This window comes from Bombina bombina, chromosome 4 (genome assembly GCF_027579735.1).
Source record: "Bombina bombina isolate aBomBom1 chromosome 4, aBomBom1.pri, whole genome shotgun sequence".
NCBI lineage: Eukaryota > Metazoa > Chordata > Amphibia > Anura > Bombinatoridae > Bombina > Bombina bombina.
In genome coordinates, this window is record NC_069502.1 from 179839502 (window position 1) to 179911590 (window position 72089).

Genomic DNA, 72089 nt, shown 5'->3' on the forward strand with positions numbered 1-72089 from the left:
TCGGGAAATTACCAGGGAGTGGATTAGCTATTTAGTATCTTCAGCACCTAGAAATGGACGGATTTTGGAGATATTGCGTAGGTGGTTGCGGCAAGATGAAGAGAGCAATTGGATGTGGGGAATGAAGGACAGATTTGAGTCAATCGTGACTCAGAGGCAGCGGACTTGGGGTGATGGGGAGATAGTGGTGCCGCCAACAGTGATAGAAAAATTAAAAACTGGAGTAGAGTTAGAGGGGGGAATTAGAAGTAGTTCGGTCTTGGACATGTTTATTCTTCGCTGATGTGACTGCTTATCTGGCATTTTTGCTTCAAAAAGTATTTGAAGCAAAAAATCTGAGATTTTGCATATCTAATTTGCATATCTTACCCAGAATCCTCTTGTGAATTGGTAACAATGTACATGGAGTTTTACTGGGTAAAAGCAAGCAGGGAACTTGCCTGGATGTGCCAATTTCCTATGCAAAAATGTTGTATTGATTTTTTTTTAGAAATTAGTAGAATCTTTGTGTATGTGGGGGGAGAGACACAGTGCAGAAGGGGCATTGTACTCTAGATTTTCTTTGCATACATGCTTTGTAGATGATTCATTTCTATATACCATCTAGGAGTATTTTTGTAACCATTTATAGTTGTGCTTATTTTTAATAACATTGTGATGATTTTCAGACTCCATGTCAAGCCCCACAATGTCAGATGTATACTTGTGTTTACAGACTACTGCTGTCTCCTGTTTATATTATCTGTCTTTTCATATGCAGGGAATTGGGAGAGGGGGGAGTGTCTACTCCTTTTGTTTTTCCAGCACCTTTCACTAAGTGTCCCAGTCAACCTCATCAACAGTGCTAAACTGGGAGCTTCTAAGTAAGTTTTTAAAAGGTTTTATACTAGATTGTTAGATCAGTATCTGTGCATATATTTCTTTATAGTAGTGACTATTACATGCAGTTATATAAAAAATGGTGTATACTGTCCCTTTAAGCTTAGACTATCAATGAAGCTATTGCTGAAACAAGGAATTTTCATTTTGGTTGATTTTTGCTTTTTAGTAACAAAATTGATCTTTGATATTAACCATAACTGTTTTGCCATTTATATAGGTTAAAATGTCAATGTTCTTCTAATACATTAGACATAATGTTGGTTCTAACTAGCTAATAAAATAATGCATAATCTAGCAGCTTAAATTAAAACCAAAACATTTATTTCATGATTAAGATAGAGCATAATTTTGTAAACACTTTTTCATAAACTTATTTCTGTTATATTTTTTTCTTTATTCTCTTGTATCCTTTGTTGTAAGAGCAGCAATGCACTTATGGGAGCAAGCTAAACACATTTTTAAGCCAATCACAACAGGCATTTATGTGATGCCACCAATCAGCAGCCAACTCTCAGCTCCTGAGTCTACCTAGATATGTTTTTAATAAAGGATGCCAATAGAACAAAGCAAATTAGATCAACTATATCATCTGGAAAGCTGTTTAAAATTGTATGCTCTATTTGAATCATGAAAGAAACATTTTGGGTTTCATGTCCTTTTAAGTCCCCAGAAACCAAAAAATACTTGGTTGAAAGAGAAATAATAGCAAAGCAGTATACAGCATCCCATTTTAAGAAGAAAGAGTTGATAATTATTTATATACCAGTTGACTGCAGTTTTACTCCATATCATACCTTCCAGCGTACAGGATTGATTTGCATTATCTCCTTGTTCATGTCCTCATCAACATTATAAGTGTTGATAACAGAATTTATTTTAAAAGCCACATTATAATCACAACACCACTTTCTAATCTTTATAAGGTTTTCCACATGATTTTTCTTTCCTTGACCACGACCAATTAACTTGTTGACATCTTCATTAAAGCTGTCACAAGACACTGCAAGAATGTCCAAATGTTCACCTGAAAAAGATGCCTTTAATTTAGTATCCATATTGTGCTCCTATTGTCTTATCATAAATTTATATTTAAAAAAAAAATTATAGACATGTTAAAGACCAATTGAACTTATGCACAGGAAAATTACAGCAAATTTAAGGTACAGTGCACACAAAACAGCGTAATTTGATTTGTATTAAGTGTAATATTCAAGTGTTAAAACACGCCGGTTTCCACCTCTGTACTTCACCCTCCATTGCAAACTTCTAGCTAGCAGAGAGCTCATTAGTTGTATGAGAAATCTTCAAAATTTGTATCCGTACTTTTTCTGTAAATATATGTCTTAAGGGCTCCAAGTGACTTTTTGGATAAAGTTAGGAATCTAGAGATATCAGAAAGGTGTATCTTATGTAGTTTTGATGTGGTCAGCCTATACACTTCAATAGACCATGAAAGTGGTCTGGGAGCAGTGAAGAGTATACTAGCTGTGAGTAATTTATATACTGGCCAGCAACAAGAATTTTTGTTGGAACTTTTAAGCATTATCCTGTACTATAACTATTTTCTTTTATGCAAAATAAGGGACAGCTATGGGATCCAATGTCATCCCAACCTATGCAAATTTATTTATGACAATATTTGAGGAAAAGTTTGTGTACCAGAACAAATAATTTCTTCTGTATGGTGCCAATTGGTGTTGGTATATAGACTATATATTTGGGATATGGTGGGGTGACATTGGATCCCTTTTGGATTTTGTTAATGATTTAAATTTGGCAACACGACAAGTAAAATTCACCCTTACATGGGATGAATATTCATTACAATTTTTAGATACTTTTGGTTTATAAGAAAAGGTATGAATAAAAATAGACTATTACACTATACAAGTGCCCACCCACCAACATTAATAAAATCATTGCCAAGAAGACAAATGACAAGAATTAAACGCATTGTTTCAGATAAAAGTCTCTTTTAACAACGATTGGAGGAAATCAGAAATAGATTCAGAACAAGAGGATATCCATCTGACTTAATAAAGAAGGAAATTATACGAGCTAAGACAGATACAAATTTTAATAATGAAGATATTAACAATATAGAAGAAAGGATTATCTTTGTATCATAATACAATAATCAATGTGTTAACATACAGAGAATCATTAGTAAAGATTGGTTTGTGTTTAGAGATTGTCACCCTGATATTCAAGCTTTTGCCAGAACTCCAAATGCCTGCCTATAGGAAAGGTACTAGCTTGAAAGATAAGCTAGTGAGAGCAGATATAGGTAAGAAACATCAGAGACAAAGTTTTATGTCAGAGAAAAGTCTGTGTTGCTACCGTTGTTTGGGATGCGTGAATTTAACATGGTTAAGTGTTCTAGTTTTGTTCATCCTTTGACAGGAAATATGTTTAAGATTAATGGCTATTTCACGTGTAATACCAGTTATGTAGTCTATCTTATCAAGTGTCCATGTGGGTGGGTTTATGTAGGAGAGACTACCCAAAGAGTAAGAGATAGGATTACACAACATAAGTCTAATGTAAGATGTAATTACATTACTGCCCCTGTCTCTAACCATTTCTTAATGACTGGCCACACTATTGCCCAACTTAAGTTTCAGGTAATAGATCACATCCCTGTACCACGAAGAGGGGGGGCGGGTTATTAATTAAAAAGAGAGAGGCAATGTGGATCTATAAACTTGTATCCAAAAGGTATAAATCACGAGCTAGACTTTAATCTTTTCCTATAACCCTATGTCAAGTCTTTTGAAAAGGTAATTTTCTAACCCTATTACTCAATGTTTATATGAACAAACCGTTGATGTATATCTTTAGTCTGTACATTTGGTAGCCATGAGTTGCTAGGTGAATAATGTTTTTTTTTAAATGTTTATAATGTGCATTAATAATATTACACTACTAGGTGTCAAGTATAAGGATTAGAATGACTTAAGGAATAGGTTAATTTGTAATTGTATACACCTGTTGTGATGTGTATAAGAAAGGTGTGATTCCTGCTATGTGGCCATATGATTAAGGGCATTTGAGCCCGAAACTTAATGTTATGTTGTGCTTTCTGGGACTAATAAAGATATAAGTGATTATAACCTGGATGGTGCTGCTGTATTTTTGAAGATTTTACTTTTTCTGGAGTTGAGAGCAGTGGCTCCTGCAGCGTACACACCATTGACCACTGGTGCTGGTGAGACTCTTTGTTTTCTGGAGATTAGTTGTATGGGAGACATCTCCCCACTCGCAGGGACAGCCCCTTTTTTTATATAATTCAATGATGGCTGCCCCTGCGAGTGTTGCTGTGGAAAACCACATCTATGACCGGCAGATTTATATAGAATTGGCCCCTTAGTAATCACTCTAGATCTAGCTGTATGGTTTGACACAGCATCACTTACCATATGATTTGAACCACCTCTCTGTAATCAAACTTCCATTGCTCACAATACTAACACTGGGTAGTTTCAGCTCTTCTTTACAAAATTGCACCAATTTTCCTACAAAGATTCCTCTATCATGCAAGAAAGGTTCTCCTCCTGAAAAATTTATTTTTTCCATACCTAAAAAAATAAACAATATAATTAATTCATAACAATTAATAACTAATGGCATACAGCTTAGTATACTTTTCTGTGTATTGTAACTATTGTTTGAACACATTTTTATACCTAGCAAATGACACACTGATCTAAAAAAGAGGGAACATGCTGATAGAAATGGCAAGTTAATTTTTATCAGTCATTGTTACAGGACCATTAAGTACAGCAGAATTGCATAATTGACATATGGAGTATAAAAAGACAATGCAATAAAACTTAATCTGAATTTAAAATAGTTTTTTTCCTGAGAAATTTCTAAATTTCCTCCATTTCCAAGCCCCTGGTATCATGTGACATCCATTAGCAAATCACAAACTCATAAATATATATATGTTTATTTATATTGCATATGCTCAGTAGGAGCTTGTGCCTCAGAAAAAGACACACTTTGATCCTAGAAGTAACTGGATTTAAAATACAAATGTCATATTCTGTCATGAAAGTTTAATTTTGACTTTAGTATCCATTTAAAGACAACTAACAAAAAATAATTTGTGTATTTCAAGGTGTTTCCAAATTGTAAAAGTAAAATGTGTGGATAAATACTCAAATAAGTGGGAAAATGAAGACCATAATTTGGTAGATTAGAATTTACTACACATATTGTACATTTATAGATAGGTGATCATATTTTAAATATTCAAATGGAGGACATTTTTACTATAGAACAGATTGCTATACTGAATATATCACATCAATATCTAACATAACATTGAATTAAAAAAAATATTGGCAAAAATAGAAAAAAAATAAAAGCATTTTATTGCATTATTAAAGGGAGATATTACAGTGTTGTGTTCATTATAGCATATATTAAACAGATTCTCACTGTTTATATATGTGTTTAACCTACAGAGGAAATACAAAGTATAGCTGCTGGTGAACAAGAAGACAACACAAAGCCGCGTAAACATGTACCCACCAATTACCAAGTATCATACAGTTGAGGATCCGCACAGCAACACACCTGGTGTGTGAGTGTAACAAAGTTTTTAACCCCTTTAAAGGAATATGAAACCCAATATTATTCTAATTTGCTTCATTCTATTGATATTCTTTGCTGAAAAGCATATCTAGATAGGCTCAGTAGCTGCTGATTGGTGGCTGCACATAGATGCCTCGTGATTGGCTCACCGGTGTGCATTGCTATTTCTTCAACAAAGGACATCTAAAGAATGAAGCTAATTAGATCATAGAAGTAAATTGGAATGTTGTTTGAAACTGTATTCTCTATCTGAAAATCACGAAAGAAAATTTTTAGGTTTAGTGTTACTTAAAGGGATACTAAACCCAATTTTTTTCTTTCATGGTTCAGATAGAGCATGCCATTTTAAGCAACTTTCTAATTTACCCATACTATCAATTTTTCTTCATTCTCTTGCTATCTTTATTTAAAAAGCAGGAATTTAAAGCTTAGGAGCCAGCCCATTTTAGGTTCAGCACCCTGGATAGTGCTTGCCTTTTGGTGGCTACATTTAGCAAACCAATAAGCAAGCATAACCCAGGATCTGAACCAAAAATGGGCTGGCTCTTAAGCTTTACAGTCTTGCTTTTTAAATAAAGAAAGCAAGAGAATGAAGAAACTTTGATAGTAGGAGTATATTAGAAAGTTGCGTAAAATTGCATGCTCTATCTAAATCAAAAAAAGAAAAAAAATTGGGTTTAGTGTTACTTTAAGGGGGATTAAGCATATAATTATCATAGAACTTTCTTAATATTAGAGTATATTATATTTGCATAAGCATATCCCTTTAAATAATGAAAATAATATTACTGGTGCTTACATACCTGCAGCTTTTAGTAAGGAAAGTCCTTTCTTAGCTTCTTCTAGAGGCAAAACAAAAGATGTTTTTGCTGTATGGAAACAGAATCCGCATTTATAATTGCACTGTCTGGTAAAGTGATAATTCACACTAGTTGGGGTTACATTACTTTGATCTTCCACAACTGCAGGATTTATTTTCGTAGAAAATATTTTCCTTGACCTTAAAATCTCCAGCAAGCTCCAACAATAGAACATTTTCAGAGTTGTCAAAATTAACTTCATATTTCTCCAGAAAGATGTTACCATCCAAATCATTGTTATCATTAATAGTGACACCATTTTATTAACTATGCTCAGTCTAAATCTTTGAGAACTGAATGTGTAAAACCATATTGATACTGCTGTTTATATAGCCATGCTTGTTTGTAACCTCCCATAATTACAGATAGGAAGATTTTAATGATAATGAACTCTAAGTTTCACATTCCATTCATCAGAAGTGAAACTGAGTCTGACTGAGCCACTTTTCTAAGAGGATGTGTTTATTTTAGTGTTCTCTTTCTGATATTTGCATTTTGATATCTAAAATTGATAGATAATGTAAGGTCACTATACAAAAAGAGGCTATTAAGTCATTTTAGATATTTGTAACTTCGTTGTTAATTTTGATAACTTGCATGACTAAGGTCTAGAAGGGGAGCAGTATTTAAAGGGACATTAAACACTTTGAGTTGGTGACATAAAATGATAAATTGTGTATATATATATTTTGTCTCCTTTTCATGAAATTTTATTCTAAAATTATGAGCTTTTCAGTTCCTGTTAGAAATGGAAGTACAGAGCACTGTTATGTTCCACACAGCCATTGGCTGTACATTCTAGTGATGTATAACTGTCCCTAATTGGCCACAGCAGAGAAAGTAACCTAAGTTACAACATGGCAGCTCCCCCTGTTTTATAGACACTAAAATTTTACAATTATTTTGGCAATATTTAAACAGCTAATGAAACTTTTAAAAAAATACATCTACATGTTATTCTCAGACTAATCTTTTCTTTGAATACATCATTCTATCTAGCATCTAGAAGTGTTTAATGCCCCTTTAACGTTTTTTTTTTCACGCTCCGCTCGTATTACAAGTTGCAAGAAAAAACTTTTCGCTTGCGCGTTAACCTTATGAGTGCAAAAAACAAACTTAAAATGTCGCAAATACATTAAGGTATTCTTCCATAGGAGTCAATGGAGCAAAAAGTGTGGGGGGGGGACACACCCTACTCGAGCGCAAACCCGATCACATATTCTCATATATTCACATGAAATATTAATATTTCGCATTCCAATGTTCTACACATAGCAGAATATGTTCTATTTCTTCATTAATACAGATTTCTACATATATCTGATATATATGATTATATATAGATATATATGGTATATCTATCTTTAAATATATAGAACATATTCTGCTATGTGCACAACATTGGAATGTGAAATATAAATATTTCATGTCGGGTTAGCACATTTAAGAATATGTGATCAGGTTTGTGCTCGAGTAGGGTATTTCCCCCCCCCCCCACACTTTTTGCTCCATTTAAATATTTACAGTAAATACACAGTATAACACTTTATAAAATATGAATATTGCTTTAACATGTGTTTATCTACTTAACTGCAAAGGACTCCAATGCACTTATACATATATATGTTTATATATGTGTACATATGTATTTATGTGTTTATATGTGTATATATGTCTGTAAATACACATATAAATACATAATACATATGTACATACACACACACACACACATATATATATATATATATATATATATATAAATATATATACAGTATATATATATATATATATATATATATATATATACATACAGTATATATATATATATATATATATACTAAATATAGGGGGTGTGAGAGAGTAGGTAATATTGCTAATTTGCTTTAAATGGTGCCACCCTTATAGTAAATATAAAATATAAAAGAAAGATAGAAAAAAATACCAGGGTATATAAGATTACCCTAGAACAGCAAGGGAATAAACGGCACACATAGAAGACTTTCAAAAATTTATTTATAATAATTTCCCAAAAATACACTTAAGTATATAGCGATATCTTATCTGTCAATGTCAGTTACCACTAAAGACAGCAAAATCTAAAACATTTTAAGTGCACTTAGACCTAATACTTTCCCTATGCTATAAATTACAAAAAGACATCATAAACAATAAGGGGTTAACCAGAAAACTCATGTTTATAACGAATGTTACATAGAATCTAATGTTTATAGGACATTTATAGTAAGTAGGCAAAATACATGTTAAACATATGGCTGCAGTCCAAACAGAGGTGAACTATATTATGTATCAAAAAGCGCTTGTTTTTCCTCTTTATATATACCAGGGAATCTTCTCTTAAGGCAAATAGATGTGCCGCAAGTAGTACTGCTGGATAAAGAGTCTCTAGCAAGTGTAATAATTCAGTTGGAAAACACAGCATATACTTAGCTTAAGTCCTCCGGTTTTTGTTGTTTCCACTTGTCTTCTGCTTGCAAGCACCTGTGATGATTACTTGGCGTGTGACATCAGCAATAGTGGGAGTGGTCTCTCGTCACCAGGGACTATGAGTGGCAACTGCCCTGATGATCCCCTGTAACACATACTGGAGGTGGGGGAGAAACGTGCGTTGGCACTATGTGTTTATGAGAACCCAGGTACCTGTCGAATGTACCGTGGGCCAGGATTTCTAGTGCACCTGTCCAGGCCTATTCCCTGAATCTTTTGTTTCTTCAGAGACATTTTGGCTCTATACATGCAGCTGTACCTTTAAAGTGAGCTACGAATCTTTCAGGTGTGACTCCGACAGTGGAGTAAGTGGTTTTGAGGAGTGTGCTATTGGAGTGCAATGGAAGATGTGCCTATACGATAGGTGAACATATACATAACTTTGCGATACAGTCATTTGTCAAAGTTCTTGGCAAAACTTACAATGCAAAATTGATTCAAATGGATCCTTCTGTCTATAGCCACTCATAGTCCCTGGTGACGAGAGACCACTCCCACTATTGCTGATGTCACACGCCAAGTAATCATCACAGGTGCTTGCAAGCAGAAGACAAGTGGAAACAACAAAAACCGGAGGACTTAAGCTAAGTATATGCTGTGTTTTCCAACTGAATTATTACACTTGCTAGAGACTCTTTATCCAGCAGTACTACTTGCGGCACATCTATTTGCCTTAAGAGAAGATTCCCTGGTATATATAAAGAGGAAAAACAAGCGCTTTTTGATACATAATATAGTTCACCTCTGTTTGGACTGCAGCCATATGTTTAACATGTATTTTGCCTACTTACTATAAATGTCCTATAAACATTAGATTCTATGTAACATTTGTTATAAACATGAGTTTTCTGGTTAACCCCTTATTGTTTATGATGTCTTTTTGTAATTTATAGCATAGGGAAAGTATTAGGTCTAAGTGCACTTAAAATGTTTTAGATTTTGCTGTCTTTAGTGGTAACTGACATTGACAGATAAGATATCGCTATATACTTAAGTGTATTTTTGGGAAATTATTATAAATAAATTTTTGAAAGTCTTCTATGTGTGCCGTTTATTCCCTTGCTGTTCTAGGGTAATCTTATATACCCTGGTATTTTTTTCTATCTTTCTTTTATATTTTATATATATATATATATATATATATATATATATATAATATATATATATATATATATATATATATATATATATATATATATATATATATATATATAGGGAGTGCAGAATTATTAGGCAAGTTGTATTTTTGAGGATTAATTTTATTATTGAACAACAACCATGTTCTCAATGAACCCAAAAAACTCATTAATATCAAAGCTGAATATTTTTGGAAGTAGTTTTTAGTTTGTTTTTAGTTTTAGTTATTTTAGGGGGATATCTGTGTGTGCAGGTGACTATTACTGTGCATAATTATTAGGCAACTTAACAAAAAACAAATATATACCCAATTCAATTATTTATTTTTACCAGTGAAACCAATATAACATCTCAACATTCACAAATATACATTTCTGACATTCAAAAACAAAACAAAAACAAATCAGTGACCAATATAGCCACCTTTCTTTGCAAGGACACTCAATAGCCTGCCATCCATGGATTCTGTCAGTGTTTTGATCTGTTCACCATCAACATTGCGTGCAGCAGCAACCACAGCCTCCCAGACACTGTTCAGAGAGGTGTACTGTTTTCCCTCCTTGTAAATCTCACATTTGATGATGGACCACAGGTTCTCAATGGGGTTCAGATCAGGTGAACAAGGAGGCCATGTCATTAGATTTTCTTCTTTTATACCCTTTCTTGCCAGCCACACTGTGGAGTACTTGGATGCGTGTGATGGAGTATTGTCCTGCATGAAAATCATGTTTTTCTTGAAGGATGCAGACTTCTTCCTGTACCACTGCTTGAAGAAGGTGTCTTCCAGAAACTGGCAGTAGGACTGGGAGTTGAGCTTGACTCCATCCTCAACCCGAAAAGGCCCCACAAGCTCATCTTTGATGATACCAGCCCAAACCAGTACTCCACCTCCACCTTGCTGGCGTCTGAGTCGGACTGGAGCTCTCTGCCCTTTACCAATCCAGCCACGGGCCCATCCATCTGGCCCATCAAGACTCACTCTCATTTCATCAGTCCATAAAACCTTAGAAAAATCAGTCTTGAGATATTTCTTGGCCAAGTCTTGACGTTTCAGCTTGTGTGTCTTGTTCAGTGGTGGTCGTCTTTCAGCCTTTCTTACCTTAGCCATGTCTCTGAGTATTGCACACCTTGTGCTTTTGGGCACTACAGTGATGTTGCAGCTCTGAAATATGGCCAAACTGGTGGCAAGTGGCATCTTGGCAGCTGCACGCTTGACTTTTCTCAGTTCATGGGCAGTTATTTTGCGCCTTGGTTTTTCCACACGCTTCTTGCAACCCTGTTGACTATTTTGAATGAAACGCTTGATTGTTCGATGATCACGCTTCAGAAGCTTTGCAATTTTAAGAGTGCTGCATCCCTCTGCAAGATATCTCACTATTTTTTACTTTTCTGAGCCTGTCAAGTCCTTCTTTTGACCCATTTTGCCAAAGGAAAGGAAGTTGCCTAATAATTATGCACACCTGATATAGGGTGTTGATGTCATTAGACCACACCCCTTCTCATTACAGAGATGCACATCACCTAATATGCTTAATTGGTAGTAGGCTTTCGAGCCTATACAGCTTGGAGTAAGACAACATGCATAAAGAGGATGATGTGGTCAAAATACTCATTTGCCTAATAATTCTGCACTCCCTGTATATATATATATATAAGTATATATATATATATATATATATATATATATATATAGATCATCGGAAGAAAGGATAATCCACGCCAACTTAAAACTTGACCTTTATTTTTCTTTGGTTAAAAAGGGTTACAAACAAAGGAGATCTTCGCAGCTTAGCAGAGTGAGCGCAGCACTGGGCTTATGCCGTAGTCATAGGCTATGACTATGGCTTAACCGCCGAAACGCGTAAGCCCAGTGCTGCGCTCACTCTGCTAAGCTGCGAAGATCTCCTTTGCTTGTAACCCTTTTTAACCAAAGAAAAATAAAGGTCAAGTTTTAAATTGGCGTGGATTATCCTTTCTTCCGATGATCTATCTTACTATCCTGAAATCCACCGCCGATACTGCTGTACACTGCACGTCCTGAGCAGTCTGCCTGTGAGACAAGCGGTCCCTCGTTTCCCGGAAGCCGGATAGTCAGAGGTGAAGGGTAAGAAAGCACACATCTAGTGCCAAGTTTGCTTTATTACTGTTTGAGAAGAAGAAGTGATTGATAACCCTGCAATTAACGGACTTGTTTTGGGGGTTTGTGTATTCTCTTTGGCTATGTTATTGGCTATGTCTGTATCCAGGATAAGCACAGGAACTTGGTTGTGCTAGTGAAGTATTGTGATTCGCACTCGTGTCTTATATTTTGTGACTATATATATATATATATATATATATATATATATATATATATAAAACAATCCAGATAGGGAAAGCACAATCTTACATATGTCCCAGCTGCCAGGGTGCGCTTACAAATAGCATAAAGATCCAATTCCGAACAAAGGCATTCACTGGTCTTAAATAAAATATAACGTTTATTCTACAAAGTTTAAAAATGACATAACGTTTCGGTGCCCATTTGCACCTTTGTCAAATGTCAATAAATGGGTTCAACAGGGTGAACCTAAAAACAATTGGCAGATTACATGGTACACCGTCTTAAATACCTTAACACACAGCCACCTGAGGCCCACGCCGTCCCACGATGATGACATCATCACTGGCCGATGCTGCGTGATGCATCACCGATTGTGGGTGTGCATTACCATGGTTACCAGCAAACAATAACATCATTGTGGTCAGGTTAAGACATACGGATGTGATCAAGCATTTCACAGTTTGCTTACCTACACCAAGTGATTGTTTCTAATAAGCATATATACACACATTTGCAATTGCGGTAATAGCTGCCATAGTCTTAACACGGTTACCATTGTGTATATGATATATCTCAAAGCATACAACCAGATGTGACACCAGCTGACATGTGCGTACTATATTGGTGAATGGAAGCTATATTGTTGCATATGGGGACACAGGAAATGCATCCTGTTTATCTACTGGATCCACATAGACACAGTCTCGTCCACATTAACACATAATATAACAACCAAGGTATGTGTATGAAAGTATTGAGAAATATACATCCGCTCTAACACTGATGCAGTGGCATATTATATCAATAATATTATTAACACAGACGTCAGATATAATCATATTCGCACATTAGTGCTGATCAACAAAACATCCCTTCAACGCCTCATGTAGTATAAGTAGAAACAAGTGGGTACCCACTAGAGCGTATGTTCATGTGGATAGTTATAAGGTTCTATCACCTATATCTTTTGTTGTGTATTAGATCCTTCACTGTTTGGCAGCAAGAATTCAATAGAAAGGTCCAAAGTCTAGAGAGGTGTTGAGACCCCTTGGCACCAGCGTATCCATCATGTATATACATTTAGTCTCCAGTTGCAGTAACCTCTTCACTCTGTTACCTCCTCTAGCCAGTGGGAGTACATGATCAATTAGCATCGAGCATAGACTGGAGACACTGTGTTTACACTTGGCGAAGTGTCACACCACCGGCTGCTCTTAATCTCCTTTTCCCTAATGGCTCATCGATGATTGGCCACCCTGTCCCTAAAGGGGGTAATCATTTTTCCAATGTAGACCAAAGAGCATGGACAAATAAGGATATAAACCACATATGTACTTGTACACGTCAGCCTGTGATGAATTATGTACCGCCTGTAATATGTGGATGTTGGAACAAGGAACCCCTTAACATGCTGTTACAGGTTACGCAGTTGCCACATGTAAAGCAACCTTTCTTAGCTGACTTGAGCCAGGTATCTTTCCGATAACATTGGACAGCGTCCGTTTTCACCAGAATATCTCTTAAGTTTTCTGCTCTACGATATACCATTCTGGGGGGCCTCATATGCTAAATGGTAACAATGTATCTGATTCTATCACTGGCCAGTGTTGTCGCACTGAATTCACCAAGGTCTCAGGAGTGGGAACAAAGGTGGTGACAAAGTTCAAATGATCTTTTCTCACATTGGAATTCAATCTCCTCTTAGCTGGTTTATTATCTACAGTATTCAACAACCTTTCTTATATATCTGTAATCATCGTTCTCTCATAACCTCTTGATATTAGTTTCTCCTCCATTTCTGCAAGTTGAAGCATCATGTTTCTGATAACCCTTGTGAGTTGCGAGGTAATGATCCCTGTTTTTTGGTGCTTGGGATGGAAACTTGTGGCACCCAACAACGAATTATGATCCGCCGGCTTTGTATAAAGGGATGTGCAAAGACACCAACTATTACGGGCATCAACCTTATAAATATTGAGACCAAGGAAATGCACAGTAGATTTATCCAACTTTGCATATGTGGGTGCCATGTTTGAACCCATGGCCGTACCTGCGACATGAAGATAGTAATCCATCTCAAACGTAAAGTAGTTATTTTCTAAACAAATAGTCAAGAGTTCACAGAGGAATTCTATGGGTGGACCAGTATATATTGGATTCCCAGTTACCATGGATCTGACTGCTCTGACCCCACCAACATGGGGGATTGCAGCGTATAAGCTATCAACATCCATGGTAACCAGGATATCATCTTGTTGTAAATCTACATATTCTTTCAGAATTCTGATCATATTAGGTAAGTCCTGTAAATATGCTTGAGTACCGGTTGTAGGAAGAAATCTATGTATATTGCTAGACTGGATAATAAAGAGTCTCTGGCAGACACAATTGGTCTGCCAGGAGGGTCTATTAGAGTTGTATGTACCTTGGGTAGCAATACATTACTGGTATCTTAGTGAATTGAGTAGTCAAAAATGCCAATTCTTGTTTTTTAGCAATGTATCTGTATGTATCTCTATGTTAAAGCCCTTTGCTTGTCTTTTTTTTTTCTTCTAACACCTGAGATTTCATATCTTTGAGCCCTTACAACTTTTTATTAGGTGTCATTATGAGTGTAAGTGTACTTTATAATGTATTTTTGATGTGTTTTGGGACACTTTTTTGTTTTACAAAACAGTTAACCAGAGCTCTTAGGACACACAGTCCCTACATGCGTTAACTTTAATTGCGCTCAATCGATTACGTTTACTTTGAACTTCAAAGACGGGCGCTACACCCAACTCGCGAAAACAGCCATTTTCGTAACTCGCATAACCCGTAATCTGTTTTTTCCTGCTATTTAGTCCTTTGCTTACTGTGGGACTGGTGATCACAATCTATAATATGAATATTATTGGCATGTTAATGGCTGCAGAAGGCACAATCAGCCATCTTCATTATTTATCAGCAGCAATATTTACATAATCGTTTCAGTAAATATTGGCTTTAGACTTAAAGGCACACTAAAGTCAAAATTAAACTTTGGTTATTCAGATAGAGCATGCAAATGTAAACATATTTTCTATTCACTTCCATTATCTAACTATGCACAATCTTTTTAGTTACATACTTTCTGAGGCACCAGCTCCTACTGAGCATGTGCAAGAATTCACAGAATATACGTATATGCATTTGTGATTGGTTGATGTCTGTCAGATGATGCAGTGAGAATGAAAATGGAACTAAATTTTAAATTTATCAAAAACAAATCTACTCATTTAAAATTCAAACTTTGTTTATTATGCATTTATCGATTGTGCTATTCTACTGTGTTTAATCATCCTTTAACATGTGCCTGTCCTATATTTTTTTTATCACAAATCAAATTCTTGATACAACACATTTACAGGGTCACATATCACATTCAACTGATGAAATGACTTGATAAACCCCCAAACAACACTTTTAAATTTATTACCAACCGAGTACCCCAAATGTTTTCAAATGTTAAATTGGTTCTGAGAAAAGGAAAAATGACCCGCTGCTATATTGGATAGCATTCAGAAAAAAACATCACCACATCCAAACACACATGCACACTATACCAATAATGCCCCTGTTTAAATCCCTTTAAGAGATGTTTACACATATCTCAATCATTTTTGAGTACAACAGATTCATTGCACATTCCACCTATTAGCATCACTACACAGAATGATGAGGGATCAAGTAGCATGCTGGCACATCAGCCTGTGATGCAACTTTTAAACCCCAGTAATCTCCAACTTTAATAATGCACGTTTTGTTTTTTGATGATGAAAGTGCATGATTAATGACTGAGATAATGATTTTGTGTTGTTCCTTGGAGGAAAAGATTTCAATCTTTAATGCAGAAGCTTTTTTTTGTGTGTGTTCCTGTGTGAGAAGTTTTGTGTGTGTGTCTGAGTGTTTTTTTGCGTGTGTCTAAATGCTTTTGTGTGTGTGTGTTCCTGTGTGTATGTGTGTGTGTTTAACAGTGTTTCTGTGTTTGAAGGTTTTGTGTGTGTGTGTGTGTGTGAGAAAGTGTTTAGGTGTGTGTGTTCAAGTGTTTTTGTGTGTGTGTGTGATAGTTCCTGTGTGTGTGTTTCTGATTGTTTCTATATGTGTGTGTGTGAGAGAGAGAGAGTTTCTGTGTTGTTAGAATGTTTCTGTGTGTGTGTTTCTGATTGTTTCTATATGTGTGTGTGTGTGAGAGAGAGAGAGAGTTTCTGTGTTGTTAGAATGTTTCTGTGTGTGTGAGTATTTTTTTTCTGTGTGAGAATATTTATGTGTATGTATAAGTGTGTATCTATGTATGTGTGTGTATGTATTGGGGCCCTTCATGGGTTCTAGCACTGGGGCCCTGAGGTATCTAGTTACCCCTCTGCTATAAGTGCATGGGTGATATGTCTATCTGTATGCCTTTTGTGCATGTGGGTGTCTGTTTACCTTTGGCTTGTTTTGTGTTTGGCATCTATGTATGGGTATGGCTGTATGAATGCCTGTGTGTGGGTGGGTAGTGGACAATCCATATGTGTTTTATTTGTTTGTTCATCTGTGTGTGTCTGAACAGATATGTGGGTGTCAGTGTGCCTATATTTGTGGAGTTGTATGAGTGAATTTAGGTACTTTCATTAGTTAATTGGTGTGCATATTTGTAGTGATTATGTGTATGAGTTTCTGCATGAATATATGATTTACAATTCTGCTGCCACAACAGAAATGTATGAGGTCTTATATGACCATAATTGAATCAAAACTGTCAATATGAAGTAGATGCTAGTAGATTCCCTGCTTCTTATAAATAATATTAAAAAAAAATGTTTGTTTTGCCTATTTATCTCCCCGCTAGAAGATGTCTGCTTTAATAAGGTGTAAATTTATTGTTTCCTTAAAAAATTAAATGGCTTCGCATTTTACCTTGCACCTCAGCTCATAAACCCTGGAGCTGGCTCTGCCCACCACCCTGATTATATTAAACAAATACATTCCCCTAAATTGTCTATAGAGGATAGGGAGAATTTGGATGTGCCTATCACAATGTCAGAGGTATTAAATGCCATTAAAAATGTCCCCGTGGGTAAGGCTCCCAGGCCCAGATGGGTTCACCTCACATTATTACTCCTGATTTAAAGATATGCTTTTAGCTCCACTCACTGATATGTTTAACTCCATTGATAAACACCATCCATTCCCAGAGTCTATGTTAGAGGCTCACATAGCTGTTTTTTTCCAAAGACCGGTAAATCACAATTGCTTCCACAAAATTATAGGTCAATATCATTGATCAATCTGGATGTTAATATGTATGCAAAAATACTTGTTAACCGTATGAATAAAATACTTCTACATTTGGTCCACCCAGATTAAACTGGATTTATTTTAGGGCAAGAATAATACCACTAGAATGATACAATTAATACACACGGAAAATTCTGAACTAACACAATACATTTTCATCTCTACAGATGCAGAGAAGGCTTTTGACAGGATGGATTTGTCATTTATGGCTACCAACATGTCTCATTTTGGTTTTTCTCTTCCCTTCATTCATAAGATTTTGGCCCCTATTTAACAAAGGTCTGTCGGACCTGATCCGACAGTGCGGATCAGGTCCGACAGACCTCGCTGAATGCGGAAAGCAATACGCTCTCCGTATTCAGCATTGCACCAGCAGCTCTTGTGAACTGCTGGTACAACGCCGCCCCCTGCAGAGTGTCAATCAACCCGATCGTACTCGATCAGATTGAATTGTGGCGATGTCTGTCCGCCTGCTCAGAGCAGGCAGGCAGGTTATGGAGCAGCAGTCTCGCAAGAAACATGGGCCCTTAAGCTCCATCCGGAGCTTGATAAATGGGCCCCTTTGGCTTTATATGCACATACTTCTGCTAGCGTAAGAGTCAATAGCACAGTATCTTCCAGTTTTTCAATCCTAAATGGTAATCAGCAAGTTTGACAGCTAGCATGTCTAATTAGGTACAATAAATTCATAGAAGGCCTCAAAATAGGTCAGAAAGAGAACAAAATATCTTTATTTGCAGACAACATCCTTTTAACTTTATGCTCCTGTTTCACCTGTAGATTCTCTAATGTCTGTGTTTTCCAGTTATAGCCATTAGTCAATTTTTTTCCATAAACTATGACAAATCTGAAATCTTTACTATTTCTGCTACCCCTCAGACACTACATGAGATAAATAAACTGACACAGTTCAATACAAACTCCACTATAATACAATATCTTGGAATTACTCTAGCAGACAACCTTCCAGATATATTCAGGCTCAATTATGCTCCTTTGCATCAATCGGTCAAGTCATCTCTTTCCCCTTGACTTTCCCTTTTAGGTCTTCCATGGATGGGTGGAATAGCAGCTATTAAAATAACTATACTGCCAACAATCTTCTACATTTTCCAAGTGGCCCCACTGCCTATCTCTAAACCCTACCTTCTCTCATTACAGACATTGCTAAAATCAGTTTATCTGGTGGACACAATTTTGCAATGGAACTTCCACTCACAAGATATAATATGGGTGACTTTAGAGGGGGACTTAGTGAATATCAATAATTTATGGGACCAATGCTGGATAACTACAAAAGATAGAAATATTATTTTGGCCTCTTACCCTCTAATCTCTGGAACCTTAAAAGTACAGGATACTTTAATTAGTACATACCCCATTTGATCTTCTACCCTATCCCCCCTCATGCCTTTATTGGACAACAAGGGCTTTGTATTCTCACATTTGACTACCAGAATATGAATAGCAGATAATACAGTGCCTAGCAAAAGTATTTACCCCCTTGGCATTTTTCCTATTGTTGCATTAAAACCTGGAATTAAAATGGATTTTCATTTAGATTTCATGTAATGGACATACACAAAATAGTCCAAATTTGTGAAGTGAAATGAAGAAAATAACTTGTTTTAAAAAAGAATAAACTGAAAAGTGGTGCGTGCATATGTATTCACGCCCTTTGCTATGAAGCCCTAAATAAGATCTGGTGCAACCAATTACCTTCAAAAGTCACATAATTAGATAAATAAAGTCCACCTGTGTGCAATCTAAGAGTCACATGATCTGTCACATAATCTCAGTAAATATACACCTGTTCTGAAAGGCCACAGAGTCTGCAACACCACTAAGCAAGGGACACCACCAAGCAAGCGGCACCATGAAGATTAAGGAGCTCTCCAAACAGGTCAGGGACAGAGTTGTGGAGAAGTACAGATCAGGGTTGGGTAAAGAAAGTAATATCCGAAACTTTGAGCATCCCAGATAGCACCATTCAATCCATTATTAAAAAATGGAAAGAATATGGCACCACAAGAGAGGGCCACGGTACCCACCAATACTCACGGACCAGGCAAGAAGGGCATTAATCAGAGAGGCAACAAAGAGACCAAAGCTAACCATGAAGGTGGTGCAAAGCTCCACAGCGGATATTTGAGTATCTGTCCATAGGACCACTTTAAGCCGTACACTCCACAGAGCTGGGCTTTATGGAAGAGTGGCCAGAAAAAAAAAGCCATTGCTTAAAGAAAAAAAAAAATAAGCAACATGTTTGCTGTTCGTCAAAAGGCATGTGGGAGATTTCCCAAACATATGGAAGAAGTGTAGGGCAGTTTACATAAATTTTAAAGGAAAATAGCCTTATCCATACCACAAGCTTCACTACTTTAAATGTGGCTTCTCACAGACCCTAATAACTGATATTAGGAAATATTATGCAACCAGGATATCACTTCTCTTCACAAATGAATGTGTGTGGATTAGATAGTTACTAAAACACAGGGTCTCAAAACAATAATTAGGGAGGGTGCATTGAGGCAAAAGCAAATTATACACACACAAAAAGAGAGTAAAGTAAAAGTGGATCTTGCACTGCTCTACCCTTGCACAATAAATTCACTGATAATTGGTGAATATCCAAACCTAGCAAATAACGGTCATACAAGCATCTTCAGATACAAAATGTAATTTGTTTATAGTTCAAGATGCAAATAAAATCCTAGAGATTGCATTGAATTGCTACAAAACTGGGATTCATGTGGATAAATGTAAATATGCTCATATACACCATACCTAATATAAAAATGCAGTTTGTCCTTAGTAAACAAGATGGATATAGCCAACAAGTGCATTAGGTGATATATTATTAATATGAGAGTTTAAAAATCACTAGATATATTAAGTGATCACAATAGAGGTTGTTGGTACACATATTGCTATCCAAGCAGGGTTGGTAAAAGGAGAGGTTTTAAAAATGATAAGATAGAAAAAAATAATTTCTATAAGAGATGTATTTATTTTTGATTAAGCTAAGATAACATTACTTAGTTTAACAGTTTAGAATTAATTATTATAAAAGACCATTTAGAATAAATATCACAAAATAGGTTGTTAATACACAAAGCAAGCAGAGGTGATAAATAAATGTGATGTATTAATGTTTATTTTTTGTTTTGTCATTAGAAGGGATATTAACAACGGTCCTATATGTTTTAAACACATAAGTGAGAGTTTGCTTCTGTTTAGATAACCATGTGTGATGAAAATATGTTTTGTTTTTTATTAAATTTTTTATTGAAGTCGTAAATCAAAATTACAAACAAACAGGGTCCGTCCATAGACCAGAGATATACACAAATAAAGTATACATTAAGAGGAGGAAAGCATTACATATTATAACATACAGCTACAGTGATAGGAGGTTGAGCTGAGTGGGCATTAAGGCTGTCCTAATATAACCTCAGGGTCCACATGCAGAATTACAGTTGGTTACCAATTGGTGTCTGAGACCACCGATAGGTGTATGGAAAAGACAGAGAAGGAAAATATAGAGCTCTCAGTAAGGTTCCTCTACTGTTTGGCAAACTGGACTGGACGGAAAAAAGCGGGACTTCCTTTTTATGTTAAGTCGAAGAACAAATATAGACCAATGAAAACAAGTAAAAATGCTCCCCCCAATGTTAGAGGGGTCACTCTTGGACCTAAATAATCTAGTGAGGGTAACATACAGGGTGGGAACTTATTGATTAGTTCTTCTCAGGCTAACGTATAGAGAGGGGGAAAAGAGTGCAGCGGACAAGAGTCGCTCTTATTAGAAAAGGGAGAAAGAGGGGGAGAGGGGGGAGGAGGGGGCGGGCAGTCTGAGGTGAGCACATTAGTGTTGAGGATGAGATGCTGGAAAGATTTGGTTATGGGATCCAGGGATAACTCTTAATGGGGGCATACTTTACAATAATATAGACAAATGTTTATATCAATATGAGATGGGAGTTCTATCCAACTTATATATGGAGTCAAACATACAATCTTGGATAGAACAGGATGGTTATGGCTCATGCAGATGGAATAGGTATAGTACCTAGACATGCTCTGTTATAAAATATTTCATATACCCCCTTAGAGAGCCAGTAATAGCCTAAGGCAGATATACATGAGACGGTGAGTAAATACAAAACTTAAACACATAAATCAAGTAGTCATAAACTTAATGAACCGGCAAGTAATAATTAGAAACCCTTATACAACAGTATTGCTAAATGGCTACAAACGCTTGGGTGTGGAATGAATCAAGTTATCATTGCTAAGCATTTGTGGTTAAGTAAGAGGGTTGAAATAAATGTTGTGGCAAGGGAGGGATAAAGTAGCAATAAGAACACAATAAGTACTGGGTTCCTGATTAAAGATTCAGCCTAATAACTATGTCCTACTTGGTAGTGTTAAGTGTATATGCATGACTAGGATTATTTGTTTAATTCCAAACCTATAGTTCCGTGTCTCCCAAAGTGCACAATTTCTAAATTATATAGCTATGCAAATATAAGGAGGAGGGTCCCTTAAAAAAACAGCTTGATATCTGTGACCTGGCCAGGGCCACAAGTATTATATGACATCAACCCACTAATAGAGGAGCACAGGAGTTGCCTGGGGAGGGGAGTTATAGATGTGAATACCTTGGAGCCACGTTAACAGTATGATGTGCATAAAGTATAGGAGCTAAAATATTCATTGAGAGCAACATTCAATATCAAGAGGAGGGCCACTGGTGTAAATATCACAGAAAACTAAGTCAAACACTACCTCTCAGTAACCATTATAAGAATGCTGTACATTACAGCCAAACTAGAAGCTTTCAGGTGGAGTGTATTTCGCAGAATAGAGACATGCTGGGACCTCTTATATATGCTATGGCCAAACATACTGCAAAAACCTTAACATAATATTCTGTGGCCTAAGGAAAAAGCAGAGTAAACATTTGAGGCGTGGGGTGTTGTGTAATAAATGTATCAACTACTCCCCTCAACCCACTTAAAAGAGCTGATAGATATCTATATAGAGCTATTTAAATATAAACACATCGTAGTAATGGCTGCGATCACATAAGATTCTGAAGAACAGAGAGGGCACGTAAGCAAAGCAGTTACTGAAAAATAAAAGAACCATTACTTTAGCTGTATTAGGGGTAACTAACATCAGTGGAGAGCGCAACTTACACTAAATTAAAACAGATATATAACAGACAAATAACAAGTATAGTGAGATATACACCATTATCAAACATAAGCGTTCTCATTAAGGTGCCTTAGTCTTTAGATCCTGCAAGGTTAGTCCAGACTGCCATGGCTAAGTCTAAGCGCTGGGAATTCCTGTAATGGAAGAAGAGTATGATTACCCAACGCCTATTTTTGTAGTGGTCATAGGAATATCTCTTATCGCTTGTACTTGTGGATGGATGCTAAGTATGAGGCTCAGGGAAGAGCGCAGCTGGATAAACATTAAACAGCCCTCGCATGGGAACAGGGTAAGAATAATGGAGTCTGCAGGGGGTAAGGCTGAGAACCTGCAAAGCACTGAGCTGGACTCCGCAGCGACGCTCCATCTGCTGTCTCGACCGTCCCAAGCATCTGAGTAGGAGGTAAAGAGCATATGTGCTATAGCTGGGGGTATGTTAGCTTCGGCATTCAGCTCAGGTGTAGACTGAATCTGACGACTCCCAACAATCGGCCGTAGCACCAGAGGGCTAGATGAAGGTTTCAGTGAGGCCATCGAAAAGCTGCTATCAGCACTGGCCTCTGATTTGCGAATTGTACTCATCCTCTCTCGGTCTTGCAAGATAGGGCTAAACCTGTTTATCTTTGGGAGTTAGTTCCTCCAATATGCTCACTTGTGGCTTGTCTCTGTCTAATGCATCTCGCAGCCTGGAGGAAGCTTGTGTCAGCAGATATTCCATGTCTCCTGTGGCTGCAGCGCTCCGCTTGTCATTGAGGGTTGCCGCAAGAGAGTCAAACTGTCTCTCCATCTTGTCAATCAGTAGTCGTAGCAAGTCTACTACTGTGACAGCCATCATGCGGTATCACTGGGTACCCTGGTTGTGACTTAAGTGCGTTGCTCCTCTGTAAAACTCGGGCGTTCAGCTGCACAAACAGTATGTGTCTCACGGTATACTTGAGGATCGGGGAGCAGGTAGAGTAAGTTTATTGCAACAGTCAGCTACGATCTGAGCACCACGCGGTCCGCAAAATGGCCGCCCCTTAGCTGGGTTGTGTGTAAGTTATGGGCGATAGAGGAAAGCTCCGTGTAGGTGAGTTTAGATCCCCTCTACTCCACCGGATCTTGTAGTACTGGTCTCCAAAGCATTAATGAGTAGTTTTAGGAATTCTCGGGCCACATTGAGCGGTTTAGTTAACAATTAAAGATAATATGTGAGCAGAGCTCTATCAATGTGCGACCGCTCAGATGCCTAGCTTGCTCCGCCCCCATGAAAATATGTTTAGTCATCATTTACACAATATTCTTGCAAAAAATTATGTGTCACAGCATTTTTTAAATAGCCTGTGAATCCAAATACCATCTGAGAGTAATATGATTTTTTTTTTTCTGACAAACATACTGGTATGTGATGAGAAAAAGTATTAGTCATTTTTTAACAAATGACTTAGGCCCGATGTTCAAAACATCACCGGATTGTTGGGAAGCTGCATCAATTGCCTCGTCGGCATCTATCGGAATGTTAACGCCGGCGATGTCAATGGAAGAGTGACATCACTACCCACATCAACATGATCACCACTCATTGGCATTTTACTGCGGAGGTGGTCCTATTAAAAGTGTGCTTACACAGCGCAAACAGTGTGCTCACTGAAACTAAAATTTGTTTCAGTGTAGGCACACTTCAAATATTGCCGTAGGGACCTAAATTTATTTACACTTACACTAACTAGCTCAGGCAATGTTGCCTCGGCAGCTGATAGCTGGAGAGACAAACATGGCCGCTTCCCTCCTTGCAGCCTGCACTTCGTTGCTTTGAACATATCGATCTTGTGTCGATGTGTCCAAAGAAAAGTGCAGGCTACTCCCATTAGCAGGCCTCGCTAACTCCCCTAAACGCCTATATTAACTTTGCTACACTCCCCCTGCTCCACCTCGCTATCACCCACCGACTGCTTACATCTACATCATGGCTAACCTACACACCCCCATGATGCCCAGCTCAGTCCCTAATACCGCCTACACTGACTTCATGTATAAACAACACTCCCCTAACTACACTAACTGCCTAATGTCAAATAATAACTAACTATAATAAACTACTATACTATAAGTGATAAACCTTATTATAACTATATAGCCATGTCGCTAAAGTTATCATCAGTGTTTAAATAATATGTCACAGAGATGCATTAAAAAGCTGGTGGCACTGGCAAAACCTGCTTGGTCTATCCGGGCTCCTGAAACTCAGTGCCGGACCAGAATTGAGCCCCCGGCCATCGGCAGCGGTCGACCACTGGAGGAATGGCAAAACCTGCTCAGCCTATACGGGCTCTTGAAACGTAGTGCCTGACCGGAATTTAGCCACAGAACATCGGCAGCGGCCAACCGGAGGATAAGCAAAACCTGCTAAGCCTATCCTGGCTCCTGAAACTCAGTGCCAGACAGGAAATGAGATCCCGACCACCGGCGGTGGCCGAATGTCAGAGGAATAGAAAAACCTCCATGGCCGGTGGTCGGTGCCTAAATTCTTGTCCTGCACTGAGTTCTAGGAGCAGGGATAGGCTGAGCAGCTTTTGCCATTCCTCCAGTGGCCGACCTTTTCCGATGGTTGGTGCTCAGTTCTGGTCCAGCACTGAGTTCCAGGAGCCCGGATAGACTGAGCAGATTTCGCCAGTCCTCCGGCATTTTAGCGCATCTCTGTGACAAAATATGCATTGATATGTAAAATGTAGATTATTTACTTGTAATCTAGCCCTTAAAAGAGGAATTTCCATGCCTTTTTTAATTTGTGGCTTTTTTATTTTCATCTAGGTCACTATATCTCCACTAATCCTAATAGAAGTAACTTGGTTAGACCATTAATGTCATTTGAAACACTTTGCTATAAACCTATCCTTTGAAGAGGAACAATTGCAACTTCATATAAAATCTTACTTGACATCTCACCTCAATATCTTCCTTCCTTAACCACGTCATGGAATAGGGAACTCAATATTAATATTACAACAGAACAAAGGCAAAAATAATTTTTATCTACTAAGAAATCCTCCTTGACAGTGTCCGCCTTAAAAAACAACTACAAATTGTAAGTGTGGTGGTATTTGACACCAGTGTGACTTAAAACTATCTATCCATCGCTTTCAGGCAGTTACAGGAGGGAATGTGGGGAGGAGGGATCTTTGGGTCATATTTGGTGGGATTTCAGGGTGCTTAAAGGGATACTAAACGCAAATCTTTTCTTTCATGATTCAGATAGAGCATGATATTTTAAACAACTTTCTAATTTACTCCTATTATCAATTTTTCTTCGTTCTCTTGCTATCTTTATTTAAAAAGCAGGAATGTAAATCTTAGCAGCCAGCCCATTTTAGGTTCAGCACCATGGATAGCACTTGCTTATTGGTGGCTGACATGAAGCTACCAATAAGCAAGCATAACCCAGGTTCTCAACCAAAAATGGTCCGGCTCCTATGTTTCACATTCCTGCTTTTTAAATAAAGATAGCAGGATATCTCAGACCATATAGATATCTCAGACCTTATAGATATCTCAGACCTTGAGGCCCATTTATCAAGCTCCGTATGGAGCAATTATGAAGCAGCGGTCTAAAGATCGCTGATCCATAACCCTGTCCGCCTGCTCTGAGCAGGCGGACAGGAATCGCCACAATTCAACCCAATTGAGTACGATCGGGTTGATTGACACCCCCTGCTGGCGGCCCATTGGCCGCAAATCTGCAGGAAGCAGCGTTGCACCAGCAGCTCTTGTGAGCTGCTGGTGCAACGCTGAATACGGAGAGTGTATTGCTCTCCGCATTCAGCGAGGTCTTGCGGACCTGATCCGCACTGTCGGATCAGATCCACAAGACCTTTGATAAATAGGCCTCCTTGTCTCCAGATACTCTCCCTCCCATCCCCTTCGCTCTGCTCATGACCTCCTACTCTCTTCCTTTCTTGTTACCTCATCACACTCCCGTTTACAGGACATCTCCAGACTGGCTCCCATCTTGTGGAACTCTCTGCCTCGCTCTGCAAGACTCTCCCCAAGTTTTGAAAGCTTAAAAGACTTTACTGTTCAGGGATGCATACAACCTACACTAACCTTTCTTTATACCAGTTCCTCTCCTCCATTGCTATCCCCTGAACCCCCTTAGCATTTAAGCCTGAGTCCAGCTGTTTGCAGATCACCTTCTTAAGAGCTGACTACAACAGTGTGACTCTTGGCAGTGCCCTCTACCTGTTTGATCCCTATAAAAGTTTTTTTTGTACTCCGCATTTGTTTATAGCGCTGAATCTGTTGGCGCTCTACAAATAACCAATAATAATAGAGAACAAAGAAAAAATGATAATAGGAGTAAATTAGAAAGTTGCTTAAAATTGCATGCTCTATCTGAATCATAAAAGAAAAAAAATGTATTTAGTGTCCCTTTAATCCTTGTTGGTCAAATAATTTATCATATGAAAATTACTTTACATTGCTCAATTGACCCATCTCCAATGATTATTTTTTTTGCTTAATTACCCCCTACAAATTACCTGCTAATATAAACTCAATTTATACAAGATAATGTTAAATTGCACAAAACGCCTTATTCCACTGTATTGCCTCAACTCCAATCCTGTTTGGAATGGAAACAGTTAGTGAAAAAAACTTTACAATTGGAAAAACCACATTACATTAAAATGGGAAAACTAGATTTTTTCCTTATTGTAGAATTCTTCTGGAATGACACCACTTAAAGCATCATGGATTTGTTGGTAGTGATCTCACCTGAAGTTCCTTTCATATAATCTAGTCTCTCTTTTATTCCGATACACATTAATAGGCACTTGCCTGACCGTAAATCTTGATATTATTAAGATTTCTCTCTCTTTGATGTGAAAGTTGCACATCAGGGACGTGCACTCATAAGAGGCAGGGGAGGCAGTGCCTACCCTGCCATATGTGGCCAAAGCTTAATTAAATTTTAATTAAAACAAAAAAAAGTAAAAAAAAAAATATTTTCCCCCCATGTAATGCTATGGAGAGGCAGATACAGGAACGCTTCTCTCCATTGCAGTACATGGGTCAAAGGAAAAGCTGTGCTGCAGCGCCACATGTGTTCTGTCAATATATTAGCAGCAGAAATTGGTACCAATAGGAGGCACCCCTCTTGATGCCTCCTAGCAAGTGAAGGATATATAGATTAATCAGAAGGAGGATGCAGTGAGCAGGGTCATGTGACACAACTGGAAGCTGAGGTAACCTAAGAACAGATGAAGCTGAGGTAACCTAAGAACAGATGACACCAAACAGAAGAGTAAAGTAGTATTCTACATCTCTTGTGATTCACAAATTGTGTTCAGATACAGCTCATTAACAGGGGCACAGTAAGTGAGCCTAACCCAATATTGACAGGAAGTCAAAGGGTCAATTCAAATTTAAATCCATAATTAAAAACCCAGAGTTTGAAGTTAAGTCTGCAATGTCCATGTTATTTATACTAAAGTTTTTGACATTGAATATTGCTAAGTCTATCTTTTTCATGGTTATTTGATTTAATTAGGTACAAACCCCATATATGTTATATCTGTTCAGTCAGAGGATGCAGTATCTATTTTTATTTTTCTCTGTGTCTCCATTTATTTAAAGACTGCTGTTAACTTGTAATTCACAAATCAATTGAAAGCTGTTGCATTGTGTTTTTAATATGTGCTGCTTTTATACAAGTTTATATTAATAAAAGGAGATAATGAGTCATTTAAAAAATATATGTAATTATTGCAGTTAAATGTTTTTAGAAATAATGCCACTGTAAAGTAACTGGTTAAACACATAGTCAAAGGGAGACATTTAAAATTAAACTTTCATGATTGAGGTAGAGCATGCTATTTTAATAGACTTTTCTAGTTATTTATATTTTGAGAATTAGCATTAACTGTTACTGGCCCCATGTCAGCAGATCAAATTAGTTTTTGAAAGGAACATGAAAGTCATAATTACATTACCATCATTCAGATAGAAATTGCACACAAAAATAAATAAATAAACTTTCTATTTTACTTTTATTATTATGTACTTCATTCTTTTGGTATCCTTTGGTGTCCTTTGTTGAAGAGCATACCTAAGTGGGATGTGCACGTGTGTTTCTTGAACACCATATTGCAGCATCAGCTGTGTTGGCAGTATTGATAAGTTGTCCTTTGTGTAAAACTCGTATGGTAAATTATTTCTATTTTTACAATACAGTAGTGAGTAGAGAAGAGATTGTGTATCATTCTAATTGCTTAGTAACTGGCACTGTGCCACAGAATTGTGTGAGTGTGTATGTGAGAAGAGTGTGTGTGGGTGTCAGTGAGCAGAGTATGTGTGCTTTATTCTCCAGGTAATCAATACATTTCCAATGAGCTGGTGCTTTAGTGCAGTGTTTCTCAACAATGGTCCTCAAGTACCCCCAACAGGCCAGGTTTTCATTATAGCTGAATCAGTGCACAGGTGAAGTAATCAGCTGATCAGTAACTCAGTGGTTTCTAACTTGCACTCACCCATCACCTGATTATGTCACCTGTGCACTGGTTCAGCTATCATTTAAACCTGCCCTGTTGGGGGTACTTGCGGCCCTCTGTACATGTGTTTCTCCATCGTATCATATCTAGTGCCTCACCAGCCTCTGACCTCACTGCACGTCACTGTTGCACATGATAATGTTATTGACCTAAGGATCATATATTTCTTCATTTTCTCATTCAGCTAAAGAATATGTCTAATGTTTGTATGTATTTCAAGGTAGTGGGATGACACACTTTGATTTCTGTACAATTGTTATTTCTTTTTATTTCTGTAAATTCACTTTTTAAAAAAAAAAAAAAAAAAAAAATATTCAAATAAAAAACAAACATTTTTTGGGGTTTCATGTCCCTTTAAAAAAATAGATATATTTGTCTAACTTGGAAATCAGCATAGTTTGACCATCTTGTAAACCAACTCAATTAAATGTTATTTGTTTTGACTTGAAAGAGTCAAATTGAATTTATCAAGTTATTTCAAATCACTTTTACCCCAACTTTTTACTTTAAATTTAAGTTGATTAATTAAAAGTTACAAGGGGACTCTGTTGATTTTTTTAAATATTCTATCATTACTGTATTTACATTTTTAACGTCTGTATTTTTTTAATTTAGGGATATATGTTTTCACTTTACTTTTTTGGTCCTATCTATCTATCTATCATCTATCTATCTATCTATCTATCATCTATCTATCTATCTATCTATCTATCTATCTATCTATCTATCATCTATCTATCTATCATCTATCTATCTATCTATCTATCATCTATCTATCTATCTATCTATCATCTATCTATCTATCTATCTATCTATCATCTATCTATCAATCTATCATCTATCTATCTATCTATCTATCTATTTATCTATCTATCTATCTATCTATCATCTATCTATCTATCATCTATCTATCTATCTATCATCTATCTATCTATCTATCATCTATCTATCATCTATCTATCTATCATTTATCTATCTAACACATAGAAAGTGTGGCACTCTCTTGCAAGCAAAATGGAAGAGATAGTTAAAGCATTTGTCCAAATGGTGATAGGCTCAGGACCACTTCAATGTCTCTTCCTCCCTGGGTCTCTAACCCACAGCCACACAATGTATGCCTTCAACCAAACACACTGAGATACAAACAAGGGTGACCCAGCCCCATTGTAAATCTCCTAGACATATACAAAACACAAAAATGAATTGCACTCTCAAATCAAACTGGGTACACATCCCATGACCCTGAAAAAGCTGTACCGCTTTCAGTGAGTCAACCAGTTAACCCCAAACAAACCTGGGTGCAAAGCCCATAGAGTAAATTAAAAAACAAAATCATTAAAGGAATAGAAAAGTCACAATTAAACTTGCAAGAATCAGATAGAGAATGCAATTTTATGACAATTTTAAAATAACTTCTATTTTCAAATGTGCTTTGTTCTCTTGGTATCCATTGTTGAGAATACACACATATCCTACACTAGTGGGAGCTAGCTGGTGATTGGTGCCTTAATACATTTGTCTCTTGTGATTGGCTAATTAGAGGTGTTCAGTTAACTGCAAGCAGTGCAATGCTGTTCCTTCAGCAAAAGATAACAAGAGAATGAAGCTTATTTGATAATAAAAGTAAATTTGAAAGTTGTCAAAAATTGTATGTTTGACATTTTTGAGGTTTCCTATTTCTTTAACACAATACATTCTCTTGCAAGCACACAGCTTGATTAAAATTAAAATGTAAAGGTTGCAAAATTGAAGGCATGAATTGTGTGGCTGTAGGTTAGGGAACCAAGGAGGAAGAGACTTTAAAGCGGTCCTGGGCTTATCACCATTTAGGCAAATGCTGTAACTAAGTCTTCCATTATGCTTTTAATATAGGTGTGTACTTGCAAGAAAGTGTCAGACTTTTTATGTGTTGTGTTAATAACTTTGTTTTGTAATTTTTCCTATAGGTTTTGCACCCAGGCTTGTCTGGGGTTAACTGACGGGCTCCCTGAAAGCTGTGCAGCTGTGCTGTGAGTTGGCAGGGTCATGGAATGTGTACCCAGTTTGGTTTGAGAGTGCAGTCCATTTTGTGTATGTATGTGTGTGCATATATACAGTATATACAGTATATATATATATATATATGTTCTGATATAGTGCACTCTCAACGTATAAATTCATCTGCCAGAGTTCTCCATCCAGATAATACAGCAATACATATATATATATATATATATATATATATATATATATATATATATATATATATATATATATATATATATATACGTTGATTGGAGTAGCTGTGTTAGTCCAGAGATTTAAATATCAAATAATAACAATATCAAATAACAAGAGTATTGCATTGAGCAATGATACTTTTTTATTGGACTAACTATACATTTATAAGATGACAATCTTTCGGAAGAGTGTCTTCCTTTTTCAAGTCTGAAGCAATACTGACCAATTTGATGGTATTTACAGATTATATCCTAAAACACAGGCTACAAAAACAAAGTGTTACACAGGTCTGAATGCAGGGGGAGGAGGGGTGTCATAAAAATCATGATGGGGGTTTAGGAGACAGGCAGATAGTGTCAGTAAAAGATTACAGGCATTGGAAATATATGGTAAATAATACACAAAGCATATACTGACATAAAGTTAAATATCAACAAAGAATCCATATGAATAAAGATGGAAAATTAGGTATACAGGGGAATATAAAATAGTCAAAAAAAGGAGAAAGGAAAGAAAGGAAAAAAAAGGGGAATAATATTATTGACAAAGTGTGGACATAGGCTTACCTGCGTACCTATGCACAGAGAGTGTGGAATATACATATGGAGAGTGTGTGCAATATATATATATATATATATATATATATATTCTAAGTGCTCTATTATATATAAATATATAAATAAATAAATAACAAATATATATATATATATATATATATATATATATATATATATATATATATATATATATATATATATATATATATATATCAGCAAACAAAACAAAGCACTCACTGGTCTTTGGACATCAAAGTGAATTTTTTTTTTATTAGTTTCGCCAGTGAGTGCTTTGTTTTTTTTGCTGCTATATACTCTCTGATAGCACCCTGGCAGCTAAAGTACGGTGGTGAGAGTGCATGTACCTACGAACTTTTGTGTGTATATATATATATATATATATATATATATATATATATAACATTAGAATAATTACATTCTAATAACTTTTCATCCAGCAATGGAGCTGTTGTGTTATCTTTTCTTTTCTGATAAATAAGTGTACTGATTAACTGCCGAACTGGAGAAACAGAAACTTCCAAGTCAGAGAGGGAAATAAACACTCTCTCGGGAAACAAAAGTTTAATTTCTGTTTTTCATTTTAGTTTCACTTTCCATTCATAGCTGTCCTTGCAGTTTTATTTCAGTGAGATCACCCTGATGCCTGTCTGGAGTATGTGCAGACCTGCTCCCTGCTTGCAAATATTTTTGAAGAGGAAAATTGAATGTAAAAGCTGCACGATAATGGCCAATTCTCTAAATTCCTGCAGTGCAGACTGGAAGAGACGAGTGTTTGCAGTGGATTCTAATCCCAGTCTGGGGTATACAAATCCTTTTTATTTCACATCATTTGACAACAAGCACCATGGTATATCTATGTCTCCTGTTTGTGAATGGGAGATGCTTAAACAGGGGGCTATTGGGTATTCCTTATGTGTAACTGACTCTCATCGAACTAGTGCAGCAAGACTACATAAATTATTAGGGCATCATTTGGTTAGAGACTTGAAAACAAATTGTACCATTTTGAGATTACTCTCTTACCTTCCACATGACCCCTATGGATCTCTGGAGAAGGGATTCATGCTTATTGATCCTATGAGTTCTCTGCAGGTAGAAGATAGATTGAGGAACCTGTTAACCGCATATAAGCAGAACATTCGCTTCTGCAGTTACCAACAAAACCCTGGAGGGTACGTCTTGCAGAAACTATGGACATTGAATGGAAAAGCTACGGAGATTGGATCATCTCACATAGTAAAACTAGAGAAGCCTGCAATATCGCCTTTTGTTGTTAACATAAAAAATTCTGCAGTGTTTTACTCACTAGACCATGCCTGTGCTGTATTTAAAGAGGTAAGCATGTCAAATCTGAATAATTTTCACATGTATTTACTTGCACTCATATGTCTTTGCAATTCTATAGTCCAAGTAAACATATTATTGGTCCCTAAATGAATAAAGAAAATAAAAAATGTTGTCTTGCTTTTACAAATATTAATGTTTCGTCACATGTGTGTAAAGTAATTCATATAAAGTATTATATTTCATTGCAAGTTGTATACAATACAAAGGAGGAAAAAAACTAAACTTAATGCCAGAGATTATCATTCAAATTTACAAATGCCAGAAAATGTAAAGAATCATGTATTAAAATGTATTATTTGTTATATATCCCATAGAGGACCTTTTTTAAAATGTATTAGATTATTATATTTTAAACTGTGTGTATTTTAACCCCTTAATGACTGCAATGTACCCTGTACGTCTCTGGTCGTTAAGGTATTGTCTGGGTATAATAGTGCGGGTCTTGCAAGAACCCGCTATAAGACCCTACCTCCCGAAGGCTTGGTAAAATAGCAAGATTGCGCTATTGAAAAAGTCATCCCCATAGAAAGACCAGCGACGTACCCTAACAAACCAGCTTAATGTCGTCAGGCTTGTGGAGGCTTGACCTTTTCAAGTAATTGAACATCTCTGTCAGCTGATGGCCAATTATACACCAGTGTCAGTAGTGAAACATGAATTTTCATCTAGTTTGAGTTTAAAGTGACAGTTTATGTTCACTTTTTAATCCACTGCTTTTTTAAAAAAATGCATGCAAAATAAGTGCTAGATTACAAGTGGTTCATTATCGATAGCACAGGGTGCATTAAATGCTGTGTGACCTTGTATAAAGTATAACGTGCATTCTGGGTTTACAAGTGAATAGTTAAAGGGACACTGAACACAAATGTTTTATTTTATGATTCAGATAGAGCATGCAATTTTAAAGTGAAAGTAAACCCTAGCGTTGTACAAAAGCTAGGATTTACTATTGAAACAAATAAAGGGCACTTTCATTCATGAAGTATAAGATACTTCATGTAGAAAGCTACTTTATTTGATTCAATCACTTGCCGCTCTTAGCTCCTACAGCAGAGCACGGCTAAAAAATTTTTTGGCTAAGAGGTGACGTTTTCACCTCTTAGCCAATAGCAGTGCGGTAAATCCGGCTCCCATGGGCGCCAAGCCGGATTTACGGCACTGCTATTGGCTAAGAGGTGAAAACATCACCCCTTTGCCAAATTTTTTTTTAGCCGTGGGTTGCTGTAGATGCTAAAATCGGCAATCGGTTGAAACAAATAAAGGAGCTTTCTACATGAAGTATCTTATACTTCATGAATGAAAGTGCCCTTTATTTGTTTCAATAGTAATTCCTAGCGTTTATACAACGCTAGGGTTTACTTTCACTTTAAGCAACTTTCTAATTTACTCCTATTGCAAATGCTCTTCATTCTATTGGTATCTTTATTTGAAAAGCAAGAATGTAAGTTTAGATGCCGGCCCATTTTGGTGAACAACCTGGGTTGTTCTTGCTGATTAGTGGATAAATTCATCCACCAATAAACAAGTGCTGTCCAAGGTTCTGGACTTTCGTTTTCAAATAAAGATAGTAAGAGAAGGAAGAAAAATTGATAATAGGAGTAAATTAGAAAGTTGCTTAAAATTGCATTCTCTATCTGAATCACAAAATAAAAAATTTGGGCTGAGTGTCCCTTTAAATACTTTTACTCAGGCATCTTAACATTTTTACTGTGCCTTATACTTTTTTATTGGCTAGCTCTTTGCCCTCAAATTGTAAGTGGAAATTTAAGTGTTGCTCTGATGCATAAATGAAAAATACTGATGTAAGACAATTATTATTAATAGTATAGCACAGAACTTCTACTTCTTGCGCACCATCGGCTTAACACTAAATCGATATTCAAATGAATATTACTGTGCGTCCTCATAGAAGTATATTATAAATGGGATTTAGCAATATGTTAGTGCACCCTACACTATGGTTTGAACAGTAAAAATAACTGTAAACTTTTAATACGAGAATAAAAATAAAAGCACTGTTAAATGTGCTCATAGTTGCCAGCAAATCCCTGATTTCCAGGGACAGTCCCTGGATTTTATTGTATGTCGCTGAAATTTTTTTTGTCCTTGGAAATGTCCCCTCCAGGAGATTTGGAGGGCTGCAGCTGAGCTGGGCCATGTATGACACAAGTTAATGGGCTGGAGGTACCGGTGTTGCTGTGCGTGCATAAAGTACTCTGCTTGATTACTAAGAGCAGGTCAAGGCAGGGACTCCTTGCTGTACCTTCTCTGAGTGATCGATATTTAAACTGCCATAAATAAGAAGAAAAAACACTTACAAACAGCTCCTCCACACTAAGGCCCGATGATCAAAAGTGCTACAAGGCGGAAACATATTCCAAGGGATCCGCCGCTATGTTGAGCGAGCCTGTCGAAAAATCCCCAAAAAAAAGGTGTTTACTATATATGCCATTGGTCGGTGATGCTGGCTATAGACAACACCCAGCATCGCCGTTTATATTGGTGATGTATAGTAAAGGATTCCTGGAAAAATAATAATAATCCTAATGCCCCAAAACTGAAGTTCCCCACAATGGCAAACTAACACTACACTAATATGTAACCCACCATATACCCACCACAAGTACCTATCCTATTAAAACCCCTATACTGCCACATACCCATCGCAAGTACTAAACTACTAACCCCTATACCTCCACATACCCACAGGAAGTAATAAACTATTAATGCCTATACCGCCACAAACCCACAACAAGTACTAAACTATTAACCCCTATACCGCCACATACCTAGCTACCCTAAAACCTAACCCCCCTCTAAACTAAACCACCTAATTACAACAAAAAACAAATATAAGTAAAAAGAATAAACCTCAATTGCCACAACCCAAAATGCAATCTAACCCTAACTACTCTACCTAACACCTAACCCCCCTCTAAACTAAATCACCTAAGTTACAAAAAATCACTGAAATAAAAAATCTGCTACAGTATCCAAAATAACCCCCCCCCCACTATTATACCTGACAAAAAAAAAAAAAAAAAAAACTAAACCCTAACACTAAAATAAATTACAATAGAACTTAAAAGGGCCTTTTGTAGGGCATTGCCCTAAAGTGATATCAGCTCTTTTACATTTAAAAAACAATAATAAAAAAACCCTCTTTAATACAAGTAATCCTCCACCCCCAAAATAACAAAATCTAACTAAAAAAACCTATCCTAGAAAATTTTAAATAAAAAAGCCTATTCTTAAAGATAAAAAAAATCCCAAAAAAGCCCTAACTAACTCCAAAAATTGTACTCATCGTTGGGAAATCTGGCTCCTCTTGATCCAACATTGGGTCCACTTTGTCCTGGTTCCTGGAGCCGGGGGGCCATCTTCGCGGATGCAGACTTTGGCGGCCTCTTCTGCCACCTCCACTCTGCATCTTTTTCCACGTCTGGGCCCTCTTCATCCCGGGGCCCATCATTTCCGTGGAGGAGGAGGTCTTTGGCGGCCTCTTCCACCACCTCCGATCTGCATCTTGTTTTCTTTCTCTCTCTTCTATGAGCCCTCCTCTTCATGCGGTCGCCACCGCACACTGTAATTCTGGAAGTGCTGAACCCCAATATATAGGGGTACCACTTAATTCCGATTGGCTGATTTTAAATCAGTTAATCCCTATGGATGATTAGAATTTAAAATTTAAAATGTTCTTGCTATTTGCTGATTTAAATCAACCAATAGGGATTGATGGATTTAAAATCAGCCAATCGGAAATAAGTTGTAACCCTATATATTGAGGTTCCATGCTTCCAAAATTTTAGTGTGCTCAGAAGATGGGCCCCCGGCAGCAGGAGTCAGGATGTAGAGGGCCCAGACATAGAAGAAGATTGCAAAGTGGAGGTGGTGGAAGAGGCTAGGGAAGTCCGCCTCCATCGATGTGAAGATGGGCGCCAGGAGCCAGGATAAAAGGGCCCCGAAGTAGAAGAAGATTGCAGAGCAGAGGTGGTGGAAGAGGCTGCCAAAGTTTGCCTCCAGGATGAAAAGGGCCCCGATGTAGAAGAAGATTGCAGAGCGGAGGCAGTCTCCGCTACCGTGAAGATGGGCCCCAACACCAGGAACCGAGACAAAGAGGGCCCAACATTGGATCAAGAGGAGCCGGATTTCCTAACGGGGAGTACAGCCTCTGGCGAAGGTAGTGCTTTTTTTATGTGGTTTTTTTTTTATTAAGAATGGGCTCTTTTATTTGTAGTCTTCTTTTCTAGGATAGTTTTTTAGTTAGATATTGTTATTTAAATGTAAAAAAAAACTGATATCACTTTGGAGCAATGCCCTACAAAATGCCCTTTTAATGGCCATTGTAATTAATTTAAGTGTTAGGGTTTCGGGTTTTTTTTGTTGTTTTTTATTTTATTTTATGGGGCATGTAGATTTGTGTTAGGTATAATGGTGTTTTTTTATTTTGGATAGTGTAGTTTATTATTTTTTGTAACTTAGGGGGTTTATTTTAGAGGGGTGATAGGTGTTAGTGTAGTTCTAGTTTCTAGTTGGGGGTTGATTAAGTGATTATTGATGGTTACAATTCATTAGGTCTTCATTTTCTAACCACCCCTTATACATATATGGGGTTGATTAGGTTAGGGCAGCTTAGGTGTTAACAGTACATTTATCTACAATTTTTTAAATATTATATATTCTTATGTATGATGCATATTCTTTTAACTATTATATATAAATATAATATGTATTTATTTTTTCTTGTTTGTTATTATTAACATAAATATATATTTTAAAATATATATTTATGCTGCAAAAGGCATTAATATTACAATTGTATTATTACATAACAGGCATGTAGTTATGTAATACTATAATTATAATGCAACTGTCATTTATAACATACATATCTATTTAAAATGTATTTATATTTTAAATAATAAATGCATCAAGCAAGGATATCTACATTTTAATCTATATATCCAATACTTAAACTAATATACATTATACATAGCCATGCATTTTATTTCAAGCATTGTAGATATAATGTAGTCTGGCCTTGCATTGATATTCAATATTTAAAATGTTATGCATATATAGTGCATAATGCTTTAAGTATTTCATTTACATTAAAATGTATTCATGATAGCTTGTTATGTTTTTTAGAGATAGAGATATATACTGTATGTTAATATACAGTATATTTATGTTTTAGTAGACAGTTGCATTAAATTATAGTTTTACATAACAGGCATGCAGTTATGTAGAACTGAAATGTTAATTACACTCTCTTTAATAACAAATAATAAGCACAACAAGCAAGATTAATTACATTTGAATTTATTTGCAAATATTTAAACTATGTACATTCTGCATAACAATGCATCATTTTAAATATTGAATATTTATGTGTAGGGCCTTAGCTTTTACAGTTAGTTTTAGGTTATGACAGTTTGCCGACAATATACTTTTAGTCCCTGGAAATATATAAAAAATATATAAAATATATACATTTTAAATATATATATTTTAAAAAAAAAATATATATATACAAATATAGTCCCTGGAAATAATATATATAAAAATAAAATATACTTTTAGTCCCTGGGGCGACTAAAAGGTCTAAAATGATATGTGCATAAGTACACTTCAATTTGAAATAGAAGCATTTTTGCAATATATTTCAATTAGCAAACATGTTTCTAGTAAAAATTATTACGGTTTTTCTGCAGCATACGCACATATCCGATGAGGGCCTGGGCACCAGTATTCAGACACTATGAGCCGAACATGATCTGCTGTAGCGGATCATGCCTGCCCCATATTGCTGAATGCCGACAGCATATGATGTCGGCATTTAGCATTGCACAAGCAGTTCTGGTGAATTGCTTGTGCAATGCCGCGCCCTGCCGATTCGAGGCCAATCGACCGCTAGCAGGAGGTGTCAATCAACCCGATCGTATGATGTCCGCAGCCTCAGAGGAGCTTATGAGTTAAGGAGCAGCGGTCTTAAGACCGCTGATTCTCAACTCTTGTTTCCGGCGAGCCTGAAGGCTCGCACGGAAACAGGGGCATACAGGGCCATTCGGCCCCTACACCTTGTCAGTGAGTCAGCAGCGGCTTGCATGACACAAATTACATCTTCAGAAGCAATACACACCACTGCCAGCTCTCTGAGGGGGTATGGTGTCTGAATATTTGTTCACAGGCCTTCACAGGATATGTGCGTATGCTGCAGAAAAACAGTAATTACTTTTTCTAGAGGCATGTTTGGTAATGGAAGTATATTGCAAAAATGCTTATATTTCAAATTGAAATGCACCAATTTACATTTCAATTTTGATCTTTTTATCTCTTTAATACCTTAGTAGAAAAACACATACATACAAAAATATAGGTGATTGTAAGAGGTTATATGCAAAAAGCAGTGTATTGTGATTTATATTGGCTGCATGATTTTATTTTTAAAGTGTGCCCTCTGCTCACTGTTAACTTTTCCCTACATGGCGAAGTTTAAATTTAATGGTGGACATCTTGCCACTCGCAGGGACTGCCCCTTTTTAAGTTAATTCCTCCAGGGCAGTTCTTGCGAGGGTCAGCGTGAAAAACCACACCTGATCTGGCGAAGTTTAGATAATCGGCTCCATAGTTATATACAAGCAATATTGCACTAATAAAATACACCAACACATTGGATAATTATTTTTCTATGTCCCTTTAAAAATGCAATAGACTTAGGCGCAAAGAAATTCAAGCCCAGACAAATGTCCAGATTGAAGTTTAAACACTGAAACACCATTTTCTTCTTTCTAAAATACCTTATAGAGCTTTGCCAATTCTGATGGAATCCTCACTTTATTATTTTTACAGTGTTTGTCAATTTTTCCAGAAGCAAGAAATCTTTTAGAATTGATAGAAAGAGAACCATATGTTCCTAAGAAAGGAGAATTTCCTGTAATTGTAATTGAGGGACTTGATGCCACAGGTAAGAAACATTTAAAATATGAAAGCACATTCTGAATGTCCTCTAAACATTTGATTATGCAGAGTATTTATTATTTTTATTGCATTCATATATTTTTAATTATACAATTTAATGCATAGAAGTCCCCTTTTTAAATATGTTTACAGTGGACTACTATTTACCAGCAATGAAGCACTGTATTTTATAATATCTACTTACAACATAGTGTTTTAACCTGTCCTTTTCTTAGCAAATATATATATGTCCAGTAAATGCAAAGTAGTTAAGATATGTATATATATAAATAATATAAAAGTAAAAGGGAGTCAGACTATGTTAATTTATTCTTAAAGCGACCTAAGTACCTAAAATAACTTAGGACTTAAACCTTGTATGAAGGAAAAAAGTGCAGACCCTTAAAAATACTTAAAACCTGAGTTTTAGAGAGAGTAGGTAGAAACTGAATAAGTGACTACACACAAGACAGGGATTTCAGCACTTCAAATGTTTATTTTAAATGGTTCAATGAACCTTACCATAAATGGTTTACCACAGTGCTTTTTAGATCCTGCATATACAATACAGGCAGGGTATCCACATAAACTTTGTCAAGACAATTGAACCACAAAATACTCAGAAACGTTTCTGCTCTGTAGACCTAAACCTCAAAAAGGCAGAAATAGAACAGTTGCTAATATCCCTTAATGTCATAACAAAACAACACCTCCACTAGAGGATGGCTATGCACATATGCACAAATCGGCCATCATAGTGATCTGTGAGGATCTATGTTTGTTAAAACGCTACTCCTATAAATAAGGTGTAACTACAAACGAATATAATGCAAATAAGGTTGGAATACACACACACAAATCAAATATACATGTGTGGGCCAATGTTCAATTGTGGTAAAATAGACTATGGGGTTCTGTGCAACACCTATTTCAGAGGACACTACTATATTGGAATAATGTTATGGTGCCATGAAAACACATAGCCTTGATAAATTCAGTTATAAAAGATCTCCACTTGTTTGCACGTAAAGTAGTACTTTCCCATGTAATGAAAGGTAAATAAACCCTTGATATTCAAAAAAGTTATAATGCTTTAAATCTTGATCAAGATGACCAAGAAACTGTGGATAATCTTTTACATTTGTTGGACTCAAATGAATCTGATGTTGAGCCCCCCCCGTATTTAATTTTTCAACCACACAGGGAGACTGGAGCCCTTTAAATATTAAGGTGGACTCTGGTTTAAAAAGAAAATCTGAATTTATGCCTGCCCTTGCCCTAGTACCTGCAGTACAGTTGTTTGTTAAGGAGGTTGAGAAATAAATTAATAAAATTTTCTTTGATAACATTACTCAGGATAATCTTAAATATGAGGAAAGAAGAGCCCTTTTTGAGCTAATGAATAAATCAGGGATCATCATTAAGCAGGTGGATAAGGGGGGAAATTTGGTTGTTATGGATGAAAATAACTATGCCAATGAGGTAAGGAGACAGTTGAGAAATAAGGATCCATATCTCCTATATCACATAACCCTATTACTTCAATACAAGCCAAATTATTACACCTGCTTAATGATGCAAGAAAAGAAGGAATCATTGATAAAAAAGAATGTAGCTACCTTTACACAAAGTTCCCCAGAGTCCCGATGTTCTATTGTATCCCAAAATTACACAAAAACTTAAAAGATCCACCTGGACGTCCTATAATATCTGGGATTGGGAGCATTACAGGGAATCTGGGGAACTATGTGGATAGATTCCTCAAACCCTTTATTTTGACTTTAACCTCTTATGTGAAGGACACTAGTGACCTATTGAGGAAACAAGACGGTATAGAGGTAGAACAGAACACTCTACTTGTGTCCTTAGATGTAAAAGGACTGTACCCCATGAGGTGGGTTTAAAAGCTGCTAGACGCTTTTTGGAAAGTAGAGGCCCCAAATATAGAAAACACACAGAGTTTGTGTTAGACCTGTTGAACTTTGTATTAAAAAATAATGTTTTCCTATTTGATCAGAAATTTTATAGACAGATTAGAGGAACAGCAATGGGGGCAAATTGTGCTCCATTTTATGCTTGCCTCCATCTAGGCTTATGGGAAAATACAGTAGTTTTTGGTGACCTCCAAGATTGGATAGAAAGTCATGTTTTGATTTGGCTACGTTATGTGAATGATGTGTTCCTCCTATGGAGAGGAACTGAGGAATCTTTGAAAGAGTTTGTCAAGGTGTTGAACACAAATGCGTTCAATATTTTCTTGACGTTTGACTTAATTGAGAATGAATTGACATTTCTTGATGTTAAGATTAAAAAAAGAAGGAAATTCATTAGCAACAGAAATCTATCGAAAGGACACAGCTACTAATAATATATATTAAGGAGAAATTGCTCTATTATGAGAAAATTTAATATGCATGCCATTGAAATGTATAACAGGTTTGAAAGTAAAGGATACTCTAAAAGGAATTAAGATTATGCTGTAAACAGAGCTAGGAGAGAGAATAGGGATGACTTGCTCTATAAGAGTAAAACTAAAGTTGGAGATCAGAAAATATGCTTTGTTACTGAATTTAATTGTCACTGGGAGAGGATTCGTGGAATTCTCAAAGAAAAATGGCAATTTTTACAAGCCGATGAAGGAATTGAGAAAATAGTGGGAGATAAACCATCCTTAGTTACTAGGAGGGCTCCTAACCTGTAAAAAAAGCCCCGACACAAAAGATTGGCTGGGGGAACATAGGAAGGTAAAAGGGAGCTTCCCATGTGGACACTGTGTCATATGTAAATATATTGTTTGCACTAAAACTTTTTCAACAGGCACTGAGTCATACCCTATTAAGCAGTTTATTAACTGTAAAACTGAGAATGTCATTTACCTATTATCCTGTAGCTGTCCGACTTTTTACGTAGGAAAAACTAGACATATGCTAAAAGATGGGGTGACTGAACATAGGGATGACATAAAAGCTATAAAGGATGGGGAGATAAAAAGTGATGTAGCTTTGCACTTTTCAACACACCATAATTGTTCCCCTATGGATCTTAAAGGGACATTAAACCCAACATTTTTCTTTCATGATTCAGATGGAGAATACCATTTTAAACTACTTTCTAATTTACTTTTATTATCTAATTTGCTTCATTCTCTTGATATTCTTTCCTGAAAAGCATATCTAGATAGGCTCAGTAGCTTCTGATTGGTGGCTGCACATAGATGCTTCATGTGATTGGCTCACCCATGTGCATTGTTATTTCTTTAACAAAAGATATCTAAAGAATTAAGCAAATTAGATAATAGAAGTAAATTAGAATGTTGTTTAAAACTGTATTTTCTATCTGAATCATGACAGATTTTTTTGGGGTTTAATGTCCCTTTAAGGTTACAGGCATTGAGACATGCTCCCTTTTTGGAAGAGGAGGGGATATTGATAATATCCTACTCAAAAAGGAGACAGCATGGATAAGCTGCAGACTGTAACCCCAAAAGGCTTAAATGAGAAGTTTGAATTTGCAGCTTTTCTTTAGGTGTTGACATTTGAACCATTTAAAGTGGTATTTAGTTTCCTTTTTTAAATATATAAAATTGTGTATACGCTAGTTGTATTATATTGTATTCCTACTATATTTTGTATTATTTGCACTATTTGAATAATAAGGTATCGATCTTGGTCCAGTAAATTTTCACTTTTTCCTCAAGAGGGGCATGTATGAAGGCGGGCTTGTCTATTGGCTATAAGTTTAAAATAGATAACCAATTACCGTGCATTATGACCTGTAAATAATCAGATGTGCCATCAACTCTCTAACCGTTTGCCCTGAGGAAACCCCTATGACATTGCAGTCACGTGGGGGGTGAAACGCGTGTCAGCAGTGACGTATTCAGAGCGGGATGCTTTGACACAGACCTAACAGACGGAAACAGTGTTGCAAAATTCACAGCAGCCAAGGAGGATTTCTAACTGGTGATACGTTTACCTTGAAGGCGGTGTATGTTCACAAGACGAACTTTTGGAGTTGCAAGTTGGCATCACGGAGCAGTAATAACAGCCTCCTAAAATGTCCGTACAATGTCTGTATAATGCCATATTAACTTTGCTTAAATTTCCTATGCACGGACTTCGATTGCCCTATGGTAATACATAATGGAGGAAACGGTTTTACTTTGAACTGATTTATTCAGGACACTTATTCACCAGAAGTCCTTATATCACACAGGCCGTCCTAAAGCAATTGGAGTATTCTGCTGTTTCTTATGAATTGTATTATATGCAACATTGTTCTTCGATATGGTAATAATTAGACTTGTTTTGGGGGCTGTACATAGATCCTTCAATTTATATGTGTTTTCATGGCACCATAACACTATTCCAATATAGTAGTGTCCTCTGAAATAGGTGTTGCACAGAATTGAACACTGGCCCACACATGTATATTTGATGTGTGTGTGTGTATTCCAACCTTATTTGCATTATATTTGTTTGTAGTTACACCTTATTTATAGGAGTAGCGTTTTAACAAACATAGATCCTCACGGATCACTATGCTGGACGATTTGTGCATATGTGCATAGCCATCCTCTAGTGGAGGTGTTGTTTTGTTATGACATTAAGGGATATTAGCAACTGTTCTATTTCTGCCTTTTTGAGGTTTAGGTCTACAGAGCAGAAACGTTTCTGAATATTTTGTGGTTCAATTGTCTTGACAAAGTTTATGTGGATACTCTGCCTGTATTGTATATGCACGATCTAAAAAGCACTGCGGTAAACCATTTATGGTAAGGTTCATTGAACCATTTAAAATAAAAATTTGAAGTGCTGAAATCCCTGTCTTGTGTGTAGTCACTTATTCAGTTTCTACCTACTCTCTCTAAAACTCAGGTTTATAATTAAGATATGTACCTTTGAATGCATAGCTGACATAAACCAATATTACAAGTTGTGCGCTTAACCCCGGTGCGTAAATAACGCTAAAAATTTTGCGCTGCTGCACTTTCCATAGTGCTGTCATTAAAAGTTACAGAAAAACCCTTCTTTGTTGTGCGGTATGGTGCGTTAAGCTCCATACCGCACAAAAGCCAAGGCCTGACTTGACGTGCTCGTGAACGTTTCCCCCATAGACATCAATGGAGAGAAAGTGTTAGAAAAAAACCACCTGCGATCGCGGAATGTCTATGGGGAAAGGAAGGTTATGTAAAAACCTAACACCCTAACATTAAAACCCTAGTCTAAATACACCTAATCCTCTGCCCCCCCCCCCGACATTGCCGACACTAAATAAACCTATTAACCCCTAAACCGCGCCCTCCCCACATCACAACTACTATAATAAAGCTATTGACCCCTAAACGGCCGGCACCCCACATCGCAACTACTATAATAAACCTATTAACACCTGAACTGCCATCCCCCCACATCGCAACTACTATAATAACGCTATTAACCCCTAAATCCCCGGCCCCCACTTTGCAACTACTAAACTAAACCTATTAACCCCTAAACTGCCGGCCCCCCACATCACAACACACTAAATTAAACTATTAAACCCTAAACCTAATACCCCCCTAACTTCTAAATTAAAGTTACAATATAACTATCTTAAAAAAAATTAAATCTTACCTGTGAAATAAAAAAAACTTAAGCTTAAACTATAAATAAACCTTTTGTAAGTTACAAAATTAAAAAATCCTAACACTACGAAAAAAAACAAAAAAAACTAACATTGCAAAAAAACAAGCAAACACTAAAATTATGAAAAATTAAAAAATCTAAGATTACAAAAAATAATAAACGAAATTATCTAAAATAATAAAAATATAACATAATCTTATACAAAAAAGCCACCCCTAATCTAACATTAAACTACCATTAGCCCTTAAAAGGGTCTTTTGTAGGGCATTTCCCTGAAGTAATCAGCTCTTTTACCTAAATTTTTTACAAAGTATCGCCTAAAAGTAAAACCCCCTACCCAACCAACCCCCCAAAATAAAAAAACTAACTCTAAAAAAACCTAAGATACCTATTGCCCCTAAAGGGGCATTTGTATGGGCATTGCCCTTAAAAGGGCAATCACCTCTTTTGCTGCCCATTAAAATAAAAAATCCCTAATCTAAACAAAATCCCACCCAAAAAAACACCTAAGTCTAACCCCGAAATAGGTACTCAGAGTTACTGAAGTCCGGCAGTGAAGGTCTTCTTCAGGGCAGCTGCAGCTTCATCCAACGTGGGACCATCTTCTATCTTCTTCCCGGAGGTGCAGAGTGGTCTTCCCCAATGCGCGGATCCGAGTGGTGGTCCTCAGCGGTATGGAGGCTCCTCTTCGTGCGATCTCCGCCGCACACTGAAGATTGAATGCAAGGTACCCCTTTTATATTTGGGTTACCTAGCATTCCTATTAGCTGACATTTTCAAATCAGCCAATATGATGAGAGTTGCTTAAATTCTTTTGGTTGATTTGAACATCCATTAGGATTTAAGCAGTTCTCATCCTATTGACTGATTTGAATATTTCAGCCAATAGGAATGCAAGGTACCACAAATATAAAAGGGATACCTTGCATTCAATCTTCAGTGTGCGGCGAAGATCACATGAGTAGGAGGCTCTGCGCTGGATGTTGTCGTCGTCGCCGCCCGGTCCTGCTCAGCTCCCTGCCGCCACAGCTCCATGCCACTGGGATCAAGATAGAAGTTGCCTCCGTGATGGATGAAGATGTCGCCACCTGGATGAAGACTTGTCGCTGCCTTGATGAAGATGGATGTCTGTACTTCAGGAACTGTGAGTACATTCTTTGGGGTTAGTGTTATTTTTTTTTTTTTTTTTTTTAGATTAGGGCTTTTTTATTTTTTATCTAGACGATAAGCCTGCCCAGAGGGCAGTCTATTTAAAAAAAACTTCAACCCCCAAAGCTAAAATTACAAAAAACAAAAAAATTTTTTTTAAACCTAAACAGCTCTTTTACATTTAAAGATTACTAAATTCCCCCTAACAGTAAAACCCCACACAAAACAAACTCCCCCCCCAAAAAAAAACTAGCACTAAAGAAATCTAAACTACCCATTGCCCCTAAAGGGGAATTTGTATGGGCATTGCTCTTAAAAGGGCATTCAGCTCTTTTACTGCCCTTAAAAGGGCAATCAATAAAAATAAAAAAAATTCTAACACTAAGCCCCAAATAGGTACTCACCGTTCCTGAAGTCCGGCGGAGAAGGTCTTCTTCCAAGCGGCTCCTTCATCTACTTCTTTATCTTCATCTAGAGCAAAGGTGGAACAGAGGTGCAGAGCTGTCTTCTTCGACGCGTGGATCCTCTGTGGCGATCCTCAACAGTGGCGGTCCTCGGCGGCAGCAGTCCTCAGCGGCGGTGCCTGCGGTCCTTGGCGGTTTAGGGGTTAATACGTTTATTATAATAGTTGCGATGTGGGGGTCAGCGGTTTAGGGGTTAATCGGCTTATTTAGTCCAAAAGAGAACAGTTCCCAGTCACAGATCAACATTAATGGCGGATGTATTTAAACACTCATAGCCTGTAATTGCAGTGGCATTTAACCATGGATATGCTGTAGCTGGCCGTAAGCATGTACACACCCTACTCACACTTAAACCCCAATCCTCAAGCGGCATCCACTATGCGGAGTAGGAATCCAATCACTCACCCTTCTGCCGTGAAGCTGTTAAACACATCCGGTTTTCGGTAACTAGAACTCCTCAGAGTTAAATTTTCACAGTGTGGGGACAGATACAGGCTGAGCTGCCAATTCCCCTGAACCGCTATCTCTTCTCTGTTCCGGCTTGCTTCTTACTTCCGGATGTGTGCAATGCAGCATGTGACGTCATCGAGGGGCTGTGAAGACGTGTGGGTGTGTTGCAGCTGGCCAATCAGTTTCCAAGAGAAACGAAGCTTGATCCTTGATAAACTACACCAGCCACCACCATGGCAATCAGAGTGTGAGGATCCATAGGGAAATACTGCCAAAAATAGGACTCCTTGTAGTCCTGGGAAAATATAAAAATCAAAAGAGGAGGAAGCTTTCCGTGAATGTTAAAAATCAAATCCTTTATTGGTATATTAAGACATCAAAGCTCAAGGATAAAAATGCAGGCTGGTCTGACTAGTTTCGGCAATGCCGTAATCATAAACCGGCAGTTTAGGGGTTAATAAGTTTATTATAATAGTTGCGATGTGGGGGGTCAGCGATTTAGGGGTTAATAGGCTTATTTAGTGTTGGCGATGTTGAGGGTCGGCAGTTTAGGGGTTAATAGTTTATTTTAGTGTTGTCGATGTGGATGGGCGGCAGATAAGGGATTTATAGGTTTATTATAGTATTTGCGATGCAGGGGATAGTGGATTAAAGGTTAATTGGTAGTTTATGGGTGTTAGTGTAACTTTTTTGTTATTAGTTTTGTAAAACATTTTCGTTTTGCAAAATCCATAACTACTGGTCTCTGATCGCGGAATGAATTGTGGCGGTATAAGCTGTAAAGCTAGCGTAATAACCTGGCCGCACAACCTGTAATAAAGGTGAGCTGACAATTCCACACTCAAAAGCCATTTTTTGAGTGTGGAATGGAGAGTTGCGGTACAGGCTAAAACGCTTGCGGAATAGCTGTACCACCATGACTTGTTATACGGGAGACCTGCCATTCCATGCGCAAAGGCCAATTTTTCAGCGGTATAGCCGTACCACAAAACTTGTAATTTTACCCATATTGTGTTGTGGTCACTTAAAGGGACATTCCAGCCAGAGGTGTAATTGACATGGGTGCAATTCAATTTTGAACATAAGCATTTTTGTAATAAATGTGTATCAGTAAAAATGCTTCTAGTTTAAGCTATAACTGTTTTAACAGTGTACTTAAGTATGCTCCGTGCACAGGATTATAAAAAAATCATGCAGAGAGCCTAAAGTGCTTATATCATCTGATAATTACTTAATTTCCATAATTTATGACAGGATTCATGTTCCACAGAATCTCTGAGCTGCTGCAATATTTCAAATGCTAGTACACTGAGAATATCTAGATATGCTTCACGAGCAGAGAAAAATACTAGCACTAAAAGAGTGATAACTTTTACTAGAAGCTTATTTTGCCAATATGTGTATATTGTAAATATGTTGCTATCCACAGATGTAACTCAGCTATGTACATTTTAATTTTGACCTGAAAGTCCCTTTAAGCTAGATATAAATTACCTCTAAGCAATCTCTGTGTAGTGTGTTGTGTAGTGAACTAATTGGAAGCTACATAAGAGTAGGCAGTATGCACCCTAGCCACTTTGAGGAATGGGAAAAGCACAGGTTTCAGAAGTAAATAACATAAAAAGGGCAGAATAGATACTGGCACTGCAAAATTGAATTGCTTCTGAATACAAGTTCAAGATCATTAATGCTGAACCAAAGATGTTTCTTTTGGTACATCATTAATAGGACATAAAAATCAAATCATGTGATTGTGTGATTTCCTGTTTCAAGCAAATGTGTACATGAAGGGGTTAACCAGGCTACTAGACATGTATGGATGTACAGATGTGAACAGTAGTGGAGATAATAATAACTAGGATAAAAATACAATCTGCCTCCTGGATACATGGAACTCTGCAAAGTAAGGCATTGGGGAGGATTTATTAAGCTGCGAATACAGCTGTTTCCGTGCGAGCCTTTAGGCTCACCGGAAACAAAAGTTAAGAAGCAGCGGTCTAAGACCACTGCTCCTTAACTCATCAATCCCGATCGGATACGATCAGGATGATTAACACCCCCTGCTAGCTGTTGATTGGCCTGCAAATGTGCAGGGGGTGGCATTGCACAAGCATTTCACTAGAAATGCTTGTACAATGTTAAATGCCGACAGCGTATGTCTGCCCGACATTTAATAAATCTACCCCCTAGTTTTCATTGAGGTAGAAAAGTTTGGAAACTGGTGGTAAAAACATTTATCTCCATTAAAGTCTATGGTGATTTTTAATTTTACAACCAGTTTCCAAACATTAGCACCTCAATGGAAACTAGGCCTAAGTGTTTGCATCTCAAAGCTTTGAATCTAGAATTGCATTTGACTATAACTTATCTAAGTGTTTTTGATTCAGCTCAAAAATATACTATTCACAAAGAAAACAAAAAAACACATCAAAAAATATATCTTAAACAGATATAAAACAGTAAATACATGATAGACATAATGATGTATTCAAAGTAACGATTAAGAAGAGAGAAAAGGTGGTGCCTTAGAATAATATGTAGATGTATTTTTACAATTATATAAGTTGTTTAATTATAAACATATAAGTGTAAAAGTTTAGTCACTATAAAGTAATGAGCACAGCCATGTTTGAACTAGTTTTCCCTTTATCTCTCTCTTCTGCTGAGAACAAATAGGGACAGATATAAATAAAGTAAAAAAATAGAGTTTTTGCTAACAAGATTGCGTGGAGACCCTGTTAGATAATCACATGGCAGCACTCATTATTTTATTGAATCCTAGTAGAATTGAGAAAACCAAAAATTTATCCAGGAAAATGGGGTAAAATAATGAATGAAAGTATATTGCAAAATTTTTAAACTGCACATAATTAAACATTTTATAATACTATTTGTACTATTTACTATCCCTTTACTGATACTAAAGGCAACTTGCTAACAGCGTATGCATTGCCTAAAAGCTACTGTTTAATAATTCTTTATTTCTTCTGAATTCTGTATGGCTTCCTGAGAGATATTCACTACATATTTTATTTTATCTTGAAGGGAAAAGCACATTAACGCAGTCTCTTAAAGTATCTCTAAAAGCAGCATTGCTTAAATCACCCCCGGACTGTATTAGCCAGTGGAGGAAGACCTTTGATGATGAACCCTCACTGATCAGAAGAGCTTACTATGCTTTAGGAAACTACATTGTGGAGTCACAAATAGCCGAAGCATCCAAGCATTCTCCAGTCATTGTGGACAGGTTTACAAAATAAAATATTTTATATTATTACATAAACAGCGATTTAACCCATAAGTTGCCAGTAACACACAGCAAGTTAAACTTTTTGTTTCTAATAAAAGACATACACACCCACACACAATTAGCAGTTTGAATAGATAGCACTGACATGAATGGATAGATCTCTCCAGTCAGACGCAAATTTACAATTATTATTATTCTAGGTAGTTTATTGAGATAGATATGGAGAGACTGTCAACAAAAAAAAACAAATGACAGTATATTATATATATATATATATATATATATATATGTGTATATATATATATATATATATATATATATATACAGTATCTCACAAAAGTGAGTACACCCCTCACATTTTTGTAAATACTCAATTATATCTTTTCATGTAACAACACTCAAGAAATGACACTTTGCTACAATGTAAAGTAGTGAGTGTACAGCCAGTATATCAGTGTAAATTTGCTGTCCCCTCAAAATAACTCAACACACAGCCATTAATGTCTAAGCCATTGGCAACAAAAGTGGTTACACCCCTAAGTGGAAATGTCCTAATTGGGCCCAAAGTGTCAATATTTTGTGTGACAACCATTATTTTCCAGCACTGCCTTAACCCTCTTGGGCATGGAGTTCACCAGAGCTTCACAGGTTGCCACTGGAGTCCTCTTCCACTCCTCCATGATGACATCACGGACCTGGTGGATGTTAGAGACCTTGCGCTCCCCCACCTTCCATTTGAGGATGCCACACAGATGCTCAATAGGGTTTAGGTCTGGAGACATGCTTGGCCAGTCCATCACCTTTATAATCGGCTTCTTTAGCAAGGCAGTGGTCATTTTGGAGGTGTGTTTGGGGTCATTATCATGTTGGAATATTGCCCTGCGGCTCAGTCTCTGAAGGGAGGGGATCATGCTCTGCTTCAGTATGTCACAGTACATGTTGGCATTCATATTTTCCTCAATGAACTGTAGCTCCCCAGTGCCGGCAGCATTCATGCAGGCCCAGACCATGACACTTCCACCACCATGCTTGACTGTAGGCAAGACACACTTGTCTTTGTACTCCTCACATGGTTACCACCACACACACTTGACACCATCTGAACCAAATAAGTTTATATTGGTCTCATCAACAAATGGTTTTGCAGGCTTTCTTGTTCATCATCTTTAAAAGAGGTTTCCTTCTAGGACGACATGCAGACCAATTTGATGCAGTGTCTGGTGTATGGTCTGAGCACTGACAGGCTGACCCCCACCCCTTCAACCTCTGTAGCAATGCTGGCAGCACTTATACGTCTATTTCCCAAAGACAATCTCTGGATATGATGCTGAGCATGTGCATTCAACTTCTTTGGTCGACCATGGCGAGGCCTGTTCTGAGTGGAACCTGTACTGTGAAACCTCTGTATGGTATTGCCCACCGTGCTGCAGCTGAGTTTCAGGGTCTTGGAAAATCTTCTTATAGCCTAGGCCATCTTTATGTAGAGCAACAATTCTTTTTTTCAGATCCTCAGAGAGTTCTTTGCCATAAGGTGCCATGTTGAACTTCCAGTGACCAGTATGAGAGAGTGTGAGAGTGATAACACCAAATTTAACACACCTGCTCCCCATTCACGCTTGAGACCTTGTAACATTAACAAGTCACATGACACCTGGGAGGGAAAATGGCTAATTGGGCCCAATCTGGACATTTCCACTTAGAGGTGTACTCACTTTTGTTGCCAATGGTTTAGACATTAATGGCTGTGTGTTGAGTTATTTTGAGGGGACAGCAAATTTACACTGTTATACAGGCTGTGCACTCACTACTTTGTAGCAAAGTGACATTTCTTCAGTGTTGTTACATGAAAACATATAATATAATATTTACAAAAATGTGAGGGGTGTGCTCACTTTTGTGAGATACTGTATATTATAATATATTATATATATATATATATATATATCAATCAATCAATCAACAACCCACATGTCCTTTAAAAAAGTAAACTGAAATAGTGACAAACGTATATATCCAGGGTAGAAACGAACATTGTTTTTCACACATAAATATGATTTGGTTCTATATTTTAGGTACTGGCACAGTACAGCTGCTTATGCCATAGCCACAGAAATTGGAGGAAGTGCTCATAACCTGCCTGAAAGTCACCATGAAGTTTACCAGTGGCCAAATGATCTTCTGAAACCTGACCTTGTCATTTTATTGACTGTCAGGGATGAAGAGAGAATAAAGCGAATTCAAGGACGAGGGCTGGCTGAAACAAAAGAAGAAAAAGAGCTAGAAACAAACAGCATGTTTCGGCAAAAGTATGTGTCATTACATAACGAGATAATGTATGTGTGTGCGAAAATTGTTTTGTTCTAAACTGAAAATGTAGGAGGATCTGTTGCAAAGCAAACTGTAATGATTTAAGGGCAAAGAGCATCTGTGGGCAATGTTTATGGTGCTGTGTGGAATCATCTGTAGAAGGAAGAGAGTGGGGTGTGATGGTTGTGGAGGAGAGAAAGATGTGTGATGGTGGTGATGGGGAAATGGCAGGTGAGGATTGTGAGAGAGAAAAGAGGTGTGTAATGTTTTGATGAGAGAGAAATGTCCAATAGATGAGAGGCGTGTGATGTTTGTGGGGAGAGATGAGAGGTGTGTGATGTTTGTGGGGAGAGATGGGAAGTGTGTGATGTTTGTGGGGAGAGATGAGAGGTGTGTGATGTTTGTGGGGAGAGATGAGAGGTGTCATGTTTGTGGGGAGAGAGGAGATGTGTGTGATGTTTGTGAGGAGAGATGAGAGGTGTGTGATGTTTGTGGGGAGATATTAGAGGAGTAGGATATTTGTGGGGAGAGAGGAGATGTGTGTGATGTTTGTGAGGAGAGATAAGAGGTGTGTGATGTTTGCGGAGAGAGATGAGAGGTGTGTGATGTTTGTGGAGAGAGATGAGAGAAGTATATTTATGGGGAGAGATTAGATGTGTGTGATGTTTGTTGGGGAGAGATATAAGGTGTGTGATGATTGTGGGGAGAGATGAGAGGTGTGTGATGTTTGTGGAGGGGAGATGAGAGGTGTGTGATGTTTGTGGGAAGAGATGAGAGGTGTGTAATGTTTGTGAGGAGAGATAAGAGGTGTGTGATGCTTGTGGGGAGAGATGAGAGGTGTATGATGTTTGTGGTAAGAGATGAGAGGTGTGTGATGTTTGTGGAGTAGAGATGAGAGGTGTGTGATGCTTGTGCGAAGAGATGAGAGGTGTGTGATGCTTGTGAGGAGAGATGTGTGATGCTTTTGGGGAGAGATGAGAGGTGTGTGATGCTTGTGGGGAGAGATGAGAGGTGTGTGATGCTTGTGGGGAGAGATGAGAGGTGTGTGATGCTTGTGGGGAGAGATGAGAGGTGTGTGATGCTTGTGGGGAGAGATGAGAGGTGTGTGATGTTTGTGGGAAGAGATGAGAGGTGTGTGATGCTTGTGAAGAGAGATGTGTGATGCTTGTGGGAAGAGATGAGAGGTGTGTGATGCTTGTGGGAAGAGATGAGAGGTGTGTGATGCTTGTGAGGAGAGATGAGAGGTGTGTGATGTTTGTGGGGAGAGATGAGAGGTGTGTGATGTTTGTGGGGAGAGATGAGAGGTGTGTGATGTTTGTGAGGAGAGATGGAAGGTGTGTGATGTTTGTGTGGAAAAGATGAGAGGTGTGTGATGCTTGTGAGGAGAGATGAGAGGTGTGTGATGCTTGTGGGAAGAGATGAGAGGTGTATGTTGCTTGTGGGGAGAGATGAGAGGTGTGTGATGCTTGTGAGGAGAGATTAGAGGTGTGTGATGCTTGTGATGAGAGATGAGAGGTGTGTGATGCTTGTGGGAAGAGATGAGAGGTGTGTGATGTTTGTGGGAAGAGATGAGAGGTGTATGGTGCTTGTGAGGAGAGATGAGAGGTGTGCCATGCTTGTGGGAAGAGATGAAAGGTGTGTGATGCTTGTGGGAAGAGATCAGAGGTGTGTGATGCTTGTGAGAAGAGATGAGAGGTGTGTGATGCTTGTGAGGAGAGATGAGAGGTGTGTGATGCTTGTGAGGAGAGATGAGAGGTGTGTGATGCTTGTGGGAAGAGATGAGAGGTGTGTGATGCTTGTGAGGAGAGATGAGAGGTGTGTGATGCTTGTGAGGAGAGATGAGAGGTGTGTGATGCTTGTGGGAAGAGATGAGAGGTGTGTGATGCTTGTGGGAAGAGATGAGAGGTGTGTGATGCTTGTGGGAAGAAATGTGAGGTGTGTGATGCTTGTGGGAAGAGATGAGAGGTGTGTGATGCTTGTGGGGAGAGATGAGAGGTGTGTGATGCTTGTGGGAAGAGATGAGAGGTGTGTGATGCTTGTGGGAAGAGATGAGAGGTGTGTGATGCTTGTGGGAAGAGATGAGAGGTGTGTGATGCTTGTGGGGAGAGATGAGAGGTGTGTGATGCTTGTGGGAAGAGATGAGAGGTGTGTGATGCTTGTGGGAAGAGATGAGAGGTGTGTGATGCTTGTGAGGAGAGAGGAGAGGTGTGTGATGCTTGTGGGAAGAGATTAGAGGTGTGTGATGCTTGTGAGGAGAGATTAGAGGTGTGTGATGCATGTGAGGAGAGATGAGGTGTGTGATGCTTGTGAGGAGAGATGAGAGATGTAATAAAATGCAATTTATTAACAAAAAAACTAAAATAAAGGCGTGTGCTATTAGCAATAATAAAACAATAATAATAGCAAACCATTGGATAGCAAACTATTGCTAAGTTAGAGTAATGCAGCAATTGTGATAATACAGCTAGCAAACCTGTTTTCTAAAAAGAAGAAAGATAAAATATCAAACTGTCAGTTTCATTTTCCTTATATTATGCAAATCAAAGTACAGGGAAAGAGAAAATATTTGCAATAAGTTTATAAAAATAAACTTCACAGGTCTATGACGGTATTTCAAGAAATGTATTTCAGACCACATGCTTTCCTCTTCTCCCCTGATCTTGCATCTTCTATTCTAATTTCACCTCCTTCTCCCCCTATTCCCTGCAATTTTCTATTGCTTTGTATATATTGTCTTCCTCTTCTCCCCTAGACAATTCCGTTGCACTCCCCAATTTATGACTATTAGGTAACAAATTTGCCTCCAACCTTGCAGAGGTTTAGTTTGCCTGTGCTTAAATACATCAATAAGGCCTAGTATTTATTCCGGAAGTATATATATATATATATATATATATATATATATATATATATATATATATATATATAAAAACATATATTTGAATGCGCATATTGTCACAACCATTATGAATATTAATCGTATTGTTCTGTTTCACACTGTTCACTTTCTAGAGTGGAAGAGACATACAAAAGGATGGAAAACCCAGGATGTGTAATCATTGATGCCAGTGCCTCTAAACAATCTGTTTTAACTGAAGCTTTATTCATCATAAAAAAATATTTTGATGTTTAGCTTTGTATTTTGCATTTTTTTTTTTAATCTGCATAATGAAATCAGGGTATCTTTAAATTTAACGGATAGGAAAGTAAAAATTAAATTGTATGATTCACATAGACCATGTCATTTTATTACAATTTTAAATTCACTTCTATTATAAATTATACGTTGAAAAAATATGTACATATCCTCAGCAGCAGCAATATTAAAAACGTTACCAGAACTAAAAATTTGCGTAAACAATTAGAGAATTCATTAAATATCTGGCACCTCATGTAAAACCCTGAATACTTGTATTTATGACTCTGGAATGTTACCCTTGACATTCATTCTGCCATCAAATTGTATAAAATTCTATAAATGAACATCAACATCTAAATTTCAAATGTTACATTGAAGTCTTTGCGAATCAACTTTTTAATGTTAATCTTTTTTTATTTAAAAGCTATGTTCAATTTTTGAATGTTCAATTTTAAAATTAAAGACATATACTGAATGTTTAATAAACATTTCATATTCATATCAAATAAACAAATGCAGGCAATGGCCTCCATTTATCAAATGTTGAGAGGACATCACTGCAGGTGGATAGCATACGCTGTCCGCATTTATCATTGCACAAGCTTTTCTCCAGAAATACTTGTGAAATGCACCCTGCTCACTGGCGGTCAATAGGCCACTAGCAGCGGCTGTCAATCACCCCGATCAGATAGGACAGGAGGCGGACAGATTAAGGAGCAGCGATCTTTCTTTGCTTATTAACTGCCTCCGAAGCAGCAACCGCAATATGTTTAATATTTATATATGTTTATATATATAAAATCATATTACATTTGGTAGTTGTTGTATATTATTTATTTACATTGATTGTATTACAAATTATATGATATAATTAACTACTACGTTTTTGTGTGTGGGGGGGATCAATAATGTCAGTTTTAATTTATTGCATAACCTTCAAGCATTGACAGCTGTTTAACATAATGCTCTCATAGTCGCTCTCATAAAAAAAAAATTAAAAAAAATCTTTATATAAATGATGAAAATTAGTTGGCACACTGAAAAAATGAAATAATAAAGTATTTATTACAAAGGTTTTATCTTTGTTTTAATAACCGTGTCCCTTTCCTTTGTCAAATTTGTATATTATATAAGCATTGGATAAATAGTTTGTACTTGTATACATTTTCTTTCTTTTTTTTGCTCTCACTCTGGGTTTAATTATCAAAAATGTGGTTTGCATGGAGATTAATAAGGCAAAAATGTTTGTTTTTAGAGCATTTTATAACAATAACAGTATACTACTACTGCTACTAATACGTGTATCTCCTTCATATCCAGAACACTGCATAGAAACATAAACAGCTCTCAAGTTCAAATTTGCCTTTCTAAAATTCTTAGATAATGTTGCTAGACCAGAGAGCTTTAGAGATTTGAAATTCTTGTCTCTTCCTTTGAATCTGAAAACTTATATGGAAGATTCAGTCCTATTTGGCACCTACAGCAGAACATGAGGCCAATTTAACAAATATCTTGCGGACCTGATCTGACAGTGCGGATCAGGTCTGCAAGACATCGCTGAATGCGGAGAGCAATATGCTCTCCGTATTCAGCATTGCACCAGCAGTTCAGAAGAGCTGCTGGTGCAACGCCGCCCCCTGCAGACTCGTGGCCAATGGGCCGCCAGCAGGGAGGTGTCAATCAACCCATCCTACTTGATCCGGTTGATTTCCGGTGATGTCTGTCCACCTGCTCTGAGCAGGCCGACAGGGTTATGGAAGAGCGGTCTTTGTGACCGCTGCTCCATAACTTGTGTTTCTGGCGAGTCTGAGCCATTCATAGCTTGATAGATAGGCCCCTATATGTGAATCAGGAATAGAATGATATTTTGAAACTAGGTTTTAGCTGTAATATGTTTATCATCCAGCTGAATTGGTGCTGAATTAGGAGGCAGGCCTCTAGATCCTTTTCCATCTTGCTTTTTGTTCTGTAATTTGTATTTTTAAGTTGTACTTTAAAAGGACAGTCTAGTCAAAATTGTCTTCTTAAATGGAAAGAGTCCACAACTGCATTCATTACTTTTGGGAATTAAGAACCTGGCCACCAGGAGGAGGCAAAGACAACCCAGCCAAAGGCTTAAATACTCCCACTCCCCTCATCCCCCAGTCATTCTTTGTCTTTCGTCCCACCAGACGTTCATTTGAGATTGTGCTCGTGCCCTATTGTCCCGGGTCTTCCACCTTGGGGTGGGCCTCTACAGTCCCCCGTGGGTGTAGCTGTTCCGGAGTGTTGTGCCTTTCGTTACAGGAGGCGGGCGTTGTGTCCTGTTGCCATGGCTTGAGTGGTTTGGCCTTCAGTTTTTAGTCTCCTGGTCCTATGGGGCTTGATCCAACAGCTTGGATAGCTTTCCAGCTTGCGGAAGGTTTTGTATTTTTAAACCTATTGCAGCTTTTGGCACCTTTAATGGGGTGCGTGTCAGCTGTTTCTAGTGTATCTAGATATGGCTCTTACTCTAGGCCGCGTAAGGTCTGTCTGAGTTATGAGACCTTGGGTCTTCTATTGTCCCGGGTGGGATAGATCTCTTTTTGGGGATCTGTGTTCCAGGCGTTGGTTGATCCTGTTGGGGACTGTTTAGCTCAGGTTTTCTCTACCCTGTATCCTCTGCCTGTGTGGAGGGGATGGGGAGTCTAGCCCTGCTAGTAGGGCTTTGGGAACTTTGAGGTATCCCTTCTGTTGTCCTGTGGCCTTGAGAAGTCTCTTCATTTGACTTCTAGCCTTGCTCCTTGGAGAGTTGGACTTTATCTAGGGGTGGATCCTTCATTTGGTCAGAGCTTTTGAGTTCTCTGCACTGTCTGGATTTTCTGGATATGCTACATCCCTTTGTCTGGCTTTTTGGCCTGTCGGTGCTTTTAGTTCCAGGGTATAGTTGCCTGAACTATTAGGTACCCGGACCTGTTTTTTCTTCCTCTTTTGGGGGCTTCAACTTGTCTCAGTTTGGGTTGTTTGGATCTCAGGGCTGGTCGGGATGTTCCACGGTGTTGGGAACTGGAGCTACGTCCTTGCTTCATCTACCTGACCAGGTCAGGGTTGGCCCGGTCTATCGGAGTATTTATTACTCCTTGCCACGGAGTAACCCATGTCATCTGGGGTTAGGGGTGGCTTACGCCTCAAGTATGGTGGGTTCTTACCCAGCTGCTGGTGCTGGATTCCGGTCTTTTGGTGCGCCTTAGGTTGTATTCCCCTGTAAGTTTGCCAGGGTACCCGTGGACTCTCTGCTCTGCAGGTAAATGGGTTGGATGTGCCTCTGTTGGGCGAACTACTTGTGTGGGGGTCCTTCTAGGAAATTTGTGAGGGATTTTTTCTTTCCATTTAGCCGGTGGCTTTGGGCCTTGAGGACAGTTATTGCCCTACTGGCCTCTTTTCTTTTTCTTTAAGGAATATTCGCTTCTCGAGAGATGGAGTCCTTACTAGGGACCTCTCCTGGTCAGGGAAGTGGAAGGTGGACTTGGTTACACCTGGAATCTTGCTGGTTCAATGTCAGATTGTGGGGCCTTGTTTTGATAGATCCTTGGGTCTATGGCCTTGTCTGTTTTCAGAGTTGTGTACTCTGGGGGAATTGGCTTGGCCATCTTTACGCTCATTCCTGTACCAGTTTAGGGATCTTTATTGCCTTGTATTGGTGGCCCAGCTGGGTCTGCAGGAGGTAGGAGACCAAATGCAAGTAACTGCCAACTTGCCAATAGCAATAACAAAAAGCAAACAGGATGATCTCCTTTAGTGAATCCTCAGTTATTTATTACAAAAAACAGGAACAGACAGTGTCACAACATTTTGGGGCGATGCCCCTTAATCATGTGTTGCCAAGGGAGCAGTGGGCCAAGTACCTTACCCCTGGCCTGAAAGGTCCTGCACTGGAGGCTTTTGCTGAACTACCCCCAGAATTTGATCAGGACTATGATTCCATCAAAGCTGCACTGCAGAGGAGATATAATCTTACTCCTAAGGTGTACAGGAAGAAATTCCGTTCTCTGACGAAAGGTTCGTCAGAGAGCTATACTGCAGCTGTTGGAAACCTGTTGACAGCCTTTAAACAGTGGGTCAGAGGGCTAAAGGTTGCCACTATGGAGGAGCTGGAAGATCTGATAGTGAAGGAGCAATTTTTGCAGCTGTGCCCAGCAGAAGTTCAAGAATGGGTTTTGGATCATAAACCTATAACAGCATTGGAAGCTGGGGAGCTAGCTGATTTTTACACAGCCAACAGGTCACCAGGGAATGGGAGAAAATCCTTTGCTATGGGGGATCCACCTGGAAAGGAGCTGCTGCACGACCCCCCTTCACAAACCTGCTGTGCCTTTGTCTAGTGTGTCTGCTCTCCTGGGCAGGGGGATACCCGCAGGTGTTTTACTTGCAACAAAGTGGGCCACATCAGCTCCACTTGCCCAGAGAAGATTAACTTGGAGCAATTAGCTGGAGGGGATAATCCCTCAGAAGTACCCGCATCTGTTTTGTTTGTCACACGTCTAGAGGAAAGCAACCAGGAGAACTTGCAACCTGTGATTGTCAGAACTAAGGTAACACTTGGGCTTCAGGACAAAGGTGCAGCAGTGACTCTTGTGCATCCAGGGCTGGTGAGCTCTAAGGACATTATTCCTGGCAGGACTGTAGCAGTTAAAGGGATTGAGGGAATGAAACTTGCAGTGCCTATGGCATGGATTTATCTTGATTGGGGAGGGGGGGAGGCTTAAGAAATGTGGGGGTATCTGAAAATATCCCTAATGATCTTTTACTGGGTACAAAGAAGAAAGGTTTTATACAAGGCGCTGCTCAAAAAATATAAAAAAACGTGTAAGGTCAATTAAAATGCATGTATATATATCTATGGGTATGCATATATATCACTTCCTAAACACATGAAATACCACAGTATGCTTAAAATAAATACAATCAAAATGTTAAAAAGTCCTTACAGTTCCTCCAAGGCAATTTCAATGCTTTGTTAGTGTTGAACTATAGTTCTTTAAGTTTTGTAAAAAATGGCTGCTCCTTAAACAAGTCCCATCACGAACTTTACATAGAGATCTGAAAAAACAACAAAAGGAAAGGAGCGCCAAAACGCATCTAAGTGCAGATTAAATGTATACTTTTAATAAACAAAATAAACAGAATCTCACTCACAATGTTAAAAACAATATAAAAGCAGTGAATATTAAATGTTATAGGATATCACCAACTCCGGTGTGTCCTCTTCCGGTATCTCTGTTTCCTAGAGCGGAACGTCTATACCCCGGCTGCAAAGGGGTGTGTTGGCGGTTGGACCAATCCGATGTCTCCTTTAGTGATGAGCCTTCCCACTATAGGTTGCAAAGTGTAGGCATGTATCCATCGTGGGAGTTCATATGAGTCCCTCCTCCACACCGTGACCAATAGTAATATATTCGGTCAGTACACTATAGTTATCACGATGCTCAATTTACTTGTATAATTCCAGTCCTCAGCCCGCTAGGTGTTCACAAATTCACAGGTTTATACACCAAATGCAGCCTCACAGGACTCCAAAAATAGCACACAGTGTGCCCACTCGACGTATGTTTCGTTCCGTGCTGGAACTTCTTCAAGAGTGGTGTTTGATACCTAGTGCCCGCCTTTTAAAGGCAGGACCATCAACTACCTATTTTGTTAACCCTTTCGGTTACGCCTAAATTATTCAATATGTGCAAATCAATATATTAAACAAAAAATATACATACAAGTGGTTATATGCATACCCATTCATACCAGCTGTTACTTTAACAATTTTCGTATTAAAATACACATACCTTCATTTATCATAGTACATTATACTCCACAGTGTAGATATATAACATTTCATACAAAGAGAAGAGTAAGTAAAAACGCTTACCTATGCTATATTAAAATCACCAATATTATTTTATGCAGCATATTCATATATATTAAATTGACCTAAAAATAAAGCATATAGAAAATTGATGTTAAAAACAATAGAGATACTAAGAATACTAAAAACATAGACAATATATGCATAGAATTCATGTTAAAAATGCCTGAATATCCAAATCAATATTTAATCCTTGTGGGTAAAGACAATACAATTTTTTGATCCAAAATGTTTCCCGTTGGCGCAGCTTTAACAGCCTATTGGTATCTCATATATTTGGAGGGATCCATTCTATAACTTTAATCTCTAGATCTTTTGGATCACTATTATGGAGCAGTTTAAAATGCTGGGAGACACTGTGTGTTTCTAACCCCTTTTCTATATTATTAAGATGCTCCCTGAAACAATATTTTATCTTTCTTTTAGTTCTACCCACATAGATAAAATTACATTTGCATTTCAAATGATACACTACGTGGGTACTCATACATGTACATCTATTTTTGTTAGAGAAATTTCTCGAATTATTGTTATTTTCAATGATATTATGATTTTTAGCTATGTGCGGACACATTACACAGTCCCTCTTTTTGCATTTTAAAGTTCCAACACTACTCCCCCAGGCTGAAATTTTTACTACTGGTTTACTTCTTAGTTTACTCTGGGCCAATATGTTTTTTAAATCCTTATTTTTCCTAAACACAATTTCTGGCCTATTTCCTATAGATTTACTCAAGATAGGGTCAAGTTGTAATACCTTCCAATGTTTATTCATTATGCTCTTAATCATATGGTGTTGATTGTTATATTTTGTGATAAATTTGGGATTAGTGTTCTCCATTTTCTGTCTTTTTTCTATTATTCTTACTACTTATTTTCTCTAATAACTTTTTCATGTCCATTAAATCCACTTTATTTCTCATCATAGATAAGAGCTGACTAGTATAGCCCTTGTCTTCAAATTTTCTAGTCAAATTATCAGCTTCTTTTATTGTAATCTTGGGCTTTAGTACAATTGCGCTTAATGCGCTGATATTGCCCTAATGGGATATTGTTCTTCCATTGTTTGTAGTGGCCACTTTTAGCATTTAGTAGTCCATTTCTATCAGTGTCTTTTCTATAATTTTTTACTGCTATTTTATTTTGATATACAAACAATGTCAGATCCAAAAAACTGATTTCAGATTGTGAATATGCGTAAGTAAATTTTAGGTTGAAATCATTATTATTCATATGTTCCAATAATTTGTCTATATCTTGTATGTCCCCTTGCCAAATCAAAATAATATCATCTATTTACTGGTAGTACATATAGATATTAGCAAGATATGGGTTGTTATTCCATATAATTTGTTCTTTAGTTGGACATATATAAATTTGCATACAATGGGACGAAGGTCGTCCCCATCGCAGTCCCCTGTGTTTGTCTATAAAATTTATTTTCAAATAAAAAGTAATTATGTGAAAGAATAAAATAAATCGACTCAGAAAGAAACTTAGAATGGACTGGTGAAATATTTCCTTTTTGGCATTCTTCTTTAATTACTGAGACCCCTTTATTATGGGGTATGCTCGTATACAATGCCGATACGTCACAGGTCACCCAAGTAAAATTAGGTCTCCAATCCTTTCCTTCAAATTTGTTAATGACATCCACTGTGTCTCTAATATATGATGGAATTACCTTCACTAGAGGTTGCAAGTAATAATCAATGTACTTCGACATATTGTCGCACAGGGACCCAATGCCAGATACTATGGGTCTCCCGGGGGGTTCCCTAGCATCTTTATGGATTTTCGGTAGATGATAAAAGCAAGCCACTTTGGGGTATGCTTCATATAAGTAACTAAATTCATTCTGATTAAGGATGCCTTCCCGTTTAGCCATACATAAATATTCAAATAGTTCTTTCTTATAATTCGAAAAAAGAAACAGAAATGGTTGAAATTAGAGAAAGGATATCAGTTAATATTCAACATTTCAGATAAGACTTTCACAGAAAATGAAATGAAACTATTATCCAAAGGATTAAACTTTGCCCCTAACTCCCAACCAAATCACTTTGAACTATTTATAGATATTCAGAGGTACATTAGGAAATTAACCCTGAAACGGTACTATGATAAAATTAACATGTCTGAGAATGTAGATCTTAGTGAAGACGATATACAAACATTAGCAAATTTAGAATGCTTAGATGACGAAAGTAGAACCCAAACTATGTCAAACAGTATTCTAGATGAGGAGCTTTTGAATTGTTCATTACATGAGGAAGAATACATTAAAACTGCCTATTGTCCCCTTAAGACAAAATCAATTTTTTATCCTCAGAATATGCAGAGTGAATTTATAAAAATATTTAACAAATTGGTATGTGAGGATATTAATAAATTATCTTATGGAAGTAAATTTAGAAATGATAATTTAACTAAAGGAGAAAGAGATTCTCTAAAGGCCCTAACTGAGGATTATGATGTAGTATATAGATGTGCAGATAAGGGAGGTGGATTGGTGGTGCAGAATAGAAACGACTATCTTAAGGAAGCATATAAATTATTGAACGACAAGGACACGTACCAACTCCTCACGTTCAATCCAACATCGAATTATAAGAAAGAACTATTTGAATATTTATATATGGCTAAACGGGAAGGCATCCTTAATCAGAATGAATTTAGTTACTTATATGAAGCATACCCCAAAGTGGCTTGCTTTTATCATCTACCGAAAATCCATAAAGGTGATAGGGAACCCCCCGGGAGACCCATAGTATCTGGCATTGGGTCCCTGTGTGACAATATGTCGAAGTACATTGATTATTACTTGCAACCACTAGTGAAGGTAATTCCATCATATATTAGAGACACAGTGGATGTCATTAACAAATTTGAAGGAAAGGATTGGAGACCTAATTTTACTTGGGTGACCTGTGACGTATCGGCATTGTATACGAGCATACCCCATAATAAAGGGGTCTCAGTAATTAAAGAAGAATGCCAAAAAGGAAATATTTCACCAGTCCATTCTAAGTTTCTTTCTGAGTCTGAGTTTATTTTATTCTTTCACATAATTACTTTTTATTTGAAAATAAATTTTATAGACAAACCCATATCTTGCTAATATCTATATGTACTACCAGTACATAGATGATATTATTATGATTTGTCAAGGGGACATACAAGATAGACAAATTATTGGAACATATGAATAATACTGATTTCAACCTAAAATTTACTTACGCATATTCACAATCAGAAATCAGTTTTTTGGATCTGACATTGTTTGTAGATCAGAATAAAATAGCAGTAAAAAATTATAGAAAAGACACTGATAGAAATGGACTACTAAATGCTAAAAGTGGCCACTACAAACAATGGAAGAACAATATCCCATTAGGCCAATATCAGCGCATTAAGCGCAATTGTACTAAAGCCCAAGATTACAATCAAGAAGCTGATAATTTGACTAGAAAATTTGAAGACAAGGGCTATACTAGTCAGCTCTTATCTACGATGAGAAATAAAGTGGATTTAATGGACAGGAAACAGTTATTAGAGAAAATAAGTAGTAAGAATAATAGAAAAGAACAGAAAATGGAGAACACTAATCCTAAATTTATCACAAAATATAACAATCAACACCATATGATTAAGAGCATGATGAATAAACATTGGAAGGTATTACAACTTGACCCTATCTTGAGTAAATCTATAGGAAATAGGCCAGAAATTGTGTTTAGGAAAAATAAGGATTTAAAAAACATATTGGCCCCGATTAAACTAAGAAGTAAACCAGTAGTAAAAATTTCAGACTGGGGGAGTAGTGTTGGAACTTTCAATTGCAAAAAGAGGGACTGTGTAATGTGTCCGCACATAGCTAAAAATCATAATATCATTGAAAATTACAACAATTCTAGAAATTTCTCTAACAAAAATAGATGTACATGTATGAGTACCCACGTAGTGTATTATTTGAAATGCAAATGTAATTTTATCTATGTGGGTAGAACTAAAAGAAAGATAAAATATCGTTTCAGGGAGCATCTTAATAATATAGAAAAGGGGTTAGAAACACACAGTGTCTCCCAGCATTTTAAACTGTTCCATAATAGTGATCCAAAAGATCTAGAGATTAAAGTTATAGAATGGATCCCTCCAAATATATGGGATACCAATAGGCTGTTAAACCTGCGCCAACGGGAAACATTTTGGATCAAAAAATTGGATTGTCTTTACCCACAAGGATTAAATATTGATTTGGATATTCAGGCATTTTTAACATGAATTCTATGCATATATTGTCTATGTTTTTAGTATTCTTAGTATCTCTATTGTTTTTAACATCAATTTTCTATATGCTTTATTTTTAGATCAATTTAATATATATGAATATGCTGCATAAAATAATATTGGTGATTTTAATATAGCAAAGGTAAGCGTTTTTACTTACTCTTCTCTTTGTATGAAATTTTATATATCTACACTGTGGAGTATAATGTACTATGATAAATGAAGGTATGTGTATTTTAATATGAAAATTTTTAAAGTAACAGCTGGTATGAATGGGTATGCATATAACCACTTGTATGTATATTTTTTGTTTAATATATTGTTTTGCACATATTGAATAATTTAGGGGTAACCGAAAGGGTTAACAAAATAGGTAGTTGATGGTCCTGCCTTTAAAAGGCGGGCACTAGGTATCAAACACCACTCTTGAAAAAGTTCCAGCACGGAACGAAACGTACGTCGATTGGGCACACTGTGTGCTATTTTTGGAGTCCTGTGAGGCTGCATTTGGTGTATAAACCTGTGAATTTGTGAACACCTAGTGGGCTGAGGACTGGAATTATACAAGTAAATTGAGCATGGTGATAACTATAGTGTACTGACCGAATATATTACTATTGGTCACGGTGTGGACGACGGATACATGCCTACACTTTGCAACCTATAGTGGGAAGGCTCATCACTAAAGGAGACATCGGATTGTTCTAATCGCCAACACACCCCTTTGCAGCCGGGGTATAGACGTTCCGCTCTAGGAAACAGAGATTCCGGAAGAGGATACACCGGAGTTGGTGATATCCTATAACATTTAATATTCACTGCTTGCTATTGTTTTTAACATTGTGAGTGTGATTCTGTTTATTTTGTTTATTAAAAGTATAAATTTAATCTGCACTTAGATGCGTTTGGGCGCTCCTTTCCTTTTGTTGTTTTTTCAGATGTTTTACTGAGTACTGATCTGGGTAGATTTTTATCTCTTTATGTGCCTGACAATGCTATATGTGACCTAGTGACATTAGTTGTAAATCCTTATGTGAAAAGGGCTGTGTGTGAAAATGCTCAGAGACATTATGACCAGGAGGGAGGACAGAGTGCATGTGTGCAAAGTGCTGTGCCTGAACTGGGGTTGTCTGCGCTGAGATGTGAACCTGTAAGAGGAGAGACTGACTGGGGAGAACGACGGATAGATGGTGTGTGTCTTCCTGTGATTAGACCAGCAGTATCTGCAGAATTAAAGTTTACTGTACAGCGTGAGACTGATGGGGGAGAAAGGCAGATAGACTGTATGGGTCTGTCTGTGCCTGAACAGACTTTAACTCTACAGGAAGAAACTGTCTTTGAGAGGAGGTAGATGAGTGTTGAGTGTCTGTGATTGAATCAGTGGATTCTATAGAAGGAGGTGAGACTGATGGGGTAGAGAATGACTGGCTGACTGGGCTGCTGGATGGTGTGTGCCAGAACCAATTCGGTCCACTGTGGAAAGACAAGATATATGGGATAAATGGCAGAAGGAAGATGTGTGCTTATCCGCACCAGTGTCAGAAGGATCCCAACTTCTGTGTGAGGATGTGATGTGGCAAACTGACTGTGAGAGAGAGAGGGGGGAGAATGTAGCCCCCTCTATAACAGAAGCAGCAGAACTCCAGAATCCAGAGTGTGTGGGGGAGGAGGGTACAGGATACTCTTTGAGGGACCCCCAGAGTGAGTGTGAAAAATTGTGGGTGACAGAGACCCCAGTAACCTCAGTTGTGACCTATAAACAGACTGCATAGACTAGGGGACAGAGACTGACACAGACTGCAGACACAGGGGGGAGGAGTACAGAGAGGTGTATTTACACAGCCCCACAGTGCCATTCAGCAGATACACTGATAGGTGTGCAGAATCAGAGTCCCCAGCAGGCACAGCAGCTAGGTCCCACAGTGGAGAAGAGGGGGGCAGTTAGTCAACCTCCTACCAACCCTAACAGAGTGCAGGAGTACAGGAATTCTACTCCAGTGGGAGGGCAAGAGCCCTGGGTAGTTAAGCAGCAACTGACAGCACACAATGTGTTCAGAGAGACCCTAGGCTCCACAGACACCTCTGTAACAGGGGATGATGTGTTATTCAGGGATAAGATGCAAGCCTTATTGGGGAAGGTACCTGCAAAACCCAGAGATGCTAATGCCATATTCCTACAAAAACAGTTGCAGGATTTTACTGCCAGAGAGGGAGTGCATGAGATGGGCCAAAATGTTCTTGTACTAACACCCATGAGGCAGAACAAACTACAGGCTGCATGGGAGGGTCCCTGCAATATATTAAATCAGCTGGGTAGAACGAATAGTGTGTCATTTTTAAATGGAGGGCATCCTGATGGCAAAACTGCTATGTGCAATTTGTCTGGCAATGGCGTTATCACCGCAAGGGGAAGCTCCCTTTGATGTGCATCGGGAGTGGTTTGTAGCCACCCCCTTTTGCGTCTCTTATTGGGGGAGGTGTCACGAATACCTCAGGATTTAGCTAAGGGGTTAATTCTCTTTAGCCTGTGAGCTAAAAAAGATTTGTTTTTCAAGAAGAACTGTGTGTTTGTGCTTTCTTAGAAGTGCCAGGAGCCTCATAAATAGTTTCTAAGGCCCAATCCACCAAATGTTATTGTGTATGCATTGAGTCATAAAGCCAAGGTCAATAAAAGGATATTGGTACAATGTAGATATGTGTTTAAAACATGTTAGGACATTAAATGAAGGGAAAAATGACAACTATGTCATATTTGATATCAAATTGATTCTCCCAATGAAACTAAGAGACTGCCTGTCTGTATATATGAAAATAGATTTACCTAGCAGAAATTATAATGGGTTCTATAATTTCAGGCAAAGATTTAGTTTATTGAAAGTCATAAAAATAGGGGGGGTTTAGCCCTGCCCAGGGGGGTGTGGTCAGGCAACTTGAACTCTGGAAAATATGTATAAGAATCTTGTGTTTTAACAATAAGATTGTTCATTCTACATGGGAGGCTGCTACAGTGTGAGTGACCATCGTCTCTTGCCCATCTCCCTCGGGCAGACTTATAAGCTAGGAAAGTATTAGGTCTGTTATTTTCTTCATTTTATTTTAACCTGTTTGCTGTGTGTAATTTTTCTTGTAACAACTTTTTAATAATAATGCATTGTGCATAATATTTTTGGCATAATAAATAATTAATTTATTAAGCTTTGGCCTTTGTCTAATAATTGAACCACATTACTGAAAGGACTGGAGTATTAGAACTGTATATTTTAGGTTATTTTGGCTAAATTGTATTCTAAGAGTTAATGTGTAAATCTGGGGTTTCCTTAACATTTCCCATATCATATAATCTTAAGTGGTGGCAGCTAGATATTATAGTTAGTTTAGTGTGGGTGGCATTAATGGGGAGTTTTGGGCATTTCTTTTATGTCTAGTACAGACTAAAGAGTGTTGTTAACCCTTGCACCCACTGACCTAAATCACAAGCTTGCCTGGCGGGGCTAGATTGTGACATATTAGTGACAGTAGAAGAGGTCTGATAACCCTTTCTGTGCCAAATAAGTGACTGGCGTAGGGTTGGATAACCTTGGTTCGTCACACACGCGCTGGGAGGACTTTGCCTCTTTAGTTGCGTTCCATGCTTGCTGGATGTTGGAGAGATGTTTTTTGATATCCGTGCCCGGTATTATCCCGGGTTTTGCCTGGTATAGGCATGACCTCCTTCCCTGTTTGGGTCTCTGATTCTGGGCCCACTCTTGGAGGTGCTGTTTTTTGCATTGAGGGACTTTTCGGTTTCCTCGGTCCTCCTTGGCCTTGTTCCCTTTGGGTTTTTTGTCTGGTTTACCCTTCATTTGTGAGGGGTGAGTGGTGGGGGATCGTCTGTTGGGCGACGGTGTCTCTTGGTGGACTTTTGGCTCAGTCGAGTCCATTTTGCGTTCTCTGAATTGGCTCTGGACTGGCTGCGAGTCAGTGTCACTGGGGCTTTTCTTTTTAAATTACTTTTTCTCGGCTTCAGACGAAGCAGGATTTTTTATGGGGTAGAGGTTCAGGCCGGGTCCCCTCAGTATGGGCTGCCTATTGTACCCTCCCGTCTTGGCATTCAGTGTCCTCTATAGCTTGGGTATTGTTTTCCCAAAAGTAATGAATGCAGCTCACCACCCGTCATTTTATGTGGGGCCTCCTTGTTATTCTTCTGGCACCTTTCACCCTGATATTTCTTCTACTGTTCCTTGTTCCTCGGCAGAATAACTGGGGGATGAGGGGAATGGGAGGAGTATTTAAGCCTTTGGCTGGGTTGTCTTTGCCTCCTCCTGGTGGCCAGGTTCTTAATTCCCAAAAGTAATGAATGCAGCTGTGGACTCTTTCCATCAGAAGAAAAAGAAATCAGGTAAGCATAATTTATATTTTCAATGCTAAACAACTTTTCAATTTACTTTTATCATCAAATTTGCATTGTTTTCTTGGTATTCATTGTTGAAAGGTAAAACCTAGGTAGACTCATATGCTAATTTCTAAGCCCTTGAAGGCCGCCTCTGCATTTTGACAGTTTTTTACAGCTAGACAGCACTAGTTCTTGTGTGTGATATAGATAACATTGTGCTCTCTCCCTTGGAATTATTTAATAGTCAGCACTGCTTGGCTAAAATGCAAGTCTGTAAAAAGAACTGAAATAAGGGGGCAGAGGCTTAGATACAAGGTAAAAAAAAGTGTATTAATATAACAGTGTTGGTTATGCAAAACTGGGGAATGGGTAATAAAGGAATTGTCTATCTTTTTAATCAATAACAATGTTCATGTAGACTGCCCCTTTAGTTTAATATCTAATCTTCATACTCATCAATAACAAAATAATCAAGCTATATCATTACAAATGCATATAAGTTATATACCTGGAAAAGGATGTATGCAAAAAAATATAGATATATATGAATGGTAAAGCATGAATTTGTAATATAATAATTAAGGTATTCTTCAAATATCTCAACACCACAGAAAATATGGGATATGGCCTGTAATGTACCTAATGTATAGTCTTGGCACAAGCAAAATATATCATGAGGGGAAGTGGCAAAACATTTATTTTATTAA

The 72089-nt window shown here is 37.6% G+C and overlaps 2 protein-coding genes across 2 annotated transcripts in view; one reads left to right on the forward strand and one right to left on the reverse strand.

The window, feature by feature from the left end:
- RSAD2 (radical S-adenosyl methionine domain containing 2) overlaps window positions 1-6603 on the reverse strand; it is a 9072-nt gene extending 2469 nt beyond the window's left edge. Inside the window, exons 1-3 of the mRNA XM_053708946.1 lie at window positions 6288-6603; window positions 4299-4460; window positions 1677-1906 (exon numbers count right to left, since the gene is read on the reverse strand). Of these exons, the coding sequence (XP_053564921.1) occupies window positions 1677-1906; window positions 4299-4460; window positions 6288-6603 (708 nt within the window). The remainder of the gene's footprint in view (window positions 1-1676; window positions 1907-4298; window positions 4461-6287) is intronic.
- Window positions 6604-32615: 26012 nt separating this feature from the next.
- On the forward strand, window positions 32616-57920 carry CMPK2 (cytidine/uridine monophosphate kinase 2). The gene is made up of 5 exons (XM_053708947.1): window positions 32616-33487; window positions 40352-40466; window positions 51195-51396; window positions 53472-53705; window positions 56719-57920. Exons 1-5 carry the CDS (start codon window positions 32792-32794, stop codon window positions 56837-56839), a joined length of 1368 nt encoding a protein of 455 aa, XP_053564922.1. The 5' UTR covers window positions 32616-32791; the 3' UTR covers window positions 56840-57920.
- The last annotated feature ends 14169 nt before the right edge of the window (window positions 57921-72089 follow it).

What these genes read in the sequence shown, in the direction of transcription:
- CMPK2 (XM_053708947.1), top strand. Translation starts at nt 32,792, where the DNA reads ATGCCTGTCTGGAGTATGTGCAGACCTGCTCCCTGCTTGCAAATATTT. An exon ending in CCTGTGCTGTATTTAAAGAG is followed by an intron (nt 33,488 to 40,351) that starts GTAAGCATGTCA and finishes TTATTTTTACAG; the next exon opens with TGTTTGTCAATTTTTCCAGA. An exon ending in TGAGGGACTTGATGCCACAG is followed by an intron (nt 40,467 to 51,194) that starts GTAAGAAACATT and finishes TTTATCTTGAAG; the next exon opens with GGAAAAGCACATTAACGCAG.